The sequence below is a fragment of the Gracilinanus agilis genome, chromosome 3, assembly GCF_016433145.1.
Source record: "Gracilinanus agilis isolate LMUSP501 chromosome 3, AgileGrace, whole genome shotgun sequence".
In the NCBI taxonomy this organism is placed as follows: Eukaryota; Metazoa; Chordata; class Mammalia; order Didelphimorphia; family Didelphidae; genus Gracilinanus; species Gracilinanus agilis.
Window position 1 is genome coordinate 129707226 of NC_058132.1, and position 72089 is coordinate 129779314.

At 35.0% G+C, this 72089-nt stretch overlaps 1 protein-coding gene across 1 annotated transcript; it reads left to right on the top strand.

Moving 5' to 3' along the window:
- Positions 1-1074: 1074 nt before the first annotated feature.
- On the top strand, positions 1075-58837 carry SOHLH2 (spermatogenesis and oogenesis specific basic helix-loop-helix 2). Its single transcript, XM_044666087.1, has 11 exons — positions 1075-1122; positions 8237-8451; positions 20765-20826; positions 20906-21010; positions 24519-24621; positions 31237-31347; positions 33924-34071; positions 34492-34580; positions 35770-35891; positions 56686-56948; positions 58806-58837. Exons 1-11 carry the CDS (start codon positions 1075-1077, stop codon positions 58824-58826), a joined length of 1287 nt encoding a protein of 428 aa, XP_044522022.1. The 3' UTR covers positions 58827-58837.
- Positions 58838-72089: the final 13252 nt, after the last annotated feature.

Consider the following 72089-nt stretch of genomic DNA (forward strand, 5'->3'; position numbering starts at 1 on the left):
TAAATTAACCATTGCTGTTATTATTTGGGAATTATTTGGAGCAATGTAGTATAAGATTAGGAGTAGTGACTTATTCCCACTTCTTCCTACCCTATCATAATGCACCATAATGGCACTCTGCCAAACCCTCATGACACAAATCAGACCTGTATGACATAACATACTACATGTGGTGCAGTTCATGAACCAGTCATGGGAAGATTGCATAGAACCCATCTGTCATGACAGTTAAGTTAAACATTTTGGTATTGGATATGCAAGTGGGATCTCAAGATTCCTTGCAAACCTAAAATAAGTACTAATTCCCTCTCTTTATCTGCACCTTTCCCAATGGCCACCTTCCTCCCCCATCAATGGAGAAATCACAAGAAATAAAATATACAGAAAGGGAAAAGGTCCAAACGAGAGTCTAATAACTATGTATCCACCCTAAAGGCTTCTGCCATCTCTTGTATCAATTTCTTTAGTTGGAAAAAAATGGGGGATGAGCTGAAATAGAATTTACTAAACACAGGTCCAACATGATTCATTAGGGACTTCTTTTAATAATCATTTAGGACTTTCGGTAAACCTTGACAATCTTCATGGTATTCTCAGTGGTGTTTTCACGCATCTCTGAGAACTCTAAAAGTTCCGGTTAAGGTGGAAGGAAAACTTACAATTAAGCCGGTCAGATCCAGCAACCTACCGGAGTGATCTGAGCAAGTAAACCTCCCTGTCCCGATGTTCTACCTTTACGTTTTAGTTGTTTAGTAAAAAGAAAACAACAGCAACGAAAAAAAAAAAAATTCAACCAGACCTTGTTTATTGCGGAGCTACGGCGGGCTACCAAGTGTGAAGCGGCTCAAGGGCTAGTTCAGTCTGGGCCACTTTAAGGCTGGGCCAGGCGCACAAGCCCACAGCTGCGGAGGCACCAGTCATTTAGCGCAGCAGCAGCAGCAGCAGCAGAGCGGCCGCAGCCTGGGGGCTGGGTGGTCAAGGTGGGGGAGATTGAGGTAGAGACCGCCTTCTGCTTGGGTTCCCTCAAGGTAGCGGCGCTTCCTGGGCTCTCGGCAGCACGTGGGGAGCGGGGTTATGGAGGGTTCAATTACGAGCGCTGATCACTACGGCGTCTTTGAGAAGGTAAGGAGTCGAGAAACGGGAAGCTCCAGAAGGGGGGCAACTAGGCTGAGAGCTTCACCCTCCCTGCCACAGGCCAGAACCTAGGACTGATTTACTCTTTGTCTCTCATATTTGCCTGGCCCTAATTTCCACCTAGTGTGGCAGACACCCACTATACCAAGGGGCGAGCCCCAGTGGGGTTCAAGAAACTGCGAGAAGGAAAAGCCCTTTCCGTTTGCTGGCTGCTTCCCCATGTTTCCTCCAAACTGTGGGGTGTGGCCCTCTGACCCCTACAAAGGGCCAAATGATGGAGAAAAGACAAAGCTTGGTTTTACAAATGAGGAAAAACAATTGGACTCGAGTCCCTGTGTCTTGCCCTTCCATTCCCTAATTCAGGGTGCAGTTTTTAAAAGGAGAAATACCAAGTAAAGGATTTTAGGCTATATTTGTATTTCTACTGATTCCTTAGTTTTGAAACTTGGAAAAATTTAATTCCCGTGATTTCATTCCAAAACAAGTGGAGCGCCTTTATTTCTTCTTTAATCAGATTGGAGTGGAACTTCAAATAGAGCCCTGAAATCTTCTTGTATCTTAATCCCAATTTATGTCTCAGTGATTAACAATTAGAATAATTGTTCAGTCATTTAATTTGTGGCCTACTCTAGATGACCCCATTTTGAGGTATTCTTAGCAAAGATACTTAGAGTTATTTGCCATTTCCTTCTCCATTTAGCTTTACAAAGAGGAAACTGAGACAAACAGGGTTAAGTGACAGTCCCAGAGTCACACGACTAGCAAGTGTCTGAGACCAGATTTGAACTCTAGAAGATGAGTCTTCCTGATTCCAAGCCTACTGTTCTATGGAAATCTGAATTTTTTACTTTAAAAAAATAGAATATTTCTGTTCCTTCATTGTAGTTATGATAGCTTACACATTCTTCAAATTACCCTTCATCAAATCTTTGTTTGAACAGGGTCATGTGAATTGTTTACTAAAGCTTGCTTTTTACTAATCTTTTAAAATAATTTTCAGTCAGCCAAAATGAACTTCATGAAAGTAATGTAAAAGTAAGTAGCACTCTGAGGGGTGGGCCTGAACAGAAAATGTAACATGTATTTCTTAACTGAAAATTGTGGTAGACTCTTTTCAACTCAAAAGTATTACTATTGTATAGAATATGATAATAAACAAATCCAAATTTTGACTGACTACTATACACTGAAGCAATGTACCTGGGCAGGAAATACAAAGGGCTAGAAGTAGTCTCTGCTGTCAAAAAAGCTGATGCTCCAATTGTGCTCCTTATATTTGGGCAAAGTGCAGTTTCCCCAGACCGTGGCAGTTGAAATCCCTAGACTCCTGGGGAATACAGGAGTCCAGCATTTGCTCTTAGATTTGGGGTTATTGTGGTGCAGCTGCTACTGTTTGAGTCAGGGCTGTTTGTTGTGATAACAACGACATAAATAACAACTCAGTGAAATGCAGGAGTAGTTTGCTTTAAGCATTTCAGCACCTGCTGTTACTAATTAAGGGCTTAGTATGCTCCAGATTGCAAATATCAATCCAGTGTTTTTAAAATGTTCATGGTTAGGGTACTCTCTGTATGTTACCATGAGCAGGACTCAAATAAGGTATTGGGAGTATTGCTTGATTATTTAAAAAAATTAAAGCATTCATAATTTTTATTTGAAAATAAAAGTGTTAAAAAAAGTATTTTGTGCTTAAATGAAAAAAGCATTTAGCATGTGAACACCAGATTTAGTTGATTGAGTTTTAGGCAAGTCAAAAATGTTTCTAATCACAAGTGCAATTTGTGGTATTCAGTAGAGTATCTTTTCAGAGAAGGCTGAGAGTTTCAAAGAACTGACTATACATAGCATTTGAAGTCCTAATTTTATCTATTGTACCCAAACTGCCTAGGAAGTGGGTTCAATAGGTAATGTTGTCCCTCATTTTATAGATAAAAAACTGAGGTTCCCTAGAAGTTCTTTTTGCTAACTTTTTTGACCATCTCCACTCCAATCTCTTAAAAAGATGTTCATGGACATAATAAAACTGACTTTGGGGAGGCAGTGAAGTTAGTGGAAAGAAAATTAGCTTTATAGTCAGCTCTTTTGCTTAGATATCTTTTTGGAACTTTTCTGACTCGTTTGTAATGTGGGTGAACCTTATTCTAGCTCTTCAATCTTAAAATCATAACAAGATAGGGTTTCAGATTGAATAATAATTTCAAATGAAAGTTGATTCCAAATTAATTAACATAAATTACTAGAACACAATCATCTCCTAATTTCTTTCCATCACTGAATTTTAGGTAGGCTCCAGGCAAAATTGTAAAGCAGGTTAAATCTGCTTTGGCTCTTCCTACTTACCCACCCTTACCTTCTCAGGCTCCAGGTGCTAAAAATACTGCTTTCCAGTGTACTCTGCTTGTACTCCTCACCTAGGTTTGTCTCACTGCTAAGATGCTGCAAACTTGTTCTTTCAGCTGCCCTCCTGCCTTAATTCTGTATTGTGGCTAATCTTTAGGCAAGGTATCTAATTTTAATAATCTGCATTTAGGCTTAACCTTCGAGAAGACTATTTAAGGTCTATATAAATGGCTCAAAGAATGACCAGATCAAGGGTTCTTAACTTTTTTTGTTGTCATGAACCCCTTTGGTAATCATGGAAAAGTCTTTATACCTCTTTTTAGAATATTGTTTTTAACTACATAAAACAACATACATAGAATTGCAAAAGAAAACCAATTTTGGGGCAGCTGGGTAGCTCAGTGGAGTGAGAGTCAGGCCTAGAGATAGGAGGTCCTAGGTTCAAACCCGGCCTCAGCCACTTCCCAGCTGTGTGACCCTGGGCAAGTCACTTGACCCCCATTGCCCACCCTTACCACTCTTCCACCTATGAGACAATACACCGAAGTACAAGGGTTAAAAAAAAAAAAAAAAAAAAAAAACAAAAAAAAAGAAAACCAATTTTATTGAAATACAGTTAGGAAATTAAAAAAACACCTTGGGACCATAGATTGAACCCCTATCTTCCAGTGATGGGGGACCTTTTAGAGATGGAATGCCAAGCCCCACCTCCATGACTGTGTGCCATGCCCCTCCCTCCCAAGTGCTGGACATTCCCATCTGGCTACTGGGCTGAGGGGTGAGTAAAGTAAGGAATGCCCTCAGGGAGTATAGAGAGCGAGAGGGTTGTGGCCTGAGTGCTCTGTTACCTTCCAGATCTGCCACCTGTGAGCCACCTTACCACTTGTATGCTCCATTGATCTGCTGGGCAGAGGCGGGGAGGGTGATGTGAAAAAATGTCAGGCATGGTGGAGAGGTGGAAGGAAGCAGCTCTGCCCAAAACACTCTGCCTTTCTAGTAATGAACTCTGGAGTGGGGTGGGGCGGAGTGGATGGGAGGGTGGCTGCATGCCCACAAAGAGTGCTCTGCATACTAGCTTTGGCACCTGAACCATAGATTTGCCATCATTGCCCTATCTTAAATAGAGTAACTGGGAAAAGAATTATTTTCATTATTATGTACAGATTGAAACATACTTCTCCTGCAGAGATCTCATAAAGGTTATTCTTTAGTTTACTCGGATTTTTTTCTACTTTAGAGATTGTTTTCTTCATTTTACATTAAAATCATAGCAATTAAGATTCAAAAGGCGAGGCAACTCATCAGATCAAGGAATAGAATGCTTGATGACACTGAAGTTCCTAGCAACTAGAGAGTGACCATACTTTCTTAAGAACAACAACAACAAAATGTATTAGCAAACAGATTCATATAGATGAATCCGTAGAATTCACTGGACTTCTTTATCACTCCTTGAAAGGTGTGACTTCCTGATCTTAGCTAAACTATTTTCCATCCTGACATAGGATAGCATTAAGACAATTCTATAGAAAGCTATTTTCATAAGAGACTAGTAGCATGGTAGTCATGCCTTCATTTTTGTGATTTAGATGGAAGCTATTTACTGAGCCATATCCATTTTCCCCTCACTAAAAGAAAATAATTCTGTATCCAGATTATGAGTTTTTAAAAATCCTCCGCAAATAGATGGTATGTTATTTTGGTCACCAAAGAAGTTCTATTGTTTTGGGTTTCAGGTAAGATATTTTAACACCAAGAAATAATATACTGAACAGTAAGCATCTAAATAACTTGCTCTAAATATGTTTCTTCTAAATTTATCAAAACATATCAGTAAAATTGGTGGATTTTCACCTTTTCAGGTATAAAAATTAACTACTAGTTAAGATATTAAAAGTGACCAGAAGATATTTATCAAATATCTTTTTTTCAAAAATCTTATTTATCAAAAATTTTCTGAATGATCATTGTACTACAATGAATAACATTGTACTACAGAACGCCATTATTCTGACTCAGTGAAAATATAAGTAATCCATAAAGAATGGCTCTTGATTTTCTAGGTTTTTAATGTTGCCAGGAGAAGAAACATAAACCTTCCTAATAAAGCAGTCACCAGCTGTGATTTCTTTTGAAGAAATCTTTCCATTTCAAAGTGACAGTTAAAATGAGTTGAGTGAAGCCTACACTTATGGTAGCAATATTTTAAGATAAGGAAGAGAAAGCAGAAAAAAATAGATCCAATGGTGATTCCTGGAAGCCCATTTCTACCAAAACTTTCCTCAGTTCTTAGGCTTCTGTCATTTTTATGGTACTTTTAGCAATTTGGTTCTTGTTTTTCAAAGTTAACTAGTGTTGCACTACATAACCCCAGGTGTGTAACATTTCATCCCTCCTCCAGGATTATCCTGGACCCTTAAGAGAGCTTTGAAAAGTCTGTCTCTGGGATTGGCTCAAGCCCCTACCAATTTGTTTCCCCTCAATTACAAGGGTCCCCAGAAACCCAGTTCTACTTCAACAGATTAGCTTTTTCAAAGGAATAGTTACAACATGGGCAGATCAAGAACAAAGAGTTCCCCACCCCACGCCCACCACCTGAGAGATATAATCTCTCCATATGCCACTTCAGTCTCTGGGGAAGATGGTGAGGAGATGGGGAATAGGCTCACAATTTAACTCAGTTTCTATATAGCATAGTCCTACTAAGTTTCAAATTCAAAGTCCTCCGATACCCTGGCTTCCAAGACAACAACCTTCAGCCTATAATCCAGCTTCCAAGGGCACCCTGGTTCTATGGAGCTCCTAGAATTAAAAAAAAGACAAAAGAGCTCAAAATGCCTAATTCAATTCTGCTGCCACATTTAAAAGAGAGAGGGGAGAAGATAGTCATTTCTTCACACAGCTCAGTATTAGTGTCTGTACTTTAATACATCCTTGAATACTGCTAGAAAGATTGTCCCAATTTGGTATTTTTAAAGATGCAGGCCATTCTAGGTACACAGCCAAGGGAAAGAGCTGTTGCCACCCATATGGTAAAGCAACACAAAACATTTTCTTCTAGAAACAGATCTTTGTAGTCTCCCATATGCTTCCATCTTAGGTGACCTGAGCATGTGCAAAGCTCTATCACTCTAGAATTTCATTTAGTTCATCTGGAGCCATTTTTACAAATGTGCCATTGTACTAGATTCTTTTTATTTTGTTTTGTTGTTTTATAAAGGAAGGTTGTTTCTTAGACTGGCCCTCCTTATTGAGTCCAGGCTGGAAGTGCAGTAGCTATTCATCAGCCTAGTTCTATTATTGATAAGCATGAAAGATTTGATTTACTTTTGTGGGGGGGGGGTAAACTATGCAAGTTTGCCCCTCTTTTGATCTAGTTCTAGAGCTGGAAAGGACTTCAGAGGCCAATTCTTCCAACCCTCTCATTTTATAGAGTTAACTGAGGACTGAGTGTTGAAGAGTGGTTTGAAGTGTAGCCATCAGTGGCAGTATTTGAACCCTGATCTTCTAACTCTATACAAGAATTTAAATTAACCATATTTCTCTCAAGCAGTAGAGAATTGTTTATGATTTTATCATTGTTTATGATTTATTCAAGGTTTTAGCACAGCCAGACTTCTTTATTTCTATTAATGATCTCATCTACCACTTACTTACCTCTACTCCCCCAAATTTAACCAAGCTTGGAAGTTTGAATATTAGATAATTATTATGCTTTCTTTTGCCATAGGAAAATATGTATAAATTATTTTATTCTAGGTGTCACATTTTAGGAAGGATGTTGATAGGCTAGACAGTATCCAGAGAAGTGAATAGAATGTGAAAAGCCTCAAGTCCATGTATTCTCAGGACTGTTTGAAGAGAAAATTGGGGGTTATGATATCTTCCTTCATATCCTTGAAATGTATATATGTGTAATTGTGTAAACTCTCAGGTACATACAGCATCCTTAGTGATTGTATTTCTTTAATCATAGATCCCCCGAAAATCTTCTGAGAGTCCATGGACAAACTTATTGGGCACATCACACACCTCCAAGAGGGATTAGACTTGTTCTGCTTGCTCTCAGAAGGCAGAACTAAAAGCAGAGGGCCTAGAGAGCAGAATCTACTTGCAAAGAGGGAAACACAGGCTAAATATAGGGAAAACCTTTCTAATAATTAAAGCTATTTGAAGGTGGTCTGGAGATAGTGAATTACTTACATTGAAAATCTTCATTCATATTTATGATAATAACTTGTCAGGTACCATCTAGAGGGTATTCTTTTGGGGGGGGTGTAGTTTGCATAAATTAATTGGCCACCAAGATCCTTTCCAACTCTGTGATTCTGTGAAAAGTAGACATTTCAAATACCACATTATATTTGTTGGGGAAATTATTAGAAATAATACAATTAGGGGGCAGCTGGGTGGCTTAGTGGATTGAGAGCCAGGCCCTGAGACTGGAGGTCCTGGGTTCAAATCTGGCCTCAGACAGTTCCCAGCTGTGTGACCCTGGGCAAGTCACTTAACCCCCATTGCCCAGCCCTTACCAGTCTTCTGCCTTAGAACCAATACCCAGTATTGATTCTAAAATGGAAGGTAAGGGTTTATATAAAAACAATTTCTTAAATAAATAATACAAGTATATTAATGAAATGAAGTCTGTATATTTATATCATTTGTTTTTCTCTTTTTTGACAGCTCTTGGATCTTCTCTCAGTATCTATACTAATCATGTGGTGCTTGTACTTTCCCCAATCCCACCCCCCAACTCCTTTAGGCTGAAATTGACCTCTTATTAGTTGGAGATGTTGCTGTTGGGACCCTGGCTGATATTATACAGAGATTATTTTCAAATACAGCTGAAATTACAATCACCATTAGTGATGTGAAGAATGCTTTGATCTTTTTGGATGATTTTACATTCAACATGATTTTCCTGAAGATGAATTCATTGCCAACTACAGAGGAGCTAGAAGCAATCAAATTAATTAGGTAAATTTGAAAATGATGGATAAAAGCATAATAGGATATTTATTGATTAAAAATTTTTTTCCTTTGTTATATAAGTGATCTGCTCTACTTTAAAAAGTAAAAAAAAACTAGGTGGGGAAAAATAATTAGTTATTTATAGCAAGTCTTCCATAAATCCATTCCAGGGGAACCTTTATAAACTAAATATAGAATAATAAAAAATAAAATAATAAAATAAAAATAAATTAATCATATATTAACTCTTAGCAGTGTCCCAGGGCACATCTTAGCATTTCCTTATTGGTTGTTGCTGCCCCCCTGCTTATAGAAATTGGGTATCTAACTTTCCAGCATATGGGATCTATGTTTATAGACCAGTGAGCCTATCTTTGTGGGGTGGGATGATACCCTATTGTTAATGTGCTCTCTCCTTTATTTTGGAGGAGTTCTAAGATGAATGCAGAATTGAAATACTTTATAAATTCTAAATGATAGCTATTGTTGTAGATATTATTACTTAGGTCTAAAACTGAGCAGTCTCAATGTTCCTATTCCATTTTAAAGCCCTTTGGGCTGGCATAGGCCCATTCCAGAGGGCTGAGGAACCAGGGATAGAAGGGATGATATGACTTAAAGCTATATTCTAAGGAGTCTTAAATTCCTTCAAAAGATCTAGACTGGGCTGATTTTCTTAAATCATGGCTATGGTATCTTGAAACTACTGGAGAACTCCTACACCAGAAACTAACCCAAACAAGTATTGCAAATTTACCCCTTCCCACAAAATACATATACAAACTAGGGTATTCCAGGTTGAACTAGCTAGGCTAAAGACCTCCTGGCCCATAGGTGAAAGGACCCACGTGGTGATACCATAGGAACTTGTACTGCAAGAGGAATGCAAAGTTGGCTGCTGCCAGCTACTTTTTGTCAAAGCAATAGATTGGGCAAACAACCCTTTATGATTTCTCAGAGATAATCTAGAATAAAATATACCCAATTAGGAAGGTTATAGAAATCCTTATTTCTCTTTTGGAAAGAAATTTAGTAATGTAGTATTTCCAAAGACTATTTGAAAAGATGGGGGTGATTAGGTCCTGCCTAATTCTGGTGCTCTCTTATCATTTGGGTTAGACCACTATAGGGATAGCAAAAAAGGTATGTCTTCATACTACCTTTCATTTTGCTATTATACCAACTTAACCTACTTTCTAAATGAGGGAAGAAAGAGTTTTGGGGGGAAATCTTAAAGTATCAGAGATGTTTTCTGGTTCACAAGATGAATAGGTATCTTCTATTTTGATGGATTTTGACTGAGAAGTCACTAGTAAGCATTTCTAATGCCCCTAGTGTAGACATTATACAATGTAAGTCAAGTTGAGTCAACAAACACTTGATAAGCACTTACATTTGCAAGGCACTGTGTTTCTGAATGCTAGGAATACAGACACAGCAGTGAGAAAGAAAGCCCCTGTCCTCAAAGAACTTACATTCTAATGGGGGAACAAAACACATAAAATTAAGATGAAATATAGGAAGGAATGTACCTACTTAAGGGCATGCTAGAGAAAGGCCAGTAGATCAGGAGTGGAGATCCTGAGGCAAAATAAAGACTTGGTTTGCCTGAGTGTTTTCCTCAAAATGGAGGTTCTGAGAGGAACTAGCCAATCAGAGGAAGGGGCCGCAGCAGAAGGTACATCCAGGGTAAAAAGTCTGGGGGTAGATTGAATTTCGAGGTGGGGAGGTTTCTGCAGCATGCTAGAGAAAGTCCAGAGAGTCAGCAGAATAACCTGGAGAGGTATGACAACTAGTGATAAGACCAATCCTCTTCTAAAATAATGTTTTCAGTTCATACCATCTTGATCCCCACCTCCTGGACATATTCCAGCTTTTCTTTGTTTGCCAAACTAAGAGAGAAAATGTTGATATCTAGAGCAAGGCTTTTATTGCTTAAAGAATGAGCCAAAAGAAAGGTCAGAGATAATGGGGCATTCAATTAAACTGAATCAGTTTTTATAATTTAGAGTGCAAGGTTATGATGTAGGCAGGCTGACAATTTATATTCTTGCAACCTGATGCTATTATGTTCCAAGCCTAAAGAAATTTAGAACTTTTTACAACAGAAAATGGAACCCTCACTTTTTACTAACCATTAAACATAAAAGAAAAAGGAAAGCTCATTTGTTTAGTAATTTCCTGTAAACTTTTTAAACAAAGAGGTTTTTTGTCATAATATTCATAGAAGAGTAGAATTATTTTTTTTAGAGTTGAAAACCAAAATTGGAATTTTGGACCAAGGGAACTCTATTGTCCATCTTAACCATAAATGGCTACCATTGTATGCTTATGTTCAAATGACTTCCCTCTTCAATAATTATTTTTAAGATCTTAGAAATTATGGCGGTTGTGTATTGAGAATTCTTTATCTCTGCTTCCCAAGGAGACCTGAAACACAGACAGGATTTAGTTTCCTTCTCAAAGGAGAACCAAATTTTCTTAAAGCCAAGAGATGGAAAGATCACTGAAAGAAAACAAATTATGGCTGAATGTACAATTTTTCTTAAAATATAAAGAAAACTAAGGGAGTAGGAAAATGATTTTGATGTGGAGATGTAGAAACAAGATCATTTGGGACTAGAGCAAACTAGAATTAAACTTCTTAGTCTACTTAGCTACCAAGAATTGAATTTCACAGAATTCAAGTTGGAAGTGACCTCATAGAAAATTCATTTCAACTGGTCAAGAATCCTTTCTAAATTACCTGCTCCAAAGTCTAGCTTCTTCTCGAAAATCCCCAATGAAAGGGAAACCCATTTCCTAACAAGGCATCCCACTTCACTTTTGGATACCTCTAAAGGTTAGAAAAAATTTTCCCTTAAACTTCCATTCATTGGTCTACTCTAGGTCTTATGGGAACAAGCAGAACAAGTTTAACTTCTGATCCATAAAATGATCCCTTCAGATTTGAACACCATGATCATATTTTCCCAGGCCATTTTTAGGGGAACTACTCAACCAGTCCTCTTTTAAAATGTTCTTTTCAGTTCATATTGATCCCCATTTCCTGGGCACATTCTAAATTTCCTTTGTCTTTGCCAAATTAATTACATTACTCCTAAGGTGCCCTGATTGAGACAATGTATATCTAATAGAAATATCATCTCCTTTATTCAGAACAATATGACTTTCACTATAGCCTAGAACAGCATTAAACTTTTTTCTTCAATATCATGGTTTTTTGTTTTCTTTTTACTCATTTTGATTTTGCAGTGTACTAAAACTTACTACAGGTAGATTGATGTCTGGTTATACCTCACTGTCTTGTAAAATTCCATTTTGGAAATCAAATATAAGACTTTATCCCTAATATATTTCTTCTTAATAGATTTTAGTATAATATTCTAGCCTGTAAAGATCTTTTTTGATTCTAACTCCATCTACTGTTAGTTATCCTTCCAAATTTTGTGTTCTCCAAAAATTCAATGTTTTCCTTTGTCTTTTAGTAATTAATTAAGATGTTGAACAGCACACAAGGACAAGGATTGATCTCTAAGGCTAAAGATGTATTCCTTAAATAGCATAGGGTACAGATTACTGAGGTATCACCTTGGGAAATTCTGGGTTTAAATCATAGTTTATGGTTACTAGTTTTCTGATCTTGAGTGAATCACTTTACCTAAGTTCATTTTCTCATCTATAAGATTAAGATAAAGTATTTAAATTTCCTACTTTATTAGGAGGAAAGCATTGTATAGAACTTGAAGTGGCATATAAACTTGTTAAGCTGACATTGACTCATTGGTGATGTTGTCTTTAGGACCAGTTATTTCCCTGGTTCCTGAATCTACCTAACTATATTGTCTTCTAGAGCACTGATGTCAAATTCAATTAGAAATAGGAGCCACTAACCTATACATAAGGATGGAGGTTCACTTATTGACTTAGAAAACCACATATTAGAATTATCTCTGTTTTATAGTATTTTTTTATTTTGTTTAATATTTCCTTTTTCTATTTTAAGCTGATTCAGGCCATATTTGATAGTGTTATGGGACATATGTAGCCTGTAGACCATGTGTTTGATACCTGCTTCAACCCCCACTATTCAGTCTTGTCATAGGATTAGAGATCATAGAGAGCTAGAAAAAACCTAGGGATTCTCAGTAGAAATAGGGGGATTAGGAAGGACAGTGAATTTGAGGTAAAAGGAGTATTCCATCTTGAATATATTACAATTCTACCAAACTCTTAAGTTTCTTGTTCTTTATGATGACATTCCATCTCCTATTTCTATGCCTTTACACTGTCTGTTCTCCAAGCCTGAAATGCAGTCTCTCTTATCCTTTGTTTCTCGTTTCCTCCAAAGCTCAATTCAAATACCATTTCCTACTTATGCTCTTTCCTGATCCCCCCAGCTATTATTGTCTCCTTCCTTCAAATATTGCCTTCTACTTATTTTGTCTTTGTTTTGTGTATACTTTTATATGTATACATTGTTTTCCTTGAAAGAATGTCAGCTCCTTGAGGACCCAGTCTTTCATTTATGTCTTTATATTCCTTGATGCCTAGCACAATACCTAGCAGAGATGTAGTGACTTACTCAAATTCACACATGCAGAAAGAAGTAGGACTGAGATTCAAACCCAGTCCTCTGATTCCAAATTCAAGGTTTTTTTTTGTTTATTTGTTTTTTTCCATTGTGCCACATTCTTTGGGAGGAGAAAGTAGAAGATGATAAAGAGACGTGAAATAGGAAAGAAGGAATTTCATTTTTTCCATAAAGTAGGAGTCAATGAGGGAACAAGGAAAAGGCAGTGGAGGAGTTCTGAGGGGACAGGAGATGTAGATTAAAAATAACTTTTTTGAAGTGTATGTTAGAAATGAAGAACAAAAAGGATTGTCATACAGGAGTGAAGGGTTTAACTGAAACTTAAAAATTTACACTTGGCAAAAAACAAGTAATACTTTCTTCAGATAATGCATAAATTCCCCCATTTCTGGAATACTCTTCTTCCTCATCTTTTCTCAGAAGCACTAATTCTCCTTCAAGCTTTAACTCTTGACAAAAAAAAATAGGCCCTTCCTAATTTTCATAGTTACTTGTTACTGCTCATCAACTCTTCCTGAATTTGCCTGCTTGTGCACATTTCTTGATTGGAATGGGAGAGCTCATTTCTGTTATCCCATCTACTCCAAGGACCAGTTCTATCCTTTCTTTAATTAATACTGAATGATTGTTATTTCTTTTTCTTTTGACCCTGATGGAGATTTAGATTTTTGTTTTGTCTTGATATCAGTCCCCAGTCTCATCAGCCTTAGCATCTTCTTGGATTTAGTGCTTCTGATGCTACTTTCATAGGGCTTTGGCTTCTCTTTATGTCATAAATGATTTGGCCTTATTTCTAATGTCATTTTAAAAATCTGAGTTGATCATTTCCATATCTCCACATTGGTGTCATTTAGTAGTTTTCATTTTTCCACTTTATCAGAAGCACATTCTTTGGCTGACTTCCTTCAAAACATTAGGCTGCTTGAGCTTGCCTGTTCTTTCTCTGAACTCTTTAAAATATATTTTCTGGAAAACTGTTTTCTTTCAGTAATGTCTAGCTTTCTGCTCCTTTATTATGAATTTTGTGATTGAGTGATTACATATTTCTAAGATAAAATCAATCTTCTATGATCAAAGAGTCCTAACAGTGTTCAGCCTGCCTCCTTACAGAAACCCCTTCATATTCAGGTTAGAATATCAAATTTTTATGCAAATGACCTATTGATAAGTCCCTCCTTTGATATTTTGTAGCCATATTTCTCTTTCTTCAGATTAATTTTGTCTTAATATATAGGCTGAACTTCCCTTCCTTCCCATATGATTTGTAGGAAATTTGAGAGTGGGCAATAATTATACACCAGTTAAGAGAACAAGTAACAAAATCAAACAGAATTGATAATAAAAGTAATCAAAACATCATCATCTGAATTTCAGGAGAGGTATGGAGATCCTTTTTATAGTAAATGTTTACATGTGGTAGTTTATTTTCCATGTACATATTAAATTTTTCCTCTTTCAAAGAGATCTTATTTAATAATGTGAGCTATATGGTGGTGGAGAGGTGGGAGGGAAAGAATGTGTGGCCTATAATTGGACCTCTCAAGAAGGTAATCAGATTTATAGATATTTTTGAAGAAAATATTGTAGATAGCAGTAGTGCAAATTGATTAAATACTATGATAGCTAGCATTTAAAGATTTACAAAGCACTTATCTCATTTTATCCTTAGCACCTGGAGATAGAAGTTATTATTATCCCTATTTTATAGTTGAGGAAACGGAGGCACAGAGCACTTTAATGATATGGCACGGATTGCACAGGTAGTAAGTGTCTGAAGCAGGATTTGAATTCAGGACTTCCTTAATCCAAGTCCAATGCTTTCTTCACTGTGCCACCTATATGCTACTTAATTCATACATTCAATTTGAGTTTGAGATCTCTGCCATAGGTCATTTAAAAGTCTCTGGACTTTTATTTACACTACCATAGATGTAAAATATTAGAACTTGAAGGGAAAGGGATCATCTTGTCCATTCTTTAATTTCACATATGTCCTGGACAAAGGAATGATTTATCCAAGATCACAAACTAAATTTGCTGATGTCATATCTTAAACGACCAGGCATGCCCAGGAAAAGGTAGCATGACAATTTATTCAGACCCTAATTTTCTTCCCACACATAATTCTTAGGAAACAATGACCTTGATTTCAGCAGTGCAAGGTATTTAGATTTAAAATACCCTGTTAATTTAGAGCACAGGCATATATCCCATAAAGCCCTTTTTAGGTACTGTGAAAGTTGCTTCCTAGAGACTTTGAGAGCTATAGAAGATTTTTCAATTATAAATTTGGAAATCACAAACTATCAATATGGTTCTCTTGGTCAGTTCAGTATAGAAGAATCCAAGTTGGGAATTTAATGTCCTTACTACTTATTTTTTTTTACATTTATTAATATTCATTTTTAACATGGTTACATGATTCATGCTCCTCCTTTCCCCTTCAACCCCCCCCGCACCCCCTCTACCCATGCGCATTTCCACTAGTTTTGTCATGTGTCCTTGATCAAGACCAATTTCCAAATTGTTGGTAGTTGCATTGGTGTGGTAGTTTCGAGTCCACATCCCCAATCATGTCCACCCCAACCCATGCGCTTACTACTTATTTTAATGTTAATTCTTGAAGTAATAAAGCCATACTTGGTGAATTCAAAGAAACGACCAGAACTAAAACTACTTTGGGGGAGCTCCTGGGAGGGCTTGGAAGAAGATAAAAAGTTTGATAGATACATGCTGTATTGAAAAGGTGAATATCTAGATTTTCCAATTAATGAATACTTTTTGCCCATTAAAATATTTATATTTAAATCACTTTGAATTTAAACTTGATGCATATGCTCCCACCATCATAAAATTATGTTCTTAGGACATGTAATTTATATATTTATATCCAGAAGAGAAGACGGTGCTCATCTTGCCTGGTCACCCCCACCCCCAAAAGTGCTGGCTGATAGATGAAATAACTGAGGTCCAGAGAAGTTAAGTGACTTAGCTTAATGTAGCATGATTGGCAGTCCGGATTTGAACCCAGTTCTCTGACTCCAAATTCAGAATGCCAGTTCTTCAATTTTTTTAATGTACATAGACTCTCTGATTAAGGGTGTATGCCTAAGAAGAAAAGTAGCAAATATATTATTTGACAGAGACTGAAAAAGAACCATGAACTTAAAAAAACAGTATTGAATACATGAACCAGGTTTTATTTTGATGCCCCTGGAAACTAGAAACACTAGTGGCTAATTTAGTTTATTGATTGGGAGAGAATATGAACAGCTGAGGTTATGAGCAGAATGTTGGATTCTGGAAACTCTATTAACTATTGAATATGTTTTTATAGAAACCCATAATCTGTAGTCTATAGGAGGGAAACTGTCTTAGTTGGCAATTGATATTGTACTAATCCACACCCACCCCCAAAAGTGCTGGCTGACTCTGTTTTAAAGCTCATAATCTGAAACTGGCACATATATATCCATGTGTACAAGTCTGTTTAGTATGTGCTCCAAGCAACTTTTGTCATATAATTCTTTGAAAAAGTACACAATGATATTTTGAAATGAAATGGGAAATGAAATTTCATGTGTAAAGTGTCCTATTGAAATTTGTTAGCATTATTTTCTCGAACTGATTTCCTAAATTGGACAAGTTGCCCCACCAATATGCCTCTAAGTTTGCAACTCATCTCTCCTCACATTTGCTTTTATTTTGCTATTTATTCATCTATTCAAAAACATGCATTAAGCACCTGCTTGTATAAAGCATTATATATACTTGGTTTGGGAAATTAAGATGAATGATTTGAATTCCAAAAGCCTCAGAGAGCTTTTAGTCTAATTAGGAAAAGAAAGAGCTCAGAGTAATTATAATGTACATTAGACTGTAATAAATGCATTAGTTTCTCTTCTTTCTTCCCCATAGTCATGATTATATCTACTATATCCTATACAGTCAGTTCTGCTATAACAACAATTGAATTCCTAAAAATTGAGCAATGAAAACCAAATATATTCACAGATATATTTACATAAACAAGTAGGCATACACACATATAAATGTTATATGATATTATACATTCCCTTTAAGGGAAATATTAAATATGCAAATACTACAGTAAATGGTGGTATTGTCAGCATTCTTAGACTACTGCTTCACTTGTGCCCTGGTACCTTTCTTGCCTCCAGGCAGGCATGATTGAGAGAAATTGCTTCTCTGGGCTGTAAATGGGGCAGTGGAGCAGACTTTAAGGTTCAGACCATCTCTCCTCTGCCCACAGCTTCTCCTGTGCCAGAAAATATACAATAAAAAAATCACTTTACCTTGTAAAGGATCTGGTTTGCTTGTGGAAATGGGCATCTGAAGAGTTGCAGCTTGTGAGTTATTTTCAAATGATGTCATCTAACCTTAGAGAATGATGTGTGTAATGAACTAAGGATGCTGATAGATATTTGAAGTGGATGTCCTTAGGGAATGGTTCAACTGAATGTGGTTTTCTGTTTTCTTGCTGAGGAAATCTTGCACAAATAAACTCACATTCTATTCAAGTCGTTCTCTAATTTGTCAATCACTTTGGAACAAATTCACATTTTCAAAACAAGCATGTTAGTAGAACTGACTGTACTTGAATATTTCAGGGGGTCTTTGATTTCATTTATTTGGATATTCCATTATAGAAGGCAACTTTTTTAAATGGACCTATGCTTATAGATGGACAAGTCCTTAATTCCTTTACAATTCCTACAAAGAAACTCATCACATAAAGGCCAATCTTCTAGTGAAAAGCCTTTCCAAACTTAGTCTGGTGGTTAATTACAAGAACTAGATAAATTCTATAAAATTAAATACAAGCAGAAAGTCCTTGCCCTTGAGGAGCCTAGAACCTTACTGCATATCAAAGAAAGGAGACAGAAGACATAAATCCATTCAGACTCATCTCTCAACTGGAAGAGTCTTAACATATCCAAGATCAACTCCACACAATGATGAACCATTTAGGAGAGGAAAGGTATACCCTCATACCTTTTGGGTATTCTTATTTTCATCAGATGAGATGTTTGTAAAGAATTTTGCACTGGGCTTAGTATATAATAGGTGATTAATAAATGTTCACTAATTCTTGTTAACCTTTTAATCAGTCAGTACTAATTGTACCCCACTCAATTTACCAAATGTTTATTAAATTCGTAATATATGTTAGATCCTGAGGAATTTAAGATGGAACAAAATAGCCTTGCCATCAGAGAGCTTACTTTATGCTTCCAGGATACAGTATGAAATGTAAGGGAAAAAAAGTGAATTCATTAAATGGCAGAGACCTAAGAAAGACCACAAAAAGAGATAGTTTACTTTAAGGTGCAGAATGTATACTGAGACTGGGATAAGGAAGGCAGTAAACTCTAGGCATGAAGAAAAGGTCACCTATGCAAATGCATGGAGATGGCAAAAGAATATTGAATTTCAGGGACAGCTTTATTGGCTAATTTGACTGGAATATGCATGAAGCAAGTAATACAAAAACTTATAGTCCCATATAGGGGCTATTTTATTTAGGACTTTAAATAAAGATTGAGGAGTTTGTATTTTATGTTATCAATAGTAGGAAGTTGCTAAAGGTTTTTATAGAGGGCCACAGTCAGAAAGACACACCTTCTGGAGTTCAGATCAGGCTTTGGACACTTGCTAGCGATGTGACTCTGAGCAAGTTACTTAACTCTGCCTGAGTTTCCTCAACTGTAAAATGATCTAGAGAAGGAAATGGCAAACCACTCCATTATCTTTACTAAGAAACCTGAAATGACATCATGAAAAGTCTGATATGGCTGAAACTAAACAGCCATGACAAAAGATTTTTGAGCAGTGTAAAAATTGGACCTAAGGAAAATTATCTTGACATCTCTCTGAAGGATGAATTGGAGAGGGCACTTGAAGCAAGAAGGTCACTTAGAATCCCTTTTATTTTAGCAGTGGAAGGGAGAAGAGATGCAGGCTTGACTAATGGTAGTCATATTAAGGAAGAGAAGAGGATGTATGTGAAAGATATTGGGAAAGCAGAATTGGCAAGACTTGGCAACTGATGGGATTTAGGAGTATAAGGAAAGTGTCCTTTATAACTCCAAGGTTCTAGCTTTAGTGACTAGAAAGATAGTGTATTATCAACAGAAAGAGGCAAATTTTAATGAGGGGCCTGTCAGAGGGAATATATTTCATTTTATTGGTGTTTAGTTTGAGATGCTAATGACAGGCAAGTAGTTGCTAGTGTGACCAGAGTTTGGTAGAAAGATTAGGGTTAGATTTTGTGAGTTCAACTTATAGAGAAGATATTTAAATATTCAGTAATGAACCAAAAACAAGAACGCTCAAGAAAGAGCACTGAGAGTATTAATTTCCATTGAGGTGGAAAACGGATGAGGAGTCAACAAAGAAAACTAAAACGGAATCTTCAAATAAGTAGAAGAACCAGCAGAATAGCGTTATGGCAGCCAAGAGAGAAAAAGGAATATGTAGGCAAAGTGGTGTAATCAACAGTGTTGCAAGTTGTAGAGAGGTCAAAGAGGACGAAGACTGAAGAATTCTGTAAGAATCTCCCATTTTTTTCTTCTAATTTTTATAATAACTAACATTTCTATAGCACTTTAGAATTTGCAAAATCCTGGCAGTCATCCTGTGAGGTAGATGCTATTATCATATCTATTTTCATGTCATATCTAAAGATGAGGAAACTGAGGCTGAGAAAGGTTAAATAATTTACCCAGAGTTAATCAGTAAGCTTCTTAAATAATATTCAATTTTTTTGTTCTTTGTTCTTCCTGATGCAAAGACCAGTGTTATATTCACTGTACTACACTCACCTTGCTTTTGCTCTCAGAATAAATGTTTTATGCACATTCCCTCTTGAGCATTTCTTTTCTCATTATCTAGAGCTAATCATACTTAATCCTAAGAACTCTGCATCTCCTGAAGCAGGATCCAATTTAAATTAATGTCTATGAGTTAAATGTCATGTTATAGAATTTAAGGGAAAGTTTAGACTAAATGATTAGAAACTCAGCAAATTATATAATGTTTTTAATGGGATGCCCCCTTGTAACTTTGAAGTAAATAAAATAACTAAAACCAATAAGTATATTAAGTACCTAGAACATATATTCTGGGCATATATGTTTTCAGGGAGTTTTGAATCATGGAGTCATAGCTCTAGAATCATATTCCTTTCTTATTGAAAGACTGATGAGATCATTTAGTCAAACATGGAAGTATCTGAGGCTAAGTGACTTACCCAGAGTTACACAGCTAGTTGATGGCAGAACCACAAGTAGAAGTCAGAGAGATGCCTTTTCCCAGAGGACCAAGACTGCTGTTGCTTAATGAAAAATAAAAAATGTTTTGTAATAGGCATATCAATTGCCTACCATTTCTTGTTGCCTAAAATAAATATTCTTTAAATATGGTGATTTAAAATATTTCTCCTAAAAATTTGATTTGCCATAGTATTGAAAGTCTTTTCTTTTTAAATAAATAGAAAGCCAAACAGGAGCATAATCTATATCAGTTTTATCATAGTTTATGGACTAGTAGAGTCTGAACCAATGAGTTTTCATCATGTCATAATTTCAGATTGTAGAATATCCAGGGAAAGCCATTCTTCTTCTAAATAACAACTAAGCTTTTAAGCTTGGAATTTAGAGTGTTGATTTTGTGTCATTTTAACTTGGTGTTTTTCCCTTCCAGATTTGGCAAAAAGAAAAACACACACTTGCTGTTTGTTTTTATAATCCCTGAAAATTTTGAAGGTATGTGCCACTCTGGTAGACTCTTGTTTTTTCATCAAATGAAAACTGCTAGATCAATATTTAATCCAAAGATTCTTAGATTGCATTTCAGGCCATGGAGCAGATATTATTTTAACAGAACCACTAACAATGGAAAAAATGAGTATTGTACTAAATTATTGGAAAACCTTCTTCTCAAAAACTGGTAAGTGAAAAATGAATTTCCAGAAGTTTAAGACATGTCTTGTTGTATTATGTCTTTAAAATGGTATTTAGAATTAGGTATCTTTTTTGACATTTCTATATACTATTTGTAGAACAATGACATCGTACACAGTATACACTGACAGTCAAAGAGACAGAGTTTCACTTGAAGGGACCCCAGAGATCATCTAATCCAACTCCTTTTGTCAGATGAGCAAACTGAACCCTTGAGAGCAAAGGTTCTTACCCTTTTTTGGATCATGGTCAAAATAGCAACCTGGCAAAACCTTATGGATCCTTTCTCGGAATCACTTTTTAATGCATGAACTAAAATATACAAAATTATGTTGAAAATTATATTATTCAGTTATAAAAATATTTCTTGGTTAAGAACTCCTATCCCAGAAGTTAACTGGATACTGTAGATCCTAGAGTAAATTAGTGGTAGAGCTGGGAACTCAGATTTCCAGTTCAAATGTGTTTTGTGCTACATTGGGATAGTTCTTCATTGACTAGCTTAAAATCAATGTTGTAAATATTGTTTGCCATATAAGTGTAACCTGTAGTTCAGAAGTTCAAGCACTAGGCTTATGTAAATTAGTTTCAATTTATTTTTTGGTACGGTAGAACTGTTCCCCAAATTTCTCTTTGAATAAATTTCCAGACAACTTCAGCAAATGTCTTACTTTTAGATATCAACAGATTTGGGTAGAGGTTTATAGTTGCCACTTAATGTTATAATGCATATCATATACAAGATTGCCTGTATTTTACCCTAGAGCAGTGATTCCCAAAGTGGGGGCTACTGCTCCCTGGTGGGTGCTGCAGCGATCCAGGGGTGAGATGATGGCCACAGGTGCATTTATCTTTCCTATTAATTGCTATTAAAATTAAAAAAAATAATTTCCAGGGGGCTAAGTAATGTTTTTTTTTTCTGGAAAGGGGGTGGTAGGCCAAAAAAGTTTGGAACCACTGCTCTAGAGAAAGAATGCAGGAAATAAAAAACACCACCACAAAAGTCAGGAGCCAATAATAATCACAATATTGTCCTTCCCCTAATAAGTCCTATTTTCTACCCTGAAGACCTCTATAGACCTGCAACTTTATGGTGCAATCCCAGTGGTTTGGAGCCCCATTGGAAGGAAATGAATTTAGGTTATTAGAGAAACAACTCGTTGTCCATATATCTGGCACCATTTCAGTAATGCATGGCAAGAGTAGAAGGCAAAATCCAGATTTTGCGTTTTCACCTTATGGTTTAGCCCTTTCTTGCAGTTCCCATTTAGATCACAGTCTTAATTTTCAATTCATGAACTCTAACAAGACACTTTTGGTTAGAATTGAGGTTCAAGAACATTTACCACTCCTTTAAAAGCATAGCCACATCGTTTTCCTTTCTGCAGCTACCAACTCTCCAGCCAAGAGGTTCTATCACTGCCTCTCCCTGCTGCCATTTCTAGGGTTAAAGTGGTGATGGGTTTATTACATAGAAAGAGGGAGTCTTTCCAACTTTTGCTTTTCCTTACCAAAATTCAGGGATCTTGGTCTGCCTTCTATTTTTTTGGTATCTTGTTTATTATTAGCTGTCTCCGAATTTCTCAAATTTCCAGCTTTGCTTCCATTTATAAGCCCATTTATGATCCACCTCTACCACAAGCAAGGCAGCGTGCTAGGTGTTGGCAACACAAAGAATCCTCCAAAGTCTTTATTCTCAGATGGCTTACATTCTAGTGTACAATGTAGATTGTACAATAGCCTGATGTACTCCAATTATAGCTGATGCTGAGACACACTCCATAGGGTGTTCATGCCTATTGAAAAAGCAAAGACTTTCACATGTAAAGTCATCAACAATTCTCTCATGCTCTTAACTCATTAAGCTTACCAGGCTATATTGTGAGGTGAAATATATAGGCTTATATATAAGCACACCATTTGTCCTTAGTAATTTTTACTCAACTATTCCTTCATTTTAAAAATAAGCATTTATATAGCATCCATTATATGCCACACACTGTGTTTAAGTGTATTATAAATATGCCATCTGATCCTCGCAACAAACTTTTGAGGAAAATGCTGCTGTTATCCCCTTTTCAGTTAAGAAAACTGAGACAGATAGAAATTAAGTGACGTAAACCAGAGTTACACAGCTTAGTAAGTATCAAAAACAAAATTTGAACTTAAGGCTTCCTGACTTTGGCCCCGGTGCTCATATCCATTGTACCACCTAACTGCCAAAATGCAAATTGCCAAGCAATGCATCATGCTTCCTCAGTATAATCCTATGTGAATAAACATAAAATGTAGTACCATTAATACTCTGTATTTATATATACCTTATGATTTTCAGAACACCTTCATAAACAGTGCCTCATTTCATTATTTTTAATGTCAACAAGTTAACTATCGTCTTCATTTTATATTTAAGGAAATTTGAATTTCCTGAAAGTTAACCATTTAGTGAAAAATTAGGTTAGAATTCAGATTTCCTGACTCCACTCACTGCTGTGAAAATATCTTTTATCTAAATAACTTAATTAGATTAGTTTTATTTGCCTTTTCAATTTGCATGAAAGTCAGCTTCAGCTTCCAGTCTTCATCTCTATTAGAATTATTGATCACCAGTGATTATTGATGATTTTTCTAGGACTGTGGTGGTATCTAAGTTAGGAACACCTTACAAGCAAGTGATATTTGCATCTTTTTTTTGAAGAGTCACAGAAAGAGGACTGGAAGAAACTGCTCAAATGATTTAATTTGTAAAGTAGCCTCCAGATAACATTTAATTGGCTACCTGGTCCTTTAATTTTTCTGGGCATAATTATAGAATCTATTTTGGTAATGTTCCAGGGTCTTACAACCTTCCCAGTCTCCAATCTCTTATTAGCAATAGCTAACCACTGTAACCAAAAGCCCCTTCTTCAAGACTATTCTCTTAGCCTTTCTTTAGTGGAAATAGAACAGCTGCTTTCTAGCACCTGTCCGATGTCCGTTAACATTTATAACTTGTTCTTCTACGCTGCCAGTTGATCTCAACTTTTCTCTTTGGTTAGGCAGCTGCAGTGAATCTTTTAGATGTCGTATTTGGGTGGTGCAGCTGTCCAATGCACTCATGCACATTTCCCCTCTCTTAACTTACCTGAAAACCAGAGCTTGATTTTTTTCTGGATACATTACTCATTTGAGTATGCCACAACTTCAGCTGTCATAGGGTTACTCTAGATAGAACCTAGTTGGAAGAAAGCCAGTTGTATCATGTTGTATCCTGTTTGTTTTCCCCTGTATGCCTTGTGTTTTTTATGCTCTATTCATTCTGATTCATTTAAACGTTCTTGTAGAAAATAAATTTGTAGGCTCCTTTTGATTTAAAAAGCATTAAATTGTTAAGATCTATTGAATAAAAAGTGACAGCTGCATTCCAGATTAGAATTTCTGCATTTGATTAGTAGGCACTCTTTCAGTGTTTTTAGAATAAAAAAGAGCTGATACTGTTCCCTTTTAAATTTCAGCTAAGATTGAAAATGTTACCAGAAGAGAAGATTTCAGACCATTCCAACAGAGATCTTTTAATGAAACCCAAAGAGATGGTTCCACTGATCTAGACCCTCATAGGTTGGTTTCTTGTGCTTTAAAAAATTATGATTTGGACACTATTTACATATTTAACAAAATTTATGGAATACTTGCAACATGTATAGTACTCTATCAGGAGTCAGAGGATCTAGATTAAAATACTTTTCTTTATTACTAGCTTTATCACTAAATACCTATGTAACCACGGATAAATAAATTCCTCTGGGCCTATTTCCTCATCTGTAAAAAGGATTGAGACCGATTCTAAATTGTATGTATGTTCAGTATAAGCTTTGAGTGTATTACAACTGAATTTTGTTTTACATAATCCAAAACTGTATTACTAGAAACTTAGTGTCCAGGTCAATGAAAGTAATAGTCACCACTGTATTCTAAAACAGTTAGGTAGCTTCTGGAGTGTTTGAGAGTCCTGGGCACTGGAACTACACTTTTTTAAAGCCATAAGTCATCTGAAGGCTGGTGACTAGGATGGTGAGGAAATCATGGAATATGAGAAACCACTGAAGGAACTAAAGTAACTCAGGGAAAAGAGAACTGCAGGGGTATGGAATATGATAACTGTCTTCAAATGTTTGAAATACTATCATGTGGAATGGGGATGAGATTGGTTCTTTGTACCTCTAGAGGCTAGTGGCAAACTTGATCGATAAAAGATATAGAAAGCATATTTCACTTCTTTTTTTAGGAAGAATTTTCTCAAGGAGCACAAAAAAATGAAATGGGCTGCCTAATGAGTTAGCCAGCCCTTCAGAGGCTAGAAGACCACTTTTCTAGGATGATTAGTAAAAACAACATGAATTATACTTCATATTTCTCTGATGTTTTTAAAACATTATTTGCATAATCTCATTTCAGTTAATAAGTAAACACTTATTAAGCACTTACTATATTCCATACTTCATGCTCAGTACAATAAAAAGAGAGACAAAAGAGCAAGAGTCTCTGCTCTCAGGGGAGTTTGAAGTTAAATGGGATCACAACATGTTCACATAGAAGTATGTATACAAAATATCATTCGAGATAGTTTTGGGAAGAGATGCATAGGCTTCTGAGGGGGGCGAGAAAAGACTTCCTGAAAAATATGATGCATGAGCAGAATCTTGAAGGGGCTTTTGAGCAAGGGAGATGAAGATGGAGTGTATTCTAGGCATGACAGACAACTAGTACAAACACATGGAGGCAAGGCAAAAGATGGGATGTCATGTGGAAAACACTGAGTAGATCTTTATGGTTGGATTACAAAATGCAGGAAGGCAAGTAAAGTATAAGAAGTTTGAAGAGGTAGGAAGGGACTACAGCTTTAATTATCAAACAGAGGAGTTTCTATTTAATCCTAAAAGCAGTAAGTAATGCCTGGAGTTTGTCTAGTGGGAGGGGGTAACATAATCAGATCTGTGCTTTAGGAAAATTACTTTAATAGCTCTTTGGAGGATGGATTAGAGCTGGTGAAGACTTTAAGCAAAGAGACCAAATAGGAGGCTTTTGCAATTGTCTAGGCAAGAGGTGATGAGGACCTAAACACGTGTAAAGCTGTCTAGACAGAATGAGTGATTAATGTGGGAGATGTTTTAAAGACAGAAATAAGATTTGGTGACTGATTTAATAGGTGGGGAGAGTTGCAAGTCAAGGATGACTCTGAGGTCAAGAACCTAGGTTGACTAGAAGGATGACTGCTCTTGACTACAAGGAAGCTAAATGGTGCAGTAGATAGTACATTGGGCTTTGAATCAGGAAGACCTAAATTTAAATCTGACCTCAGACTCTTACTAGCTGTGTGTCCAAGGGCAAGGCATGTAATTTTTGTTGACCTCAGTTTCCTCAACTGTAAAATTGGGATAAAAATTGCACCTATAGCAGAGTTCCTGGCACATGGTAGACCCTTAATAAATGCTCAATCCCTTTTTCTTTCCCTAATAGGGATGTTTTGAAGAAGGATAGGTTGGGGAAGGGAAAAGAAAATTAGTTCTCTTTTGGATGTGTTGAATTTGAGAGGCCTACAGATGATATAAAATTGGAACTTGGGAGAAAGATTAGTACTAGATAGGATTCGTGTGCTTAGGGGTTAATTGCTTCCATGGAATTTGATGAGGTCACTAAGGGCAGAGAGAAAAGTGAAGAAGGCACAGAATAGTCTTGGGGTAAACCCACAGTTGAGACCAATCATCAAAATAGAGAAGGAACAGTTCATCAGAGAGAAAGAGGTGAAAACTATGAGAGGACAGTGTCCCCAAAACACAGAGCAAAGGAGATGATAAAGGCAACAGAGAAATATTTCAAAGGATAAGAATTGGGGAAAGACCATTAGATTTTATTCTTTTTTAAAAAATTATGCACTTAAAAACCAAAAAAGAAAACTTCAAATTCTGAGCATTTCCATTTGTATTGCAAAACATAGAAAGAGGGCTCTATATGAAATGGTGAATCCATGAAATCTATTTCCTACTATTTGCTCATATATGTGTGCTATATATGTATGTAATTTATATATAATATTAACATATATATTCCATGTTACTTGCAAAACTATCCTCCTTATCTCTGATTCTTTCTAGTCTATTTTTAGCATTTTAAAAATATTTCAGTGGCCTTTTTTGGGGATTCCTATTTTTGAGTCCTTTTCCCCTTCATAACTCATTCCTACTTAAATACTAAGATAAAGGTAAGGGTAGGAGGAACCCTTCTAACAAATAAGCTTAGTGAAGCAAAACATACAGTAGCCATCTACAAAAATCTGTTTCTCTTTCTGCAACTTGAGTTTATCACTTGCATATCAGTGGGTGGGTGGCATGGTTCATCTTAAGTCATCTGGAGGTATGGCTGGTCATTATGTTGAGCAGAATCTTTCAAAGTTGTTTTTCTTGACAGTGTTGTCATCTTTGTATATAATGTTCTGATTCTTACTTCAATCTACATCAGTTTATACTACATAAGATCCTCTGGAATTATCTTTCATTTTTTCTTATGGTTCAGCAAGTAATATCATAATTCATTAGTTTGCCACAATTGGTTCAGAAGTTCCTCAAGTGATGATCATTCCTTTAAATCTAATCTTTCCTTTTCCCCTTTAGATCAAGAAGTTTATGATGTTTATTGCTATTCCTTCCCCAGTATTATCTACATTGTCCTTCCCCTTTAGCCATTCTTTCTCCATATTTCTACTTCTATCTCAGAGCTATTTGATGTAGTTCTATAGCAAGTTGTTCATGTGTGTCTATGTTCAACTCCCCTTTATCTGTTTCAGATAAGAGTGAGATTTAGATAAGAAAAATGCTCACTGCTGCCACCCATTTGTCACTTGTATACTTTTTATTTTTACACACTATGTAGGAGAAATAGTAAGTTTCATTCCCTTCTTCTTCCTTTCTGTATCAGTGTATTATTATGTGATCCTGGCTGTGACTTCTTGTTATTTGCATGATTTCTTTAATATAAAATCCTTACCTTCTCTCTTAGAATCTAATACTAAATAATGGTTCCAAGGCAAAAGAGAAGCAAAGGCTAAGCAGTGGGGATTAGGTGATCTGCCCAGAGTCACACAGCTAGGAAGTGAGTGAGACTAGATTTGAACCCAAGACCTCCCATCTCTAGGGCTGGCTCTATCCATTGAACCACCTCACTGCTTTATTAGCATTATTTTTTCTGAATGATTACAATATTTTCTTTAAAACTTGAGAACTGGAATTTTGCCATAATATTCCTGGGAGTTTTCATTTTGGGATGTTTTTCCAAAGGTAATTAGTGAATTATTTCAGTTTGTATTTTGAGCACTGGTTCCAAATATACTGGTAGTTTTCTTTTATCATTTCTTGAAATATGATGTGTTTGCTTTTTTTTTGATCATGGGTCTCAGGCAGTATAATAATTATTAGATTATCTTTTTTTCAATCTATTTTCCTGGACAGTTGATTTTCCAATGAGATATTACACATCTTCTTAAACATTTTCAGTCTTTTGACTTTTTAAACTGTTTCTTTTTACTTTTTAAACATGAAGTCATTAGCTTCCACTTGACCAATTTTAATTCTTAAGGAGTACTTTTCTTCAGTGAGATTTGATCTCATTTATCAAGTTAACTTTCCTTTCATAATTCTCCTGTATTGCTCTTAATTCTTTTCCCAATTTCCCCCGCCATTCTTATTTTATTTTTAAAATAATTTTTGCTCTCTTTATCTCTTCTAAGAATTCTTTTTTGATCTCATGTCTAATCTGCATTTTCCATTAAGGCTTCACTTGAAGATGTTTTCAAGGTTTCTGAGTTTGTGTCTTTGAGTTTCCTTGGCTTCATTGAAAGATTTTATGCTAAGGCTATTTTTTTTTGTTGTTTTCTTATTTTTTCAACCTATTTCTTAACTTTAGATTTTATATTAGTGTTGGGTTCTGCTTGAATTTTAGGGAGTCTATAGTTTTTCAGTTCTTCTAAGGTGTTTTGATCTGAAGGAGAATTCTAGTCATATTCCTCCTACTCTACACTCTGGTCCTTACCAAGGTAGGGCTTCTACTGTTTCCCAAATACAAAACATAGCCTAATATTGGATAATGGGTAAAGGAGAAGCCAAATGGCACCTGGTCTCCACCAGAGCTAGTACAAAGATACTCTGTAATATCTTTCTGATCAAGTGTTTAGTTTCCTTACATTCTTTAGGCACTGAAAGTTATTAATGTCACCACTGCTGCTTCTGCTGCCTCTGCAGGTCTATCTTTCTCTCCAAGCCTCATTGTGAATGTTGTTTCCCTCCATCAGTGCTCCTAGACAAACCCCCATCTCAGGATCTGCAGGCAAATATCCCTTTTGGTCATCCCAAGCTGTTCTTGGCTGGAAAATGAGATACTATGACTTTTATTTTTGGTTATATCACCAGAATTTGATTTTTGAGACTCTTTAAAAATATATTTATAGGGTTGGATTGGGAGAGTTCAGCAGAAATGTCAATACCCTTCACCCTCTTGATCTCTCTCTCCATTAGTGTATTTTTGTTATATTTCCTTTCCCTACTCTCCTTTTCCAACATTCAGAACAGACTCATTCCAATTCCAGAAACTATTTTTCTTACTTAACTTACTCAGTACTCTTTTAAAGAATTTAGGTTCTGAAGGTTGGTTCTTTTCTCCCCTTTAGCATGTTAGCACTTCACCATTTTATAGCTCATTACAATTGCTCAAATTTAAATTTACCTTTCAGGGTTTCTCTTGACTAGTGTTTGCATTTCAAAACTACTCCTCACAGGAGTGTTTTAAAATCTTCCATTAAAGATCCATTTTCTCTCTGCAAGATTATATTCATCTTTGTAAGTTATTATTGCTTGTAAGTCCATGTGTCCACCAAAAAAACTAAAATCTTGAAAATTGGTCCTATCACTTTGTAGAAAATAGATGTAGAAGAAATGGAAGTAGTGTTAGATTTTATGTTGTTGGGCTAAAAGATCACTCCAGACAGTGATTGCAGCCATAAAATTAAAAGATGTTTGCACTTTGGAAGAAAAGCTATGGCAAATCCTTACAGGGAACTAAAAAGCATATTCATCACTTTGTTAACATAGATTCCTGTAATCAAAGCTATGGTTTTTCCAATATCAATGTTTGGCTGTGACATATGGACTATAAGGAAAGCTTGAGTGCCATAGAATCGATGCTTTAAAATTATTCTGGAGAGGAGTTTTGAGAATCCCTTGGATAGCAAGGAAATCAGATTGTCAATTCTTAAAGAAATTAATTCAGACTATTCACTGGAAGGTCAGATACAGAAATTGAACTTTAAATACTTTTCCCACATAATGAGAAGACAAGGCTCAGTGGGAAAAAACCCAGTGTTGGGGAGAAATTGAAGGCAAAAGGAGAAAGGGTCAGCAGAGGATGAGATGGAAAGATAGTGTCATGGAAACAATGGACATGAACTTGGAACAGACTTCAAAAGACAGTGGAGGATAAAAGCGCCTAGCATGCCATGATCTGTGGAGTCACAAATAATTGGACATAATTAAGTGATGGAAAGTCTTTTCCCTAGAGAACATTGTATTTTAAACTCATTGTTTTATAGTAGAAGATGTCAGGTCTATACGATCCTTATCCATAAAACATCTTTCAATAAAATGACAGGTTAGATCTGTTTCTTTTGTATTCTGCCAAAGTGCTTCAGAGTATATTACAAATAGTATATTATCAGTAAATGTTGAATGAATGAAGTCTAAAATGTACTGAAATTTTCCAGTGATTAGTAATAAACCAGGAGAGAGAATACATAATTTCTATCTTCTTGTTTATTTTTCTTATTGGTTCATGATGTGCCATCCTCCCTCCTTCTCAACTGCCATTAATGGCTCTTTCTGGTAGAACATGTGTTATTATGTAATAATGAAAAACAATAATTAATGAGAAAATTAATGAAAAATATTTAATATGGAAAATAGTATGCCTGGAGAGTTTAATTAAATATTTATTGAGTATCAAGTACTGTAATATGGTAGTAAATACCTTAGAAATATATAAGTACAAAAGTTCTGGTGGGCTAAATATTACATGATTCATAATGTCTAATATTGAACAGAGTATTATGAAGTGTCCTTTGAATATTGTATTGGTTTACTAGGCTATTTACTTATGCCCTTGACCCTTTATATGTTTTTCTTTTGTTTCTAGTTCCACTTCATTAGGAGACAATCCTGGAGTTGGACAAAAGACTTCATTGTCTGATTCCAGGAAAAGCAAAAAGATTTCTCTTCTTCATTCAAGCAAAGAAAAGCTGAGGAGGTGAATTTACATGTAATTATTTGTAGCACTGTTCCCTTTGTAGTGGTACTTAAATTTATGTTGTTCATAATTCAATTGATAGTACTGTTAAAAAGAGTCAGTGTGAAAACTAGTCAGTATGGTTACTAAAAAGAGGCCTAATGTCTGATAGACTAAAAGGTGTTCATTCAGTGGCATTGTTTAAGGACCAGAAAATCTGTTTGCTGAGTTGTAAAGGAATTCTAACTGCTTTCTCCATCGTTCCTGCTCTGTCCCCAAAAAGTTAGAGGAAGAAACCAGTTAACACTGTCTTGCCACAGAATAAAATTATCCATTCCCAAAAGTAACAAGATAAAATTGATTGACATTGATAAAATCAAATTTCTGATCCCCAAAAATATTCTTAGTAAAAAATTTCATTTGCATATATGTATTTGCATATATGTAAAAAGTCAAGTCAAGGCAGTGAACATTTAAGTATCTAATATATTCCAGGCATCATATTAAGTATTAAGGCTATAATATAAGAAGGGTGTTTTGCCTTTAGTACCTGTTCTCAAAGAGCCCATAGTGTAATGGGGGACACAACATGCAAATACAAACAAAATACATACATACAAAACAAATTAAAGATAATCACAGAGAGAAATCTCTCAGATTAAAGAGAGGTCAGGAAAGGCTTCTAGTAGAAGGTGAGATTTTAGCTGTGTCTTGAAGTCACAGAAACCAGGATGAAGAGAAGAGATTCATAATATGTTCACTGCTAAAATCTCTTTTTCACATTAAGACCAATTTTTAATTAATTACTTGCTATTTTGTGGAGTTTTTTAGACAATGAGTCTATAAACTTTGTGGCAAAGATAGATGAAACAAGAATAAAGATATTAGACCAAACTATTGAAGTATGAAATATTTTTCAAAGTTTCATTCACATAAGAGTGAATGAATGTAGTGGGGTTAGCATCCTAGTGAACTTCATCTTGCTTCCTCCATACATGAAAGTAAATCCAATGCTCATCAAGCTGTAGTGCTTCAAAAAAGATGGAAGAATCATAAACCCATATCAGATGATCTGAAAGCCAAAATATTGTTTCTGGAAGTTTGTATGTGCCCAAGAAAGACATAATGGATTGATTTGAATCTAAACCGATTTGAATTCTCCTACAGTTCTTCTCTTTTGGAAATAAATTGTAAATAGACTCACTCTTCTTGATCTTGGTTTGATTTAGGTCAGAATCAGGCGTGTGTGTGTGTGTGTGTGTGTGTATTATATATATATATATATACATATATATATATATATTGAGTAATAAGCTTTCATTTATGCTTTTTGTCACACTATTTTTTTGTTCCACATATTTTTCTAAACATAAAAAGGAAGAATTTTTCCATGATATAAGTTAGTGCAGTGATGGGCAAACTTTTTAGAGAGGGGGCCAAAGGAAAGGAAATGCTCATCTGTCAGTCTGTTTCTAAGGCAACTCTTTCGAAATTTCATTGTATTGTATCCTACTCGTTGTATTCATCAGATTAGGAATAATGTCCCGCAGCCACATCTGGCTCCCTGGCCGTAGTTTGCCCTACTGGGTTAGTGTATTTTTTTAGTGGTGACCTGTTTTAATTTTTTAAATAAGATCAACCATTAACAGCCTCTAAAAGAGTTTAAGTAACACTCCTCATTGTTTCTAAGATCTGATTGTAGTGAGTTATATTTCTTTGTTAAATATATTTTTGTACTTAATTGATCAGCAAGCACTTAGTTAAGCACCCACAATGTACCAAATACTTTGCTATGTACTGGGGAGAAAAGAAAAAAAATATTTCTCTTCTGAAGGAGTGTAGATTCCTTTACAACTTCTACTCAAATTCTTACCAACTTAGTCTAATGTTTATTTGAAATCAGGCCAGTAGACTCTTATAGTTTGAAAGATTCATTCTAATTAAAAGAACTAGCCTTCTTGTTTTCTTTACATTAAAAAATGTGTTAATTAAATGAGTATTACAAAGGATAATAGGTGAATTCTTGGTATCTTGTATCAATTCAAGAATTTATGTCAAGAAAAGGGATAATGGGAAGATCGTTAGACTTCAAATTAAAAATGAGTTTTAATCCTGCTTTGAGGCATAATTATATGACCTTGAGCAATTCTCTTAACCTCTCTGAACCTTTTTTCATATCTGTAAAATAGGGATGATAATAGTTGTATCATCTTTTTCAGAGTTGTGAGGAAAGCACTTTTAGCCAGCAAAGTTCTGTATAAATATGAGGTATTCATATCACTATAGTACAACCCTTTCCCTTAAATTCAGACTCTATTGCATAATTCCAGGATGTAGCAGGGATGGAGCAAGTATAGCACTTTGTTATCATGTATCATGCAGCATTTAATCCTTGAAGCTTCCTGTCTTCCTTTTAAAATAATAGGAAAGATATAGTATATTACCAGGAAGGCTTTTGGCTCCCAGTGAAGTACTGATTATCCTGATGCACCTGTATTGGAAGGAAAATTCACTCCCTTCAGTGTCTTAAAGATTGGGTGATTTGTGTTTTTCCAAGAGTGGTAGGTTGATTCCTAACTTCTAGTATTTTTGAGCAGAGAACGAATCAAAGAATGCTGTGAGCAGCTGCGAACTCTCTTGCCATATATAAAGGGGAGGAAGAATGATGCTGCTTCAGTTCTTGAGGCAACAGTTGATTATGTGAAGTGTATCCGAGAGAGAATCCCTCCAGCTATCATGGTTCAGGTACTTTCTAAATTCTCTGAGTTCTGCCCTGTACAGGACCTTCAAGAACTCATGATTTTATTGTTTTCTTTCCACTAATAGAGATCATAACCTTATCCTTGCCACAGTATGGAGTCTCCATGAGTTGCTGTTGTGGTAAAAACAAAACAAAACAGAAAACTAAATTCCCTAGCAACTAGCCCTGTGGGTCTCCTGGTCTTCTGATAACAGGCACATAAGATGTACAGCCAGGTCTTTACTCAGAACTTTCCCAGCATGACTAGACCTGTCTAAACTGTAATTATCTCCACATCAAAGTGAGATGTCAAAAGAAGACTTCAGTGGAAACAATCCCATTTATAGAGAGGCTAAAAAACAGAATCATCAAAAAAATTCTGTTTAGCTATTTAGAACTTTGCATTCACCCTTTTTTATTTTTAGATAACAAAGGTGCTTCAAAGCAACAGAAGGTTTTGTAAGAGGCAACCGGTAGCCAGCCAGCTACTCCCAAGTACTGTCATGACACAAAGGTAGGAAATGAGTCTTGAGTTCTTATGACATTCAGGTTTTTGCCATTAATTTCCAAATCTTGGCATAAGCAAAGTAGTATACCTTCATACAGTTAAATTTCAAAAATGATTTATTAAGAAAAAGAACTTTTTTCCTTCTTAACAAATGGGGAATTTTTGCTCTTTTTAGTCCCTATAATGTACTTTTTTGTGAAATGAGAAAGGCATGAAGTAGTTTTAGATCAGTACAATGTGCTTTAGTACTCCATTAATTGTAACCAAAAACATCAAAAGGAAGATCCTGTAAGAAGTTTGAATATGATACCCTGATATTCTTTCAGATGACAGTGCATTATGGACATTATGAATACTATCATGAATTAGGTTAGGTCAAGTCTCTGGGTCATCTCCTTTCAGTTAGGAATTCCTAGACAGGAACTTCAGGTATCCCTTCCATATCATGGGGGGTATGGGGATAGCACCTCTGCCATCCAGAAAATCCATGTAAAATTTTCTGGCTCTCCCTTCATATCTGAGAAGTCTGAATTTTTTTCTTTTTCTGTGATGTAGTGTTTACAGTACCTTATAGTAAATTTTGGGTTAAGTATTTGGTCATAGGCTATATGTAGGTTAATGTTAAGAGAGCTATACATTTCTAGCTTTTGAGTATTTTCTGCTGACTTTTGCATCTTTTCACAAACTTTATTTTTTTTACTGATCTTAACTTTGAAAAAGAAATTGTGTGTTCTACATATATTTTATGTATTTCTGAGTTTCTAAACTTTTTCTGTATCATCTGATGGTCTTCATATGTCATCTGCAGCTTCCTCAAAACTCCGCCCAAAATTCCCATTTAATTTCTTATGCCAATCTACAATATAGTAAAACTTCAGTGGAGCAATTGCGGTGTGGAAGGGATACCTGTACTTACTAGCATATGAAATGGCATAGCAAGTTTACATATATAAATTTATTGGAATATAGAATTAAAACAAAATTATCCAATATTTCCAAGGCATCCAGTAGAGGTTTAAGTTGAAATGAACAACATCCCAGAGTCGAGAAATCCAGTTCAATTTTATGTGACAATGCAGATTTCATTTTTACTGATCTCATGGTAAAACTAACTAGAGAGTTTAATAAAGATGTTTTTCCTAAATAAAAAGGTATTTAAGATTTCTTCCTCTTTCCTCCTTCTTTCACTTTTAAGGGAAGATAACGAGGTGACAAGTATGCAGTCACCTGTGAAAGAGATCAGATTCCTGGCTAATAAGTGCTTGAATGTGTATTCTCTTCCTGCTTCAGAGTGCCCATTGGATGAAGCTTTGAAAGGTGATGGTCGATGTCTCCTCAACTTCTTACAAAAGTGTGTATAGATAGATATAGAGCTTAGCCTATTTTTATGTGCATTTCCTGCAAATTACTTATTTTAAAATCATAAATTTTTAGTCTGTCTCTTTGAAGGAATGAAGAAGTATTGATAAAGTTATTTAGATATTGATATTGATAATATATGCCAGGCATTTTTTCAACCCTTAGGAATACAAATAAAAAACAGTACCAGTACCAATCCTCCCTGTAGATTGTATTCTAAAAGGGGAAGACTGTGTATACATATACACACACATATGTATGTATGTGTCTGTATTTCTATATATATAAATGGTAGCTACAGAAGATTGCTATGGGTTGAGAAATATGGGAATGGAGATTGAGGCCATAGAGAGATTGATTGACATGCTCTTTTCAATACTAGCATTTATTTAATTAGTGCTTCCCAGAGCAAGAGGTGGAAAGTGTATGTGCTTGCTGGGAAGTTAAGGGAGAAGTTTAGGTAAGAAAATAGTAAATGGCTGTTACATAATCAGGTGAGTGAGGATATCTACATATTACTCTGGGATGGGAGCTGGAGATCAGATTCCTCTGATATTTTAATGATATATTCTAAGAAATTCTGGTTAAGCTGGTCATGAATCCAAGAGTGTTAATTTTGATTGAAGATAATAACTAGGTTTCTTATTTATAAAGTATATAAAGATTTGGAAGGAAGGGTCAGATTTTAGAGAAAGTTGTAAATCAGGCAGAAGAATTTTTATTTCATGCAAGAGAAAGTAGCACGTTATTTAAAGTTTGAGGAGAGGAGTAATAGGACAAAAGTTTAGCACTTAGCAGCATTCATTAAGCACCTACCATGTTCCAGGTTCTGCTAAGTGCTGGGGATAGAAAAAAAAAAGAAAAAAAGAAAAAAAAGACCCAAACAGTTTCCACTCACTATTAGGCGGGAGGGAACAGCATGCAAACAACCAAGTATTAATAAGATATGAAAAAAAAATAATCAACAGAGGCAGATCATCAACAGAAGCTGTCATGAATTTGCAAAATTAACTAGAAAAGGAAGAAACCAGAAATAGGGAAATCCACTGGAAAGATATATTACAGGATAATGAAACTGAGTTTCAAAGAAGGAATTAAGGGAAACACTTTACTGTCTTCATCTCTTTGGGGTAGGATTTATGCCACTATGTCTCCAGGCTTATAAAATATTTTTCTGAGTGCCTACTAGTCTAAACCAATCTTGGCTAACTGACTGAAAAAGTCTCTTTTGGGAGAAATCATTGTAAATAGCTTTATAAAGCATTCTGTGACACAAAATACTTTTATAAGTCATCTCTGCCTCTACCTTCTCCCTAAGTCTACATGCCCTTTAATGTAAAAATTCTTATCTCCTTCCACTCCCCAACATAGATCTTCCTCTCCAGTCAAGTAATTTATCTTCATTGTTCTTGAATAAACCACACAGTCCTGCCTTTTTGCTTTTGTTCATGTTGTTCTCCCATATGAAATGCCTCCATTTCTCAATTTTTCCAAATTTCACCAATGCTTCAGGCCTATTTCAAGCTCAATCTTCTTCACGAAACCTTCCAGAATATCTCAGTCACATTGATGTATCTTTTTCCTGACTCTCCATTGTTGTCCTTTTCCATACCATGTATACTAATTTTTTATTATGTTCTAAATTTATTTGCATACCGTTATATACGTTTTCTAATCAGTTCACTTGGTCTTATCTTCTCCAAATTCTGCCACCTTTTTAACATTCCCTCTGAGAGGTAACAATATTTTTCCATTTTTGCACGTCTTCTACCACACAAGATTTTTAGTTCTTATAGGGAAACTTACATATTTAGTATCTTCATTAAGGCTTAGCATAATAATGTAGCAAAGACTATAAGATTTTAGAGTTGAAAAAACTATAATGGTTTTTTAGCGTGTCCTTTTCATTTTACTGAGGTTCAGCGATTTAAAATAATTTGTTAAAGGCTATGTAGGCAATAATTAACAAAACCAAAAATCAAACCCAGGACTTCTGATAACAGGACCATGAATCTTTTTTCTTTTTCATGTAGATGCTCAATAAATATTTGTCGAATTAAATAGTAATATATGTGTAACATGTGCTCTGGCAGTCATTCTCACAGCCAATACTTGTACTGGTGTATTGTACCTCCAGAATGTCACTATATTTACTTTCAGGATTCTTGGAGTTAGCATGAGGCATTAAAATTTTCTCTTAATCCTTTTGCTCCCCATCTAGTGTCAGCCACACTTCAATGTCAGCCACAAGCCAGTAGTTCTTCAGTGCTATTTAACCAGTTAATATCAGTTATTTTTTTCTAAAGAAATATTTATTGAGAAGACATAGCAGGGACAAAGTATCAAAACTTCTTTAAGTGGGAGACCTCTCTTCATCTTCTTGGCCCCTAGGTAGAGTGGACTCGAAGTGGTGCTATCAAACATTCTGCCCATTGAGATAAGTTCTGGCTGATGAACATATTAGCCCATTTCTTTAATATTTGTTTCTCCTATTTCCACTGCTGAGCTGAGCAATCAGGTCATTCCTCAGGGCTAGCTTCTCACTAGATTTGGCTGCTACAACTAACAACATACTCACCTAGAAGTAATGGACGATAGTTGTTAGACCAGTGGTGGCTCTTCTGACCTTTTGAAGTTTACAAGGTCATAACATGAACCATTTCATTTATAACATTCATTTACATGGGATCAAGAAAGAATAAATATTTTGCAGAAGAGGAATAGAGGTGGCAAAGGATGGCTCTGATTATATGGCTAGGTAGGGAGAAGAGATGGTTGATAATAGCTGTTGCCATCATTCCTGCCACCTCTGTGGAGCCCAAAGCTTTCAATGTTTTTTTCTTCCTTCTAATTGGAAAGTCTCCAGGGAAGAAAGAGTTGGTCCATCTAAGCCATTTGTATACAGATCAGTTCTGCCAGGGCAGCCAATCAAAAGGTTTTCTGTCACCACACGATAAGCCTCTAGGAAACAGAGTATATATGCACAGCCTCTGAATCTAGGAAAGGTCCTATTGATCATGCTTTTCTGAAAGTAGGCTCATTACGCCTCTCTGATGCTTAGCAGTGGGTAGATATCATACCTACATGCATATCATACACAATGAGGTCTGTGCCCTCATCGGCTAGTACCCCCATTATGCCCTTTGCCCCACTTAAAAAATAGCCATTCTTGGTAAATCAGCCAGGGTATGTTTTGAACACATTGTCCATATCCTAAATCCAGACTAGTTTTCTCATTTTCCTTCCACTTGCTTCCCCAGTGCCATGTGAGAAAGAGTCTCAAAATAGCCAGAGTGGTATAGTTCTTGCATAATCCCACTTGTACAGAAAACAGTCACAATAATTCATAAATAAGACTTGTGCAGATTTAATAAAGAATATTTTACAATGTTTATCATTAGCTTACTTAGTACGTAATGAGAGCTTGTACTAGTACTGGAAATGGCCTACTGTAATCCAAAGGCAATAAAAAAAAAACAAGAAAAAGGTAAAGAAAGTGTAGCTTATTTAGAAAAAAAACAAACTTAAATCATAGAGAGAGTCCTAGATTTGTGGGATTCCACCTATAGTGATTAAGGACATAGGACTGATTGGAAATAATTCCTTTAGTCAGGTAAGAAACCAAACCAATTTATCTTGCTGTTTGTATAGCATTCTCAGTTAGAGACTAAGGTCTACAACCAACTGGCACTGATCTAGGGGGAATTAGACCAATCTTACTTTTCTATCAAGACCTCACCTACCCCTCCTCTGGATCCATACTCACAGACTAAGTTTAGTTCTGTAAAAGTCTTCTTGATTTCTGTAACATGAGACAACCCCAAAATTTCCAAAAAACCTTGAAAGAAACAGGGAATTAAGCAAGAGGTCAAGAGAGGTTCAAATAAATTACCTTGGGGACAGAGGAAACTTGAAATTTCCCCAGTAGAGCCCAACCACTACCCAGGAAATCCAAATGGAATTCCACACTTATATAACAATAGGACAAGCAAGGTTAGGTGAGCCCCAAATATGTGTGGGGCTCCCAAAAGATTAAGAAGTTGGATTTAGTTATTCAGGGTCTTTAGGCTAGAAATCAAACCATAGCCTGCAGGCTAACAGGTATTTCCTAAGAAGGCAAGCAATATAGGTCTATTTAAAAGAAAATGCATTAAGGAGCTGTGCACCAGCATTTTAGTGATATAAAATCCATCCTTATAAATCTGCAGTACTAATTCTTGATACAATAATGTAATATATTAGTACATAAAACATTTAAGTAAACAAAAGCAATAGCAGAGAGACTTGTCTGACTTGTAAGGAAGCCTACTGGAAAGCTGACTTGCAAATATATAAATTAAAACAAAAGAGAAAATTAACATTTTATTGTTAACAGACTGATTGTACATTCTCTTAACAATGAGTCCTTATTGGCTAGTTAACCCATTATATATAGATAAGTACCTCTGCAGAAAAACCTAAAGTTACATCAATTCTTTAAATCATTGTTTTGGCTAGATAATGCTTTATGCCAGAGTTATTCAAATAGTTGACATTATACAGTAGTGACTAATGTTCTAGAATAATCTCCCAAAGGAAATGGTAAAACAGTCCGGAAAAAAACTCTCACAGATCTCTGTTCTATCTCTTTCTTTACTTGAAACAAACAAAACCAAAAAAAATCTAACTTTTTAGTAAAAGGAAGAACTCTGGGAAAATACCTGTTCCTACATAGCACATGACAAAGCAAATTAATTTCTTACTGAGCATCTACCCAGCATCCTGCTATGGAGGATACAGAATTCCCCTCTATCTTAAACAGAGAGATTGGCTAGCTATGAGAGAACGTATCTTAGATAATTAGAGAACAATACAAGACAGTATACATGCAGGGTCAAGGTTATGTGGCACTAATAATAATACTGAATGTAGACAAAACAGACCAGTGTGAATAGAAATTGTCCTAAAAGTTTTCATGGAAATAGTGATCCTTAGATTCAATAAAACAGGCTTTGAAGAATTGTTATGATTTCAAGAGAAGAAGAAAGACGGCAAAGAGTCTACCTTGAATAAAAAAAAGAGTATGGGTTGTTATTTGGAAGGGGGAAAAGCGGCAATTATGATTAGATATAGCAGAGGTTGTGTGTTGGAAATTGGTTGAATAGTAGAAGATAAAGTTGAAAAGTTTGACCTGAGTGAAATTATCGATGGCCCTTTGTTCAAATGAGAGGTACCAGGAGGATCACCCATGAGGACCTCTTTCCCTTGATCAATGTATTAAAAGACCATAGATCTAAAATGGTAAGCATTATTAGAAGCCTTGTAGTCCAACTCCTCCATGTGTGAGATGAGGACACTGAGGCCCAGACAACAAAATGACTTGTCCAGAGTCCCACAGGAAGTATCCAACAGAGCCAGTTTAATTTGAGCCAGTTGACCCTAAATCCTTTATTTTCATTTCTAATAGATAAATCAAGTTACAAGGTTCTGCTATCAACCCTTTAGCATTAGGATTTTTTTCTCTAATTGCTATCAATAACCAATATATAAAAATGATAGTGAATTATAATTGGGGGAAATAATTAGAGGGATTTTTTGTCTATTATATGCCTTTAAATTATTATATGCAGATAAGAATCAATATAATTTCTTTTCATCATCTGTTATAACATAGGTTATCATAAAGATAAGTCAGTGGGGGTTTATAGAAGGAGCCATCGTCTGGTGACCCAGTGATTCAGGTCTTAATTCTGGTCCTATCACTATCATTCTTTTCCCAATATATAACATGAGAATCTAGGACTAGATCACTTCTAAGATCTCTTCAATCTCTAAAATATTTTAAATGGCAGCAAATAAACAAGTAAAACAACCATATAATAGTAATTAACAGCGTTTTGGGGGCTCCTTCCCATTTGTCTGTAAATGTGCTTATCCTTCAAGCTTAAGAAACATGTTCCTTTTTTCCCCCATCTAGCTCTTTCATGACTAAATTTTATTTTTTTATCATGAAATTTGTAAACATCAGGAAACAAATTTTCCAAATATAAAGCACAGGAAAGGAAGATTATACATGAAACCATATATTCGTATCACATGTAATTGTTTTTAAGCATATGTGAAATTTAACAGAGTAGCACCAATATGACCAGCAATGGTTATCTTTTCACTACTAACATTTTACTGATATTGCTGTATGGCTATGAAATATGAAATATTACTGCATCTGAGAATTAAAGATTATCATCGACCATAATAACATGGATGAGTGTACATGGTAAATATGAGGAAGCTACAACATATGAAAACTGGAGAAGTCTAGAAAAGCATGCTATCAAGGAATTTTATAACAGAAAAAGATGGGCTGGTCATGTGGCAAAAGCTAGGGATAACAGATAAACAACCAGTGTTCTACTTGTACCCTCATGATGGTGAGAGAAAACAAGAGAAAGCCTTCTAGCACATTGGATGGCCCCTATAAAAGTGGTGATTTTAATCCAAAGTCCTTGAACTTTTAAAATATACATATTTTAATAACTATTTCAGTGTAATTTGTTTTTCTCTGTACACTCATGTATTTATTTAAAAACATTTTCCTAAGAAATGTTCTCTAGGTTTCATGAGACTTCCAAAGGCATCCATGACACAAAACAGGTTTAGAAACCCTGCTGGATGGTAAACTTCTGGGATGCCATGAAACAAGGGCCATATAATATGGGGAGGCACGAATAGGTTACAATCTATATCTCTAGCAAGAATTCCATAACTGATGAAAACATAATACTAGTAGTGTATTTCAGAGCATCAACATGTCCTATTTCTCTGTTTTTTTCTGAACTCCCTCTGTAAAGTTCTGTATATTATTTAATTGAGATGCTTTAAAAATATTTTTGGAGTCATTTTCCTCTACTTTCCCCTACACCTCTCCTTCCTTCTCATAAAAGCCTTCTCTTATAATAAATTATAGTTAAACAAATGAAATCCAATCATTGCTTTATTCTGCACCTCTAGTCAATTAGCTCTTTTAAGAGGTGGGAAACCTCATTCATCCTGGGTTTTCTAGAGAGGTAATTTTTCACTGCATTATTTAATTCTTGAGGCTTTCAAAGTTACTTTCTTTTACAGTATTATGTTCATTATAAAAATGTTGTTCTGCTTCTACTTCTTTCTGTATGAGTCCAAAACATATTTCCAAATTTCTCTTAACTTCAAAAGAATTGCACAAAATTTGAGTTTGAAGACATTCCAACTAGTGAAACTTGAACATGAAAGGAATCCCCACCAAAATTTTCCTGATAGGTGATGATCCAGCCTCTACTTGTTCCTCCAAAGAGAGGGGACTCATTACCTACTAAACTTGTCCTCGGCATACTAACTCCACTTTTGTACAGCTTGAAATGTTAGGAATATTTTGTATTGCCATCAAGCCTAATTAGAGGTCAGCACAATTATATATTCTTGTTTCTATTCTCTGGGACCAACAGAACATGTCTAATCTTTCCTCCATATGACAACTCTTCAAATACTTGAAAATAGCTATTGTGTTCTTTCTGATTCTTCTGTTCTTCAAGACAGAAATTCTATGCACAGTTCTATTGACCAAAACACATATGAAAATGGACTCAAGGCCCTTCATCAACATGGTTGTTCTCTTCAGGTTACTTTCTAGCTTATTAAAAGCCCTGTTAAAACAGTGTTCCAGAAATGAACAAAATACTTCAGATAAGATTTGATAAAGACAGAATATAGTATTATCTCCCCATTCCTAAAGGCTCTCAATGTAGCCCAAATTTCATTAGACTGTTTTTGTTTTTTTACTACTGTGTCATTGGCTGACTCGGTTGGCTTAGTCTATGAAAAGTCCCAGGTCTTCTTCAGAATAACTGCTGTCTAACCATGCCTCACTGACCTTATACTTATAAAGCTGGGTGGTGGTTGGTTTTTTTTTTTTTTTGCACCCTTGAGTATGACTTCATATTTATCTGAATTCAGTTTTATCTTAAGTTCATTCCACTACTCTAGTGGCCTGAGACTATCTTGTCAAAACCCTTTTAGATCCTGATTATATTATTCAGTGTGTTATCTAAATCTCCCATATTCATGTAATATGTAAATTTGATGAGCATGCCATTCATGCCTTTATTCACATCATTGATAAAAATGTTAAACACTTAAGGACCAAGAATAGATCCCTGAGAGTATTCCATTAGGGATTTTCTGCCATGCTGACTTTGAATCATCATCAGCTACTCTTTGATATCAACCATCCAATAAATTCTGAAGCCATCTGATTTTATTCTCCTTTAATTAATGTCTCTGCCTCCTCTCTCCAAGGTTAGAATGAGATATTTAAATAAGCCTTTGCTAAAATCTAAACAAACTATGTCCACAGCTTTTCTCTCATTTCCTAGTTCAGTATTTTTTTCCCAAAAAAGGAAATGAAGTTAGCATATGTTATCTATTTTTTTAACTTAATTTTTTTCAATTACATGTAGAAACCGTTTTTGATAATTATTCTGACATTTTGTGATTGAGATTCTCTCCCTCCCTGAGATGGCAAGGAGTCTGTTATAGATCACACCAGTGCTTTCCTGCAAATAGATTATTTCCATATTCCTCTTGCAGTGACAGGAGATATATATATATCACACATACAATAAAAACTTCATGAAGGAAATAAAGTGAAAGATGGTACGCTTTTATCTACAATCAGATTTCAACAGTAACTTCTTTGGCTAAGGATAGCATTTTTCATGAATCCCTTAGTGTTATTTTGGAACATTGTCTTGCTGATAATAGTTCACTCCTTCACAGTTGATCATTGTACAATATTTCTGTTACTGTATTCAGTGTTGTGGTTCTGCTTACTCCACTTTAAATCAGTTTTATATAATCTGTTCTTGATGCAACTGTGTTGGCTCTTTAAAGTCATAACTTTATTTTCTGTGTGTTTCCCAGTCATGCTTTAAAAGTTCATTCTAGATTCTCTCAGGTATTGAAGTCAGTCTCACTGACTGTTTATAGACTTTTTTTTTCCTCTTCCCTTTTTTGAAAATCAGAAAAACATTTGCCTTTCTCCAATGTTCTAATACCTCTCTTTATTCTATGATCTCTCAAATATTATTGACATTCAGCAATCACATCTCCTAGTTCTTTCAGTACCTGCTGATGTAGTCCATCTGTGCCAGATAGTTCAAGAGAAGCAAGATGCTCTCTTTTTGTCTGCTTATTTTGGATATCAGCTCTCTATCAGTCATGTTTGTTTTGTTATCTCTGGTATAGGGATTATTATTCTTTCATGGGAAAACAGAAACAAGATAATAAATCAAGCAGCTCTGTGCAGTCATTTTACTTACCCTAAGCATTCTTCAGTACTCTTTCCCCCCTTATTTCTTATGTTAGGAAAACCCCCCTTTTTGGCTGTCCTTAGTTTTGTTAGCATTCCTGATACTATTTTAATAGGAACGCACCACCTCATATTCATCTTTAGTTACATAGTTTTGCTTCTTCCATGTATTTTTTAAAATCTGTTGATACTTTCTCTATACATTCAAATAATTCTTTTCAAACAATTCTTCCTCCTCATTGGAATTGCTTCCTTTTATGACTTCAAAATTTAATTCTTAAGCATCTCCCATTCTTCTGTGCAAACTTCCATAATAGCATCTTAGTTGATAGGATCCTAGCTACCTTTCTTGAGTCGTATGAAATTTAGTTTCCAAAAATCCGAAGTACATTTCCAACCATCCCAATATTTCCTTCCCATTTCTATCATAACCTCTAAGGAAAGTCACTTCTCTCTAGGGTTCCTGTTATTTACTTTTGCCAAGGTAAACCAGTTCCTTCCACTTAATGAGAATTATGTCCAGATATGGAATTTCCTTATATTGGTTCCTCTGCCTTTTGAAAGATTATCACCAAGGCAAGTTGAGAAGTTATTAGCTACTCTTATGAGAAATGAAGTTGTAACAAACACTTAAAATTTTGAAATCCCCTATCGGTACTATGCTATGGTGCCTTGTTTCATGTAATAAATAATAATAGCTAACATTTATATAGCACCTACTGTATGCCAGATGCTGTACTATGTACTTTATAAATATCATGATCCTCACAACAATATTGGGAGGTGGGAGTTATTATTATCATCCCTCTATTTTATAGATGAGGAAACTGAGGCAAACTGACATTAAATAACTTGTCCATAATCACACACCTATTAAGTATCTGAGGCTAGACTTAAACTCAGGTCTTTCTGACTCAAGGGTTTGAATTCTATACACTGTGCCAACTAGCTGCTTGTTTCTCTTTCAGAGATCATTCTCAACTCTTGTCCTTTAATGTTGAATGCTTGAAAGTCTTCTAATGCTATTCCTCTGTAAAATTCTATTCATTTATGACTTAGAAAGTAAGTTAATATTGGTTGTAATCTAACTTTGCCTTTTAGGATATCATATTCTGAGATTTTTCTCTCCTTTTATAGTAAATGCAGCATATTTTTGAGGATCCTATCTGTTTCCTGAAATTTATCTCTGGTTGCTGACAGAACGTTTACTTTGACCTGGAACCTCTGAATTTCGGCTACCATATTTCTGATATTTTTAATTCAAGATTTCTATCAGATGGGGACTAGTCGATTAAAATTTTTTTTTCACTTTACCCTTTGGTTCTAATACTTTTGGCTATTTTTCTTTCATGATTCCTTAAAATAAAGTGTCTATATATTTAGGTTTTTACATTGTGGTTTTCAAGAAATCCAGCAATTTTAAAATTATTTCTTCTAAACATGTTTTCTAAGCCAAATGTTTTTAATAGTAAATACCTTATAGAGTCTTATTTTTTCAATCTTTTGTCTTTGTTTCAGTATTTCCCACTGGATCATGAAATTGAGTTTTGTTTCCTCTATTTTTCTTTTCAGAAAATATACTACTTGGGTATAAAATTTTCTATATTGTGTTTTTTATGTTTTCTGGAGTTTCTTTTAAAATTTTTTATTTAATTCTTTTATTTCTTGCCTTATTTCTTCCAGTGCCTCATGAGGTCTCTCTCTATGGTCACTTTATTTTCTCAGACTTCTTGTATTTGTAGGATTACTTTCTTCTTTTGGGTAACCTTTTAGGCTTCTTTTAGCCCACTGTATTTCTTCATTGTATCTAGAATTTTATTCATTCATATCTAGAACTACATTTATAAAGCATATCAAAGTTTGCAAAATGTTTTACTAATATTACCTCATTTTATCATCATGACAACTTGTAGGCTTTTGCCTATCTTCTATACAGGTTGAAGGAGTTTCCTATTGGTTCTTTTATCTTAGTCATTGATCCTTTTTGGATGTCTCGTTAGATATTCACTGAAGTATATGTGGAAGAATTAAGCTCCTCTATAATCTTTCACTTTGCCATCTTAACCAAAAGTTATGAATCTGTCTAATTGCATATATATCCTAATTATGTAGTAGGCAGCTATGTATGACTATTTCAGGATTTGATAAGAAAAGGATATTTGACATTGGTTTTTAGTTATTACTTTCTTCAATTACTTATTCTCTGCATTGTTTCCCCTACATTTGTCCTTTTTTATGACAAAAAAAGACCATATTATTCTCTGAACTAAAATAATCTACATTCTTAAGAGACTTTTTTAATGGTAGAAAAATTGAAAAAGTCATGGTTTATCTACTTGATGCTGTCTGACTGTGACAATGTATTTTTTTTGCTGAAATGATTGAATCAGATAATTGTAACTCACTGACTTAAGTCCAATGTTATTATTTTTCATACCTCTGATGCCTAATTCTTCATCTATATTTTCTTTTACTATACATAAATTTTAAAGCTTTTTCCCACTTCTAGTTTTATTTTATGTTCTGCATGTATTACTCTTGAATCATATAAGGACTATTGCTTGAAAGCCTCAAGTATTCAAATTGATCAAATTCACAGGGGTGTTTCAGAATTAACTTTATGCAAATACATGTCAAACATTTTTAAAAATCATTTGCTTGTACAAATTGTCAATATTTGTGTTGTAAGTGAGAAATAAATGGAAAGCATTTCACTTCTTTCCTAATTAGTGATGTCCATAAGACAGCAGACAAATTTGTTTGATATACAATAATAGAATTACACAGGGTTAAATTAACAATTGACTTTTTGAGTATTTGCTTACTATTTGCCATAGAGGTGATAGATCACTAATGACCGAGCATGGACTCATTAATAAAAAGCTATTCCAGACTTCCTTATTTCTCTTCCTTTTCTTTCTTCTTTTCTCTCCCTTCCTCCTTCCCTCTTTTCCTCCCTCCTTTCCTTCCTTCCATCTATCCCTGGGTTTTTTGCTAAAGAATTGCTACAAATAAATATAATCTGTCTGGATTTCAACAAGTCATTTTGAAAAGTACCTCATAATATTTGTCAAGATAAGAGGGAGAGATGTGGATAAGATAATAATGCACTTGGTAGCCTTAAAACTGGTTATATATGATGTTGGGCTTCATTAATAGAAGTGTTTCCACTAAAGAAGATTATTTTCCCACTACATTTAGCTCTGGTCAAAACATACTTAGATTGCCATACTCAGTTTTGGATACCACATTTTAAGAAATATTTTACAGTATAGTATAATTAAAAAAGAACAATCAAAATGGAGAAGATATTCAAAACCATGTCAAACTATGACATGGTGGGACATTAAACTAAGCTGGAGTATATTTAGAAAAGAACAACCAGGATGGGAAAGATTCTCAAAACTATGTCAAACAATGACAGTTGAAGGAGCTAATGATGTTCAACCTAGAAAATAGGAAATAGGGAGAAAATGATAGCTATCTTTGAATTTTGAAAGAGCTGTCATGGAAGAGAGGTTAAACTGATTATTTTTAGTTTTAGAATACAGGCCAGGGATCAGTGAATAAGAAAGTACATTGAGACAATTTTGAGCTCAACATCCTTTCTTAAAAGTACAAAGACCTACCTCAAGAATTAGTGAGGTCTCTGATAAAAAGCTACAAAGAGAAGCTAGATGTCCATTTGCTGTGATTTGTACTTGAAGTTGTGGTTTGGAGGAAATTATTTTTCAATTCTGCCCTTCTAGACCTCTGAGATTCTGTTTTTAAAATCAGAATTTGTTCAGTACTCTTGCAAAAATGACTTCTCAGCTCATGTCTAAGTAAATTTCCTTTAAAATTGTTTCTTGTTGAGTGTATGTGAGGTTCTCTCCCAAAGATGATAAAAGTGGTAGAAAGAATGTCCATATTTGGGCATGTACTTATGTACTATGTAAGGCAATGGCAGTGGCAATTAGTGCTTGTATTGGAGCTTTGATAGGAATATTATTACCTAGCAAAAATCTTTGGGCAAGCTAATACCATATAACCAGAAAAGGCAGGAAGCTTACCATAAATAAATCATGTCACTTAAGAGTCCTTGGTGACTAAACCTTAAAAAGGCAAATGGTTATGGCCCATAGGCATTTTACCATGAGAGTGATTAACGAGAACAATAACAATATCAAACTTGTTTCAGATATGTGTAAACAAATCTATAAATTTTGAGTAATGAAAAATTAAATTAGAGATCCTAATGCAAGGAGGAAGATGACCTCATAATGGACTCAAGACAGGATATATGACTAGGGAAAGATGTACCTTGTTCAAAATGAATAGAATCATTTGTTAAATATGTTATCTTGCCAATACCTTTTGTGTATAGGTTGGACTAGATACCATTTCAGATTCTTTCCTATCAAATTCTTTGACTATGATTCTGAGAATAGATTTTTTTAAAAGGTGAGGGGCACAGGTGAATGACATATAAGAAGATAATGTGATAATATTCACAAGTCAGAAAGGAGCATATTATAGGGAACTGAATTTGACTGAAGATCAATTAAGGGGGTAAAACTTGGAAGCAGTAGTACTATTGCAAGAATATACTATAGACCAGCTGGACAATAGGATTAAATAGATGATAAATTCAGGAAACAAAAAAAATGGTATATAGGAATGATGGCTTACTGATTGAGATTTCAATTGTTTGAACTCTCTATCAAAATCAGAGACACTGATGAATTCTTCTTTGCCTTAATGATAATTTAAAGGGAGAGAGCATGGCATAATAGAGGACTGACTGTTCTTGTAGTCAGGAAACTCTGGGTTCAAGTCCTGCCTCTGAAAAGTACAAACTGCATTTCTGTAAGACTATTTCAAATGAATTGCTGTATGGTATTGGTAGTGAAAAATTCCCATCCATCCATAAACAATTACCAAGTACTTATTTTGTGTTAAGCACTGTGCTCTGCTCTGGAAATAAAATAAGGTGAAATAGTCTCTATCTTCAAGGACCTTATATAGTACAGGAGGACACAATGTATATTATATACGTATACACACATATATGGACACTTAATTTTGGGGGTGGAAAGACACCATGTAGAAGGAGAATAGGAAGGTGGATTGTTAAGGATTTTAAAAGGTGGAAGTGAGGGTGGGCTGCATTTCAAGTATGGAAAAGACAGATATTGTAAAGGCATGGAGAATAAAAGTCAAATGATGTGGACAAGGATCAATCAGGAAAGTCTGTCTGGAACAAAGAGCACAAAAGGATGAAATGTAATAAAGCTGGACATATAGGTTAGGGCTAAGTTGTGAAAGGTTTTTTAAAAACTACCTTGTTAGACTCAATACTGTGCATTGGTTCCAAGGCAGAAGAACAGTAAGGGCTAGGCAATGGGGATTAAGTGACTTGCTCAGGGTCACAGAGCTAGAAAGTGCCTGAGGCCAAATTCAAATCCAGGACCTCCTGTCTCTGATTCTCAATCCACTTGGCCACCTAGCCGCCCCTTGTGAAGGGTTTTAAATGTCAAACAGAGGTGTTTGGTTTTAACTCTAGATCCAATATCCCCTAGAGTTTATTGAGTAGAGGGGTAATGTGGTCAGAATTGTGCTTTAGGAAAATCACTTTGGCAGCTATTTGGAAGACCAATTGAAATGGGACAAACCTGAAACAGGAACAGAAGTACCATGCAAAAGGCAAAGATGGCCTATGCTAGGTTGGGAGCCATGTGAATTAAAAGACAAGGCCATATATAGAAGATGAGAACCTGTAAATAATAAGATTTGGCAATGATTGACTTTATAGGGTGAGTGAGAGAGTTTGAGAAAACACCAGGAGTAATCTGAACTGATAAAATTATAGATCTAGAACAAAGAAAATTATCATAAGATAGTGGAAGCAATGAGTAAAGCTACTGTTCAAGACCTAATTCTAACCAACAAGAAGGGACTGGTAGCTGAAGGAGAAGTTGTGAGAAACCAGGAGGCAAGAAACCATTTTATCTTAGAATTTGTGATAGAAAATTAGAGAAATGTAGGGATATTCTAAAATGCACCCTAGATTAGGGGAGACTAGTTTTCAGAGTTCAGATAAAGTATAGGTAATCAGTGCAAAATTTAATAGCAGAAATTGATCCAACTAGGATGAAAAGCTCCCAAGAATAAAATTCCAACTATAAAGCTTCAAGTGTGGAAGAAAAAAGGTACTATATAAATAGAATGGTGTAGATACATTAGGAAATCATTATTTATTAAAAGGCATGAATGTAAGAAAGATAGAAAACAGAATTAAAACAAGAGAATTGGCAAAATATCTGATGAGAATAGTTTGAGGACACAAATATATTAAGATTCAGATCCATTCCCAGTAGACAAGTGGTCAGGAGATACAAACTGTTTTCCATAGAAGAAATCCTATAAACCTCCTGAAGATTTGTTTTAAATCACTAATAATCAGAGAAAATGGAAATGAATACCATCCTGAGTTATTACTGAACATGATAGTTAATGAAAATACTAAAATATGGGAAAACTCATTGTTGGAAGGGTTGGGAGAAGATACTATGCTGATTAACTATAGACGAAACTATGAGTTGGCTTAAATATTCTGAAAGTCATTTTGGAAGTATGTAAGAAACATTACTAAATGTTTCATAAATTTAGAACCAGAGACCCCCCTGAGTGAGATATATCATGAACAAGAAATATACTCATGTATATTCATAGCAGTGCTATCTCTTTTTTTTAAAGAAGCAAAATCTGTACCCTATTCTTGGGGGAATGGATGAATAAATTATATGTGGAATGTAATATAATAAATCAGAGTAAAGAATGACAGATACAGTGAATTTAAAGAAAACTGGAAAGATTTGAAATATTAATGAAGAGAATCAAACCAAAAGCATGATACACATGATGACATCAACCATGTAAATAAAATCAACATGAAGAGTTGTCATGGTCAAATTCAGTACATTATTAGTACCTTCACTGCTCAAGTTAAAGCTCAATTTTTCTATTAATGATAATTGGGGAAAGGATAGAGGCATACACTTTAAAAATCAATTATTTGGGTATTGGAAGTATTTGCTGTCAAAACAAAATGAAACATTTTCTTAAATACAAATAAAAATACCAGGAGTTCAAACTCAAACTCTTTAAAGACTGGAGATGAATGCCAAAAGCAATAACTAAAAAAATTTTAACTAAATCAGGGCCATGAGGAGTATCATAGAATGAATAGGACTGTTCCTTGAGATAGGTGGGACTGTAATTGACAACAGTGAAAGGAGAATATGATTTGTTTCTCTTTTCTCTGCCAAGAAGAATGATCCTTGGGCATGACGGATTATCACCCAAAAATGGCTAACATGAAATTTAATTCCAAATAAATAAGAACTCTTTCTGAGTTCAAGCCTCCAGCTCCAGACAAACTAAGTAGGAGTGTTTCATTGAATGTGATTGCTGCAGTTCTGCTAGTAGTCTTCCAAAAATTGTGAAGAACTAGAGAGATGTTGCAAGATTGGGGAAGGGCAAGTATTGCCCCCATTTTCAAAAGTGGGAATTCCTCATAAGAGGGAGTCATTTATACCCTTCAAGTTATAGACCAATAAACTTAACTTTGATTCCTAGAAAAATTCAAGACCCTAGCATTAAGGGAATAGTTTATGATTATTTAGAAAGATGTATGGGTTACAGTAAGTAAAAGCTAATATAACTTTATTAAAAACATACCAAGTCAGACTAATTGAATTTCTCTTTAATTTGAGAGTTCCATGTATTTATTATACACATATTTCAGCAAAACCTTTCACAAAATTTCTCCTATCATGAGTGTGGTTTTGAAACTGGTATTCAATGACGTCACACAAGTGGTAGGGTCAGTGTCAGCTTGATAATGGAGGGAGAACACTTACAGAATGTCCCCAAAAATCTGAACTTGGCTCATTTTTGTCATTTTTATCAGTTTCTCAAATGATATGATGGCCCCAAAAAAGACTTTGACAGGCTAAAACAATGAGTCAAAACTAATCAAATGAAATTTAATGGGCATCAGCATGAAAGTCCTAAATTTTTGTTCAAAGAGGCAGCTGCATAGGTTGAACTATGCATACTAGACAGCCACCAATGTGGAAAAAAGATCTGGAAGATTTTGCAGCTGTATTTGCATACAAATGTAGTGTGAATCAATATTGAATAATTGGAATCCCCACAAAAAAATCAGTACAAGTATAATTGCCCTCATTTTACAGATTTTAAAAGAGGATTGTGAGAGATCAAGTACTTTCACTTAGTTCCTTTAACTAGTAAGTGGAGTTCCTTAATGGTGTATATTTTGCTTAGAATCAGAGTTTGATAGAGCCTCAGAGGCTGTCTACTCAAACCAGTGCCCCAAATTTGAAGCCCATCTATAAGATCTTTTTTTTTTTACTTTACCAAAAGAAATAAATTTTCTTTTATTGTCTTTCATTTTATTTCTCAATTGGAGGGAAAAAATTTAAATTTTTTAACATTTATTAATATTCATTTTTTAGAAAAGTTAACATGGTTACATGATTCATGCTCCTACTTTCCCCTTCACCCCTTGCCCTCCCCACACCCCTGGCTGATGCACATTTCCACTGGTTTTAACATGTGTCATTGATCAAGACCCACTTCCAAACTGTTGATAGTTGCATTGGTGTGGTAGTTTCGAGTCTACATCTCCAATCATGTCCTCCTCAACCCATGTGTTCAAGCAGCTGCTTTTCTTCTGTGTTTCCACTCCTGTAGTTCTTCCTCTGAATGTGGGTAGCGTTCTTTTCCATAAATCCCTCAGAACTGTCCTGGATCATTGCATTGTTGCTGGTACAGAAGTCCATTACATTCTATTTTACCACAGTGTATTGGTCTCTGTGTACAATGTTCTTCTGGCTCTGCTCCTTTCGCTCTGTATCAATTCCTGGAGGTCTTTCCAGTTCACATGGATCACTTTTCTCTGGAAGCTTAGGTTGATCAGTTATAAAATAAAGAGTTGAACTTCATGTTCTAGGAAACTGCTGTTTGTTAGAGTTCTTAATGATTGATTAATTGTAAATCTGCTGACTTTTTCTATGTTCTCATCTTTTTGAACCACTTTATGGAATCAGATACTGTTGACTACCTCTCTTCCTGAATACACTCTCTTCTCTGGATTTTCATAAACACTGTTCTCTCTTTTTTTCATCTCCTGTCTTACTCTTCCTTTCCAGTCTCCTTTTCTAGTTCATCATTGTTATATCTCCTAATTGTGGGTGTACGCCAAGACTCTGCCCTGTATCCTCTTCTCTAAGTATGGTCAGTGATTTCATCAGCTTATATGGGTTTAATAAAGATCTTTCTGTAAATAACACTCAGATATCTAGCTTTAATATCTCTCCTCAATTGCTAATGTGCATTTTTACCTGCTTGTTAGATATTATTAACTAAATATACATCTCAAACTCAACTTGTCCATAGCAGAACTCATCATATTCTGTACCTTCCAATTTCTGCTGAGAATGTTACCATTCTTACAGTCATTAAATATTGTAACCATGGCATTATCCTCAATCCTTTATCTTCCCTCACATCACAAGTTCAGTTGTTAAAACTTGGCATTTTCTATCAATACAACATTTCTCACTTCTGTTTCTCTATACGCATCTGGCCACCATCATAGTTCAAAATGAAACAATTCCTAGTCACTAAGATTGAATAGAAATTCTTTGGTTCTTGAAGGCCTTCACTACCTCTCCAAAACATATATTCCTAATCATGGTAATAGGAAATAGAGTGTCATGAGGTACAGCTAGATGTCTGGAAGGCTGGCCTATGGAACACTGAAAGGGAAGTAAAAGATGGCATAAGAAGGGTAGCAAAAACTATTTCCTGTATCTGAAATTCACTCTTTCCTTACCCCCCACTACTTAGAATCTCTTGTTTTTTCAAAACCCAAATCAAGCACTATATTCTACATAGAGTTTTTCCTTGTAATACTTAGTAATTTTTTTCACCTGTTTTTACATGTTATCTTTCCCATTAGAATGTGAGCTTCTTGAAGGACTTTAAGGTACCATTTGATTCTTTTTTCTTCAGAACCTGGCACATAGTAAATTCTTTATAAAAGCTTGCTTGTTTTATTTTAAATAAAGTCTTTTTGAATCCCTAAATTTAGAGAAAATTCACTGTACCATTGATGCATCCCATTCCATTTTGGCATAACTCTATAATTGGAAGCTTTTCCTGTTGCCTTACAATTTTACACCCCTTAGTCATTGTTGAGTCAAGCTGAACAGCTCCAGTCTCCAGATCTTTTTGCATTCTGACCCTCTTATACAATGTTAGCTGCCCCCAGCTTCAGCAGATTATAGATTTAGGGACAATGAAGGTTATCAAGTGCAACTCCCTTTTTTATAGATGAAGAAGCTGAATACTACTGACATTAAATGAGTTGTCCAAGGTCAAAAATATAATAAGTGTGTCAGATATAGGATTTGAATTCAGGAATTCTGACTCCAGAGCTAGTGCTCTTTTTAACTAGATTTTAATGCCTCCCCTTCTCTACTATCTATTCCTATGTCAAAATCATTGATTAAAGATGTTAAACACAACAGAGCTTTGGGTTATTCCATTAGAAACTTCATGTCGACTTCATGTTGACATCCATGCCTTTAAGTCTTTCTTAAACATCTCCACATTTTATCCATTGTTAAAATAAGTTGTAATTGCATTACCATAATTACATTTTTGAGAGTCCCTTCCATCACTCTTGAGGTAGCTTTTACCCTTATCAATTATGTCACTGGGCTTTTAAAAATCTGTTTTTCTAACGTCAAATATGCAACTTCAGAATATGCTCAAGAGCCCCTCCTTATCTGTCAGTAAGTTGAATATTGTATAGTCACAGTATCCCAAGATTCTGATCATTCACCCTTCATTCTACAGCATCATTTAATTAATCAGAATCAAATCTTCAAAAGCAATAATAAAATTATTTCCTCCAATCTCTGAAATATGAATTTATTAGCAATACAAGTTTAAGAATTTGTAAGATGTATAGAAAATTGAAGTCTCCCATCACAACTGTATCTACCTCTGTGGCAGTTTTGTGAACTGAGTCAGGACCCTGTCATCAACTTCTCACTGCTGGCCTGAATATTCATGATATAATTATGCTATAGCAATATTTTTCCCTCTTTTACTCCTCATTCAAATTCAAGATAAGGCTAACAAGACTTCCACAGAGGCAGATATCTGTTTCCTGGCTACTTTGATTCTATATTACTATATGTGCCTTTTGGATAATACCTGTATTTGAATGCACCAATGGGACAAGTGTGGGGTATAATATAAAGAAAATGAATTATAATTCTTTTAAATATAAAAGGTGATAATTTAATTGTTTGTATTAACAAATTATTTTTTTCTTTTCTATTAAAGGTCATTCTAGCTCCACTTCCCAAAATGCTGCTGGTGATATATATAAGATTATTCCCACTGAAATGCTTTCTTTTAATTCTTTACATACTGATCATTCTGTCAGATACTACACCAAAGTTGCTCCTTCTTATGAAGCAGCTACATTAACAAATCAGAGCTTTTCAATTAATTTTTCATCTGTTTTGCCAAAAGTCTCAAGATTTCCTTCTCACTACTACAGCTCTGCTTTGGGTCAGGCCTGTTCACAACATCACAAATGTCTGGTAAGTCTTTTTGGTCATGGATTCATTATTAATTAGAGGAGTAAGCCAGATTTGACTATTTCTAAATTGCCAGTAGATCTCTCATAATGAAAGGTTATGTGTACAGCACTCGACATCTCATAACATGCTTTCCTTGATATATTATTTATTATATTATTTCCTATATTTATATAGGGCCAGATTTGAATTAGTTAAGAGATACAAGTCTCCAAGAATATATGAAGAAACTGAGGTTCAAAGAAGTTGAAACTGGCTTTTGGTCATGTAGCTAGTGTCAGAGCCAGAATGCAGAACCAAATTTTTATTATAAGTTCAGTGCTCTTTCCACTGCATCATGATTTTGCTTTCATTTTCAGTGATCTCAGAAGTTGCATTGTGAAACAAATGGATAGACTGCCTTCTTAATTTTCTTAAGCTAAATGAACAAATTAATCACTTAACCTCAGTTATATAAAATGAGGTATTGGGCTGGATCGGCTCCAATGTCCCTTCTAGCCTAGTCTGTGAAGTGATATAAAATCAAGGGACATCGTCTTTGTGTTGAAAGAAATAGACAACATAGAATAATTAACTCCATGATGGAATTTTGAAATTTGAGTAGTGAAACTAAATATGGCGATAACATGTGGGCTTGAACTTTTCATTTTGTCTTTGGTGATTAGATGGGAAGAGGTCCCATCTAGAATAAGATTTATCTTCAGCAACTTCTATATTCTCTCCAAGGACCCATGCTTCATCACTGCACTTATACAACAGTGCTATGTATTTTTTTTTCCATTAGCAGATCTGTTGCCTAATTATGCTGCTTTCATGTTGGCTACCAGTAGTACTTCCACCACATGATAACTTTGGGTTTCTATTCCCCAATCTGGACCAATCAAATTCTGGGGTGAAAAAGGGAAAAGATTTACCTGAGTCTCAGAGTGCTTAATTAACTAGCTTACATTTGTACAATTAAAACTGGCAAGATTAGGACACAAACTTAGGTCTTCTGACTCTATTCCAATATCCTTTCCATCATACCATGATAGGGGTGGGAAAGACTACACAATCATCAAATAGTTATCTAGTCATCTGAATAAAAGGAGAATATTTCCCAGTATATTTCCCTTATGTTTGAAATAGACACAAATCCAGCTATCCTACTTAAAAGAAATCTTATCACTCTAATTTAATCAAGATATTGCTTAATTTAAACATGTAAAATGGATAAAATGCTGTCTTTTCCGCTAGAGAAAAGGAGAAAAATTCTAATGAAAACAATTGTAAAATCCTTGCTAAACAGACAATAGCTTATTGGATAAATAATGTTACTAAATAGTGTTAAAATGCTAAAACTTGCTAATAAATAAACTATGATTAGTGAGTATCAGTATGTTACACAGTATATTATAGTAGAAAAAGTATTGGACAGGAGTAAGAGAATCTGGCTCCAATAATAACTCTGTTTACCAAATATGTGACCTTAGGAAAATCCCTTTGCCTTTCTCAACTTCAGTTTCTCAATTTGCAAAATAGGAAGAGATATGTACTTTTTAAATCATCTTGTGAAATTTAATTAAAAAACAAAGTTGTGTAAATGTTGTGCAAAAAATGTAGCTAAATATAGTTGTATATTTTGTATACATTACTTTTTATAGTCATTTATTATTTTTTCCTTTCATTGTTACACTAAAATAATTATTTCTTCTGAATTTTATTTCATTACTTATCTTCATTGTCACCAAATAATGCATTTATAAAATATTACACACTTGCTTTCTTTGAATCTGAGGGTTTTCATTTTGTGTATGTATATCTGTTTTAGAGACAACTGGAATAACAAGAATTAAATTATTTTGTTTTTCCTCTCTCCAGCATCAATCTTTGGCATGTTAAGGAAGCCTTCTTGAACTCCTACTTTTTGGTAAGCATGTTGTCGTGAAACAACAGCCATGTTTCAGCAGTTCATGAGGAACAGCCCAAATAGCAATCCTGAAGTCAACACCCAAGTACTGAATTCTAAGGCATTTGGATTGTATTACTCCAGGAAAGTCCCTAGTGCTTCACATATCAGAAGGCAGGCACAGAGGTGTGCTTCCTACATCTTTTCCATACTCATCTTCAGATACCTTTGCTTTTCACTATGATGTATCTCATCCAGACAACTCCAAGACAGATGAAAAAAATGGTGGCCTGTGCCAGCTAAACCATATTTCTTTAAAGAGAAAAGATTTAATCGAATTGAGGGAGGAATTGCAAAAATACAAAAGCCAAGTAGACTTGAGAATTTTGATAAGGTGCCAGGAGTGGTAGCATGGATAGCTATAGCATTGGCAGACCTAGTATTATTGCACACAAATATTTTAACTGCTTTAATTGCACTGTGCATCACTATTCCTTTTTCAAAGGTAATATAAGATGCCTTATATTTGATCCTATAAGATTCCTTCCACTTCTAACATTGTAATTCAATCAGCATAGTGGCTAGGGCTCAATTAGCATAAGGGATATGAAAAATCTATAACTGTCTGGAGAGTGACATACCTTGTTGAAAATCAGTACAACTCATGCTATCTGAATTCCAGTGGCACTACTTTTTCTAGATTTAGCAATTCAGAGATTCTCGCTTGTCCAAAATAAGACATTAACTGAGAAGTGTATTTTTTTCACTTTCAACTATTATATATGTAATTTCAAATGTGTTCAGTTTTGTACTTAATCATACCTTCCTTATGTGAAATGATTGTGAGGTAGTAATTGCCTTTTTCTCATTCTTGTGCCAAAGCCTAGTGCTGTTTTGATTTTCTTTGTTTTTGTCTCTTCGCTCTAAACTCAAATGTTGAAATGAAGAGGTAGAAAAGAGTTTGTTTTTAATTTCACTGAAGTATTTCTATTCCTGATATACTTGTTATTACTAAAGAAAACATTCAGTGTGAACTCCATAGTAAAGTAATCTAGAACCTTTAGTGAATAAGGATTCCTTCATTATGAAGCACTATGAAGTAAATAAAATTTATTTTACTTTTGTGAAAAATTTAAAAATAAGATTTTAAAAATAACCTAATTTTAATACTTATGTTATATAATTTTTCTTGGAAAAAGCCTCAAATGATGGAATCAACAAACATCTGACAAATGATGTATACTTAATGAGAAAACAGTAAACAATGTAAAGTTTATTGATGAGTACAAGAATAATTTTGCAATATATATACAGGGTTGAAAGTGATCAACTTTCAGAAGGAAGTGCTGTAGGCATTTCAGGGAAACTTTGTTGGGACTTCCTATTTCTAGTTTCTGATTCCTATCAAATAACATAGGATTGATTGTGACACTTCTTGCTGTCAAAGCATTTGCTTGGGAATTTATTTCTCTTCAGAGTGTACCAAAGTGAACAGCCTAAGGCTCCGAATTCCATGAACAGGAAAAATAAGGTCAAAATATGACTTCTGTGAAATCTCAATAGGCTTCCTGTGCTCTCACCCAAGTTTTCTCTACAGCTGCTCTTAATGGAGAAAATTTACACCCATTCATTATCTCAGCTAAAATTCAACAAGCCAGAGTCATTACTGTGAGTTTCAACAGTGTGTACACATCATTTTGTCCTATTGGGATTTCAGGATAATGAATTCTATTTCTCTGAATTGAAAATGTCATCCCAGCAAATAAGCCTGTAGACCTCTAGCCATGAAGAGAAATGTTTTTGTATAAAAATAAAAAACTTGTTATTAAATGATAATTTCCTTTAAACAATGAAAAATACATGATAATCTTGCCTAAAAAAGAAAGTAAAGCTGTAGTCTTTAGGATCTAATTTTTTTTTCCTGCATGTGATCATTGCTTCTTCTCACTACCAAATCACTAGATTTGGACAAGAGTATCTGGCAGAAAAAGGAAGCAGCACACACTCGGTCTTCTTTCAGCTTTCTTGAACTTATTAGATCTCTCACTGATATAATGGCTATATATGTCTGTTCGCTAGAACTAGATTATATCATTTTTATTCTTTACAACTCATAAAACTCCTTTTGACCAGTATACTTCCCAGGCTTTATCTTCCAGGCATCAATTTTTAGGTGTGCCATATGCATAATGTTAGTTGTAATATCATTTGCTACATTATAGTACTGGAATAAAAGTTTAATAATATGGTATTTGTTCATTTAATTATTATTTTAAAAAGCAACAAGAAGGACAACAAGCCACAAACAAGGACTGAGAAAAGTATTCGCTGTACTAAACTGTATTAACCAGAATGTTTTTGTTGTTAGATTGTTTTTTTTAAAAAAAAAAGCAATGTTATAAGGATGCTGTGAGGATATTCTTTATGTGCTTGAATTTAGGCATCGTATTATAAAGTACAGAAAGTAATCTAGTTTCCATAGTTGACATCTAACTTTTTAGCAGGTTTTCAGCAGTCTTATGTGGGGTGAGGGAGAAGCTGGTATGGTAGAGAAATAGGTTGATAGATGTTCACAGGAGCAGCCTAAAGATGGTTACCCAGTATTCATCAGGATTAACTCTACATTAAATAAACATTTATTAATTAGATGTTATAGGGAATATAAATGAATAAAATGAAAATCCCCCTTCTCAAGAAACTTACAGTCCATTAAGAGAGATAAAGCAAGTAGAGTCAAACATGGCTTCCAAAAAACATCTAGTGCTGAGAGCACTTGTTTTAGCAACAGAATGTCTGGTTTTGAATCAAAATTATGCCACTTTCAACCTATGTAACCCTAGGTAAGTGAATTTCTCTTGTCCTCAATTTCCTTACCTGTCTTCTGAACAAATTGGACTAGAATGATCAGAAATCTTTATTCCAGTTATTTATCATATGTTAAATAAAATCATGATGAGAGATAGTGAACCTGTTGTTCTTCTACCTTTGTCAGGCAATATATGTAATATCACATTTGGTTCCAGGCACTACATCTTTTTTTTTAGACCCTTGTACTTCGGTGTACTGTCTTATAGGTGGAAGATTGGCAAGGGTGGGCAATGGGGGTCAAGTGACTTGCCCAGGGTCACACAGCTGGGAAGTGGCTGAGGCCGGGTTTGAAACTAGGACCTCCTGTCTCTAGGCCTGACTCTCACTCCACTGAGCTACCCAGCTGCCCCCTCCAGGCACTACATCTTACAAGGAACATTGGTAAGCAGAACATATCCAGAGGAGGGCAAAGAAGATGCATGCTATCTTGAAATACTTAAAAGGGTGTCATGAGGAAGAATGATTAGAATTAGTCTGGTTGGCCATAGAGGAAAAGCCTAGAATTAATGGATAAGAATTAAGGAAATTTCAGCTATCGAATGGGGAAAATCTTCTTATAGAACTGTCAAAAAGCAAAAAGGACTGGTTTAAGAAGTGCTAAAGTACCAATACCCACTATTAGAGGTTTTAAAGCAGAATTCATTCTAGATGTAGATCAAATTGCCTGCTGATGCTGAGATTCTTTGCTTTGGCGATTACTACTTTGACTAAAGTGATCGGGTAGAAACCATGCAAGATTGTGAGAGTTAAATATTAAGGAGTAAGTGGAAGACAGGTAGTTTTGGAGTCAAGAAGGCATGAGTAAAAATGTCACATCTTAGCAGAAATGACCACATGATCCTCAGAAAATCACTTAACCTTTAGTGCTATAGGCTTATCATCCCTATACCAATGAAATTTAGAGTTCTGATCCAAAAAATGGTGTATGGTAAAGTTAAGTCAGTAAAAAAGAAAGAATAGGACTGTTATAGTGCAGCACAATCAGAAGAAGGTTGTTGTAGGATTTATTGAAAGGGCAAATAACAATTCATTATAAATTAGACCTTCCCCCATTTATGAGTGCCTAAATAATTATTTCTCAAGAAAAATGACCTATCTAGTCTGCCTGCTTGGAATATTAAGTTTTATAAAGTTCATAAGAATCTTTAGTGACTTAATACAGATGATATGCTGTAGTTCATTTAACTATTTTACAGGATTGAAAAAATTAAATACAGAATATATAGCTTAACAAGAGCAGAATGAACCTCTAATGTGTAAAATTGTTTAAATATGAATTCCAAGGGGGCAGCTGGGTAGCTCAGTGGAGTGAGAGTCAGGCCTAGAGACAGGAGGTCCTAGGTTCAAATCTGGCCTCAGACACTTCCCAGCTGTGTGACCCTGGGCAAGTCACTTGACCCCCATTGCCTACCCTTACCACTCTTCCACCAAGGAGCCAATACACAGAAGTTAAGGGTTTTAAAAAATGAATTCCAAGCAGTGTAGCTCCTGGGTCTTCCCCTTTTGTGCATGAGCCCCCAGAAAAGTTATCCTTCATTTGAGGTACTGTGTGGGTCATTATCTACTTAGAACTATAGCCCCATTGCTTTATACTATTTTTTAAAGAGCAAAGGTGAGAGTTCAAAACAATACACTTAATCCAAGAAGAAAACAAAAAGAAAAACAAAACATCTATATGTATGCATTGGTGTATCTCTCCTATGGGTTGTATCTGGAGAACATGTGGCCAAAGAATTGACATGAATGGTAAGTGTGTGTATGTGTGTACCAAGAATATACTGTAAAAGGGCACCTATCAGAAACCTGCTTGTCTCCTATTACATGTCACCAGGACACACATCTGGCCAATGCAACTTACATTTTTGATGCTCCTGTTGTTTCAGCATGATCAGCTCTTTGTGATCTCAGTTAGGGTTTTCTTCATAAAGATACAGGAATGGTTTGCCATTTCCTTCTCCAGCACCTTTGATCCAGCAGGGCTGTTGATATTCTATGTTGATTTCTTCCTTTCTTAGAAGCATCATATCTCTGTTCTTCATTAACTATCTAATCTCTATATATCATTTAGGTATCTATAGGTTCCATCACTTACAGACCTTCTCTCTGACACCTTCTTTTAGGTTTCAGATCTTTGAAACTATCATCCGGCTTTCTCTTCCCATCCAAGATATGGTGACTGAGAAATCTCTCCTTGACAAGGGAAGACTAAATTCTCTTCATCCATATCTGAAGCCCTCATGCCCAATAAAGGACAACTGGCCAGAGTGTCTCCAGGCCAAGAATGTCTCTTCTTTTGACTACCTGTGTCAGGTCCAAGACAACTATCTGACGTGGTTAAAAAATTACTGGCAACTCCTGTTTTCCACCAAAACCCTTTTTGAGGACAACAAACCCCTCTGAATATAGGCTGGGACTATGACATGCATGCAGTTCATTCCTAGGGTCCTCTTTAATTGGTATGCAAACAAAATTAAGTAAAAGAAACAAACTAATGAGCAATGCAACATCATTCTTCACTCTTCTAGATCATGTTATTCCCTTTATTGGACCTATCGGCCAAAACAACCCAAAATACCTTGGTTTATGTGTTATATTCTAGTCAGTGAAAAACCTTGTCTCCCTACAGTAATGAGACTGACTAGGGATATTCTCTGTTATTATCCTAAGTTTATAGTCACTTCATATATGGACTTTTTTCTGTGGAAGCAAAGTTCTTAATTATGGTATTTATAAAAATGTTATTAATATACATTTATGTATTTGGGAAAGGAACGAGTGTATAACAATAGCTACATCATAAACTATTACTAGTGTGGGTCAGTAATCTGTCTGTCATAAATTGAATTTTTATGATATTCACCATAACTGGACTTGACCTGTATATCTAAGCATGATTGCTTCGTTTATCCCTCTTACTGTCTCTTCAGTTTCTTGACATGGATAATCAACAGATATGTGAACAACTACTATATACATTCAGAATACTGTTGAGTGATTCGAGAAATGCAAACAATTTATGAACATATAGTACCCTTAGGAAAACAAGATATACACTTTTGAAAACTTTAAAAACTACACAAAAGACGGGAAGCTGGGTGGCTCAGTGGATTGAGAGCCAGGACTAGAGACAGGAAGTCTTGGGTTAAAATCTATCCTCAGACACTTCCTAGCTGTATGACCCTGTGCAAGTCACTTAATCCCCATTGCCTAGCCCTCACTGCTCTTCTGACTTGGAACCAATACACAGTATTTATTCTAAGATGAAAGGTAAGGGTTTTTTTAAACCCAACACATAAGCTAAATAATATCAAGGGTGAGCAAACTGGCTCATGAGCTAAGGTCTGTTTTTTTTAATGCTTCATGAAATAAGGAGGTTTACATTTTAAATAAAATTTTATTGCTTTTTAAAATTTACCATCCATCCTTAGCTCACCTGACATATAAGAACAAGCTATGATACAATATTGTACAAGGATCAACTCTAAAGTGACTAAATAATTATCATCAATGCAAGATTCCAAGATAACCCTAAGGGAATCATGAAGCAAAATGCTACCTACAACCAAAGAAGAAATGCTGGAGTCTGATTGCAGATTAAAACATTCCATTTTTCATTTTATTTCCTCCATGAGTTTCTTATTGTATGTTTGATATGTGTCTTCTTTCATAACATAAAGAATATAGAAATATTTATTGCATGACAATGCTAGAATAACCTATATCAGACTATTTACCACTTCAGGGAGGTGGAGGAAAGAAGAGAATGGAGGAAGAGAATCTGAATCACAATATGTCAGAAAATAGTTGTTTAAAACTGTTTTTACATGTAATTAGAAAAATAAATTAAAATGGAGGTTCTGGAAGGTACTAGCCCTTCAGAGGGAGTGATTGCAGGGTGGAGGGTACTGCCAATATGAAAAGTAGTCCTCTGGCTTTGAATTCCCAGGGTGAAGAGGTTGCTATAACATGGTAATAGGGACAATAGGGTGGCAGCATGGGCTTGTGAGCAAGGGAAATAATATGATCAAGATTTTGTTTCAGAATATTAATTTGGCAGGAGACTAGGTTAGATTGGGCAAACCAAATGTAAGTAAAGAAACTTTTTTAAAATCAAATTTTATTTTGATAATTATCTGACATTTTGTAATTCAAATTCTCTCCCTCTTTCTCTCCCCTCCCTGAGGCAGTAAATAGTATTATATAGGTTATATCAGTGCTTTCACTAAAGAGTTTATTCCTTTGCAGTTGGTTATTGTTCAGTATTTCTGCTGATGAAAATACTGTTCTCCTGGTACTGCTTACTTCACCTTACATCAAGTTCATATAAATCATCTTATGTTTTTCTGAGCTCATCCTGTTCATCATTTTCTATGATGCTATAATTTTGACAGGAAGTTTTTCAATAGCTAAGGCTTAACATTGTAATGGCTTAAAACAAGAGGGTGTCTGTGGGAATACAAAGAAATAGAGAACTTGAATATTTCTAAGGAAAAGTCGACAGTACAGATCTTGTTGATTTGTTTCAACACAGATTGGAAATTAGAAGATGGTTGTGAGAGAAAAGGAGATCAAGTTGATGTCATTGATATCCTATTTAAAAATTTTATTTAGAATCTATTTGTGTAACCCTCAATATATCCTGCCCTTCAGGTTTTGTTAATATTCTATTTCCTATCCTTTACCACCTTTTCTTTTTTTTCAGTGAGAGTTTTTAATGGAATTACAGCAAGAAAGGGTTTGAAAGAGAGTGGTAGTATAGTTGTGAGACATCCAACTCCAATGTCAGGCCCATAGAACCCTTTTAAACTTCTTTAAAGAAATACAATAAATAAAAATAAATAAATATAATAAGATTTTTAAACACCTCATTTTGCACAACACTGTGCTAAGCACCAGTTAAAGAGAATAATTAGTTTGTACCCTGTAGAAGATTATAATCTAAGCCAGAGACAGATGAAAATGTATGTGAAGGTCAAAGAAGAACAGAAACATTAACAATGTACATAAATAGATAGCAAGATATTTATATAACATACAAATCAAGTGTATTTTAGGGGCTGGAGGCAAGTGTTTGCACATAATTGTGGTGATCAGAGAATGTTGGAAATCCATGTCCAAACCAGTCAGGGGTAGAGAATAAATAGCACCTCTGATTAATTCAGCTTGTAAGGAAGTAGATGTTTAGGAACTGACTAAATGATAGAAGGCAGTTGGCTGGATGAGGGAAGGCATTCCAGATATTCAGCATGAGTTTTGGAAAAGATTTGGAGTTAGAAAGGAAAACATCACAGACTCTAAAAGTTAGAGAAGAAGGAGCTCAAAGACTACCTAGACTAACCTGGCACACAGCCTGAGTCCCCTCAAAAATTTCTATTCCAACTGGTCATACAGTTTTTCTATGAAGTCTGTAAGTAAGGAGAAATCAATTATTTTTAAGGTAGTCCCTGTTCCATCCATTGTTATTTATAAAAATTCATGCCATTCCCCAATCAACAAATGGTCAACAGACATGAATAGGCAGTTTTCATATGATGAAATCAAAACTGTCAATAAGCACATGAAAAAGTGTTCTAAATCCCTCCTTATTAGAGAAATGAAATTAAAAACAACTCTGAGGTACCACCTTACACCTAGCAGACTGGCCAATATAGCAGCAAAGGAAAGAGATAAATGTTGGAGGGGATGCAGTAAAATTGGGACACTAATACACTCCTGGTAGAGTTGTGAATGGGTCCAACCATTCTGGAGGGCAATTTGGAACTATGCCCAAAGGGCTTTAAAAGAATGTATACCCTTTGACCCAGCCATACACTGCTGGGTTTGTACCCCAAATTGATAATAAGGAAAAATATTTGTACAAAAATATTTATAGCTGCGCTCTTTGTGGTGGCAAAAAATTAGAAAATGAGGGATTGTGGAATGGATGAACAAATTGTGGTATCTGGTTTTGATGGAATATTATTGTGCTGAAAGGAATAATGAACTGGAGAAATTCCATGTTAACTGGACCAACCTCCAGGAACTGATGCAGAGTGAAAGGAACAGAACCAGGAGAACATTGTACACAGAGACTGATACACTGTGACACAATTGAATGTAATAGACTTTTATTCTAGCAGCAATGCAATGATCCAGGACAATCCAGAGGAACTTATGAGAAAGAACTCTATCCACATCCTAAGAAAGAAATGTGGGAATAGAAACCCAGAAGAAAAACATATGATCTATCACATAGTTTGATAGGGATATAATTAGGGTTTTGATGTTAAAAAGATCACTCTGCTGCAGATATGAATAACATGGAAATAGGTTATGAACAATGATGCATGTATAACCCAGTAGAATTACTTAGCTTCTGGAGGGGTTAGGGAAGAGGAGTGGGAAAAATCATGAATCAATTAACCTTGGAAAAAATATTCTAGAAAAAATATCCATTCATTGTTCTAAGTTCTCTTCTTGGATCCAAGGAGACCAAGACTAAACCCTCCTTACACCTGAAAACATTTTAAATACAGACAGCTATGGTGACTCTCTCAAGCTACCTCTTCTCTAGTGCAGACATTCCCAAAGAAAATTATCTAATGCAATACTCTTATTTTACAATGTAGAAACTGGTGAAATAGGTGAAACAAATTCCCTAAGTCGGGAGCAAAATTGGGCTTTGAACACAGAACTTGTAACCTTGTAAGTTCAGTTCTCTTTCCACTATGCCATATAGCCTTTGGAGAAATGCTAGGTTCAAGTAAATCATCTGAACAGGTCTCACTAGTGAGATCAGGTGAAGGTGAAGATCTTAAAATTTGATCATCAGGGAGGTATTATTACTATCACCAAATATTAGGTAGACTGTTGGCATTATCAAATTTTCAGATGAAGAAATTTTATTTGTTGTAATGATTTTTACAAAGAAACCATATTTCCTAAAATTTGTTTGAAATTTCAGAACTTTCAAATGCACAGCTGGAGCCATCCTTAGCTCAAAGGTTCTTAACCTTTTTTGTGGCATAGCTCCCTCTGACAGCCTGATGAAGCCTATGGAAATCTTGTTAGGAAAGCATTTTGTACTATTTAAAGGAAACTCTAAATTTCATTTAGAGGTTAGCAAATATAAATATGTAATTCTTTCCCATCCAAGTTTGCAGACCCCCTGAAAACTACCTAAGGGCCCCAAAACAGAGCTCTGTACTAAAAACTATAAGACTGATGCTACATCAATGGTCACTGAACATCTTCTGGTGCTCATTCAACAAATATTTTATTAAGAACCTCTTGGTACCAGACACAAAATTGGTAATAGGAAACAAAAATTAAAATTTTTCCTGTATAATCCTAGTCCAGCCTTTCATAGATCTGATAGGGGGGATATTGCAAAGCTGTGAAACTGTATGAGTTGAGGAAGTCTGAGGAATTCCACCCACTGAAATATGCAGTAGTCACCCAACTTTCTCTTTGTATATAAATGAAAGTTTCCTTCTGGACAACACTTTAAGAACTCATTCTTGGGTTACTTTTTATTTACTAAATATGTGACCCTGGGCAAGTCACTTAAATGTCTTTCTCAGTTTCCTCATTGGTAAAATGGTGATAAGAATAGCACTTACCTCCTCCCTCGATTGCTGGAAAGATAAAATAACATTTTTAAAGCACTTTACAAATCTTAAAACACTATATTAATGTTAGCTATTATTATTATTATTATACTCTCTTTTGATCTCGCATACTAGAGAAAAAACAGTTTCTTAATGAAATTAGTCTAAAAGATTTTGAAATCAAGTAAATGTATGTGTATATGCAAATTTAAAAAAATAATAAAACATAGAAGATATATTTTGTTTCCATAATCAGTAGGCACTGGCATCTTTACTAGGAATAAGGCTCTTGACCATAATTTGACCCAAGGATCTCACCTCAAAATGTAGCATATCAATTACTTGTATTCTATCCACAACTGATCCTCTATTAAAATAGAATGAAAGGAGAAAAAGGAAGCTTGCTTAGCTCCTTGGTTAATCAGTTATCAAGAGTGAGAGATTTGGTCACCATGGAAACTGGAAGCTGATTTTGAAACGCAAAGGAACCCTTCCTCTTGTTTCAAGGCTATTTTTATAGAACTATATTCTCCTTGAAAACAAAACAGGATGGTATATACCTATCCACATCTAATATCAAACAGTCATCTTTTAGAATAAAGGGTGCTGCTGGCTTTTAAATGATTTTATTTTAGTGAAAAGATTCAGCAGAGATTTGGGGAGGCCAGGCTCAAAAACAGAAGTCAGGCTTTAGACTGGACTAGACTTTGGCATTTCTGGGCACAATGACAAGAAAATAGGCTGCTGATATGCAAACTGGTGGTTTTGACATATGCTGAAGTTTGTATTCCAGGCAGCTGTCAGGGAAATATTTTCCCCTCTATGATTATTTCTCCCTCCCTCTTTTTTTGAGGTGAAGCTTCCCCAAATGTCAGCTCCTCCTCTCATTGGTCACTTCATAGCCAGTTCCTTTTTCTGTATGAAAATAATCATGAAGCCAATTTTTCAATGTCCAAGTCTGACAGAACCTGGGTATTTTGCTTAGTACTTGATTAAAAATACCAAAACTACAAATAAAACAAATTCTCTTAGAATATCTTTTTTGGTTTAAGAAAACAAAATATTATTTCAAAGAGAGAAAAGAGAAAAATCTTGGCTTATTCATATGTTAGCATAGGTACAAAAGAAAGCAATGAGCTCATTCTGTTCTCTCTATTTTCCTCCAAACTACTGTTGGTTGTTCATTTGGGAGGTCTGACTATTGATCCATTTTAAAAAAGGAAGATTGGACAAGAAGATATTTCCCTATAGTATTTACATTTTTTGTGGAGCAATTACTCAAATAATCATTAACATCTTTAGGCCCATGTTTATGTATAGTCATAAACACAGATGCTGATGTGGTTGAAAGATTGATTTTTATTTACCTCTTAATGGAGCATTATAAATGAACTACTCTTTTATGATATTTAACAATGAAAAGAATTATTTGAATCATTATCTTTCTGAAGCAGACACTTGAGATTCTTCACAATGAAATGAAATTCTCATTTTTCTAAGGCTCTGAGAGGCACAAACTGGAATAAAGATTGAAGACAGGTAGACAATATAAAAAGCTTTTCATTGCTCTTAGGAATAATTGTTTAGTTGTGCCATGTTTTGTTTTAAGTGATGTCAATTGAAGTGAATAGAAAATTCATATATAAACAAATGTTCAGTTAAAAAAATATTGCCATGCTATATAAAGAAATCCTAGATGTCACCTCTGATATTATGCAATTGGGAATTGCTATAGGATTTACCACAACCTGAAACATTTTGAAATGAAAGCTAGTTATATGAGAAGAGTTATTTGCAGGGAGAGAATTTCTATCTTGATCCACATAGCTCACCCTTTGAAGCAAGAGGTCTCAGTTTCAACGCAAATATTATTGTATGTAATAATATACTCTTCTTCCTTTTAAAAACTGAGCCAGAGAATTGGAATGGAAAAGAATGTGCTTATACTACTCATCAGTTCTCCCTAGGATAGGAAAAATCTATTACAAAATATGCTCTAAAGTAGTTTTCTGTGAACAGCTATGTCAGCAGAGTATGTAGCTACTGGGAAATATCATGTTAAGAGATTTGCACTTGGTACCTTGCTGGGATTCATTTCAGGCTGGGAAAAATTCTCATTGTTGTCTAACAAAGCAAATTAATTCCAAAAAGAATAGTGTACATTCAGTGACCATGCATGGGGGTAGGGGTGAGAGGGTATCCCATTTCATAACTTAGAATGTTCATACATATATTCAACAATAGGGTTTTATTTTATTATTATTTTTAAATCCTTACTTTCTGTATTAGAATCAATAGTGTGTATTGGTTCCAAGGCAGAAGAGTCGTTAGAACTAGGCAGTAACTTGCACAGATAAAAAGTGTCTGAGGCTAGATCTGAATCCCAAACCACCTATTTCTAGGACTGACTTTCAATCCACTGAGCACTTAGCTGCCTCTATTTTTAATTTATCATTTTTATTACTGATATAAATTTTTGTTCTGGATTATATGTCAGTACAGTTGTACCAATATTTGTTTTCTGATGTTTTGCAATCCATGTTCCCTCCTTCTCTACCCCTCTCCAAGAAGGAAGATAATATGATATAGGTTTTATATATATATAGATATAGATATAGATATAGATATATAGATATATAGATATATAATCATATAGTACATATTTCCATGTTCACCATGTTGGTAAAGAAGACACATATTGCTTACACCAGAGGAAAAACTCATGGAGGAAATAAAGTAAAGAATAGTATGTTTCAATTTGCATTCAGATTCTATTCCTTCTATGGTGATGAATATCCT

Excerpts from the sequence above, each read along its gene's own strand:
- SOHLH2 (XM_044666087.1), top strand. The coding sequence starts at position 1,075 with ATGGAGGGTTCAATTACGAGCGCTGATCACTACGGCGTCTTTGAGAAG. Across the intron at positions 34,072-34,491 it reads CTCCAGCTATCATGGTTCAG|ATAACAAAGGTGCTTCAAAG; the intron begins GTACTTTCTAAA and ends TTTTATTTTTAG. Across the intron at positions 35,892-56,685 it reads ATTGGATGAAGCTTTGAAAG|GTCATTCTAGCTCCACTTCC; the intron begins GTGATGGTCGAT and ends TTTCTATTAAAG.